The sequence below is a fragment of the Rhinopithecus roxellana genome, chromosome 7 (assembly GCF_007565055.1).
Source record: "Rhinopithecus roxellana isolate Shanxi Qingling chromosome 7, ASM756505v1, whole genome shotgun sequence".
Lineage (NCBI taxonomy): Eukaryota > Metazoa > Chordata > Mammalia > Primates > Cercopithecidae > Rhinopithecus > Rhinopithecus roxellana.
In genome coordinates, this window is record NC_044555.1 from 46,015,620 (window position 1) to 46,087,708 (window position 72,089).

Sequence of the window (72,089 nt, forward strand, 5' to 3'; positions counted from 1 at the left end):
ATGTGTGAACTTGATCCTGCCATTATGATATTAACTGGTTATTTTGCTCGTTAGTTGATGCAGTTTCTTCCTAGCCTCGATGGTCTTTACATTTTGCCAAGTTTTTGCGATGGCTGGTACCGGTTGTTCCTTTCCATGTTTAGGGCTTCCTTCAGGGTCTCTTGTAAGGCAGGCCTGGTGGTGACAAAATCTCTAAGCATTTGCTTATCTGTAAAGGATTTTATTTCTCCTTCACTTATGAAACTTAGTTTGGCTGGATATGAAATTCTGGGTTGAAAATTCTTTTCTTTAAGAAGCGTTGAATATTGGCCCCCACTCTCTTCTGGCTTGTAGAGTTTCTGCCGAGAGATCTGCTGTTAGTCTGATGGGCTTCCCTTTGTGGGTGACCCGACCTTTCTCTCTGGCTGCCCTTAAGATTTTTTCCTTCATTTCAACTTTGGTGAATCTGGCAATTATGTGTCTTGGAGTTGCTCTTCTGGAGGAGTATCTTTGTGGCGTTCTCTGTATTTCCTGAATTTGAATGTTGGCCTGCCCTACTAGGTTGGGGAAGTTCTCCTGGATGATATCCTGAAGAGTGTTTTCCAACTTGGTTCCATTTTCCCCCTCACTTTCAGGCACCCCAATCAGACGTAGATTTGGTCTTTTTACGTAATCCCATACTTCTTGCAGGCTTTGCTCATTTCTTTTTCTTCTTTTTTCTTTTGGTTTCTCTTCTCGCTTCATTTCATTCATTTGATCTTCAATCGCTGATACTCTTTCTTCCAGTTGATCGAGTCGGTTACTGAAGCTTGTGCATTTGTCACGTATTTCTCGTGTCATGGTTTTCATCCTCTGTCATTTCGTTTATGATCTTCTCTGCATTAATGAGTCTAGCTGTGAATTCTTCCACTCTTTTTTCAAGATTTTTAGTTTCTTTGCGCTGGGTACGTAATTCCTCCTTTAGCTCTGATAAGTTTGATGGACTGAAGCCTTCTTCTCTCCTCTCGTCCAAGTCATTCTCTGACCAGCTTTGATCCGTTGCTGGTGATGGGCTGCGCTCCTTTGCAGGGGGAGATGCGCTCTTATTTTTTGAATTTCCAGCTTTTCTGCCCTGCTTCTTCCCCATCTTTGTGGTTTTATCTGTCTCTGGTCTTTGATGATGGTGACGAACTGATGGGGTTTTGGTATAGGTGTCCTTCCTGTTTGATAGTTTTCCTTCTGACAGTCAGAAGGACTCTCTGTTGGTCTGTTGGAGATTGCTTGAGGTCCACTCCAGACCCTGTTTGCCTGGGTATCAGCAGCAGAGGTTGCCGAGGATAGAATATTGCTGAACAGCGAGTGTACCTGTCTGATTCTTCCTTTGGAAGTGTCCTCTCAGGGGTGTACTCCACCCTGTGAGGTGTGGGGTGTCAGACTGCCCCTAGTGGGGGATTTCTCCCAGCTAGGCTACTCAGGGGTCAGGGACACACCTGAGCAGGCAGTCTGTCCGTTCTCAGATCTCAACCTCCGCGTTGGGAGATCCGCGGCTCTCCCCAAAGCTGTCAGACAGAGTCGTTCGCGTCTGCACCGGCTCCTGCTACTTCCCCTGTTGGTCTTCAGCTGTGCGCTGTCCCCAGAGGTGGAGACTACAGAGACAGGCAGGCTTCCTTGAGCTGCTGTGAGCTCCACCCAGTTCGAGCTTCCCAGCGGCTTTGTTTACCTACTTAAGCCTCAGCAATGGCGGGCGCCCCTCCCCCAGCCTCGCTGCTGCCTTGCGGATAGATCGCGGCAGACTGCTGTGTTAGCAGTGAGGGAGGCTTCGTGGGCGTGGGACCCTCCCGGCCAGGTGTGGGATATATTCTCCTGGAATGCCTGTATGCTTACAGCGCAGTATTGGGGTGGGAGTTACCCGATTTTCCAGGTGTTGTGTGTCTCAGTTCCCCTGGCTAGGAAAACGGATCCCCTTCCCCCTTGCGCTTCCAGGTGAGGCGATGCCTCGCCCTGCTTCAGCTCTCGCTGGTCAGGCTGCAGCAGCTGACCAGCACCGATTGTCCGGCACTCCCTAGTGAGATGACCCCAGTACCTCAGTTGAAAATGCAGAAATCACCGGTCTTCTGTGTCGCTCGCGCTGGGAGTTGGAGACTGGAGTTGTTCCTATTCGGCCATCTTGCTCCGCCCCCCCTTCTTTCTTTTCTTTACCTTGACTTTCTTCTTCAGTGGGAAACTTTTACATAGCTTGAGATTAGATAGCTGTGGTCTTATTCATCAGTAGGCAATCTCACAAATTCACTGTTCATTTCTTCATAATCTGAATTCTTTCAGCTTTCCCACTGAAAATTTTGAAAATTAAAAGCCAAAAAATGCTCTTATATTTAGTTCTGCTGCTATTCCTTCCTTTGGTAATTAAAGCAGAATCTTCTAGCAAAATAAATTAATTCAGAGATTAACTAAAATGTACAAGATTATATTGCAAGGGGAAAATAGCTACTCTTTCAAATTATTCTTCTGTCATGATTTAATTATTAATAGAAATGTCTGTTAAAATAATTGATTTTTAAATTTCTGTGGCAGGTTTTAACAAAATGTTTACTGTGTTTTTTTGTTTGTTTTTTTTGTTTTCTGTTTTTGTTTGTTTGTTTGTTTTATAGATGTAGTCTTGCTCTTTCACCCAGGCTGGATTGTAGTGGCACAATCTTGGCACACTGCAACCTCCACCTCCCGAATAGCTGGGATTACAGGCACACGCCACCATCCCAAGCTAATTTTTTTTGTATTTTAGTAGAGACAAGTTTTCACTGTGTTACCCAGGCTGGTCTCGAACTCCGGAGCTCAGGCAATCCGCCTGCCTTGGCCTCCTAAAGTGCTGGGATTACAGGCTTGAGCCACCGTGCCTGGCCTCCTGTGGTTTTTTAAAAAACATTTCTGCTTTAAACCATGTTCAATTGTTAAATACAGTAAGTGGTTATGGAAAAAATACCCCTTAAATTGGGCCAAGGGTTGCTTATTCTTATTATTTAAATTCATCAAGTGTCTCAAGCCTATGAACCTTTATTTGAATTTAATAAAAATTTGTCTAATACTAGACTTACTTTTATAATATCTATTAAGTGTAAAACATTATTAAAATCCACAAAATATACAAACATTTGAAGCACGTATAATTCTCAGTGATATGTTATGTATTTATTGCACATTGGAGGGGAATTTTTCTTTTTATTTCACTGAGCAGATAAGATAATGCATAGCATTTATTTGAGATTTTTGTTTGAGGAAATAAATTAAGAACTGACTGAGTTCATGCAAATTTTCTTCTAGCATTTATCATAAATTATCACTCCTATGCCCCTATGAAGTATTTGAGAATTGGGATGTTGAGATACTGATCAAATGAATTTAGATTTATATAATTTAGAGAAGTAGCCTTTGAGAATTCCTTACCGATGTTTCTTCCCTTTTATGAAGAAGCCTATCTAAGCCCTCTGGCAATTTGTTCACTCAAATTAAAGATACGGAGAAAAATAGTGACTTACTATTAATTAATTCAAGGGATATTGACATTGTGAGATCAAAAGACATAGCATGTCTCTAAAGAGTTCACAATGTAGTGAGAGAAAGGCATGGACAAAATGATCTCTTATATTGTACCAGTAAACATTCAAATGAAATTAAGAGAAAATGAAAACACATGTATTATCTGCTTTTACCTCACATCTTGGTTATTACTAATAGCTTTCATACTGTTTTCTCACCTCCAGGCTCACTATCCTCACAAATGCCATCCTGAATAAATACCTTAAGATTAGTATGCCTAAAAAAACTAATGTTATAATCATGTCATTGCTTCTTAATTTTTTTCTTTTTCTTTTTTTTCTTTTTTTTTTTTTTTGTTTGTTTTTTATTGAGACACAGTCTCATTCTGTCTCCCAGGCTGGAGTGCGTGGCTCGATCTCTGCTCACTGCAACCTCTGCCTCCTGGGTTCAAGCAATTCTCCTGCCTCAGCCTCCCAAGTAGCTTGCACTAGAGGTCTGTGTCACCACATCTGGCTAAGTTTTGTGTTTTTAGTAGAGACAGGGTTTCACAATGTTGGCCAGTCTGGTCTCGAACTCCTGACCTCAAGTGATCCACCCACCTCTGCCTCCCAAAGTGTTGGGATTATGGGCGTGAGTTACTGTGCCTGACCTTAAATTTGATCTGTGGTGACCAAGAGTATCTGACAGCATGAGGATTCATAACATAATTAACCAGTATTGCAGTAGATACAGTAGCTTGTCTTACTTGTATTTTCCTAGAACTACATTTTGTCTGAAACGATGTCACTGTAAATGATACCATGTCAACAAACTTCCAGATATATATAACTTTAATTTGGCTATGGATAAAAAACAAGAATTTCATTACACTTACAAAATTAATTTACTTTTAATTTTTTATGTTTAGTTTTTGTGGTTATCTAGTAGGTATATATATTTATGAGATACATGAGATATTTTGGTACAGGCATACAAGATGTAATCATCACATCAGGGTACAGATATTCATTGCCTCAAGCATTTATCCATTCTTTGTGTTATTAACAATCTAAGTATACACTTTTAGTTATTTTAAAATATACGATAGAGGGGCGGAGCAAGATGGCCAAATAGGAACAACTCCAGTTTCCAGCTCCCAGCGCCAGTGACATTGAAGACAGGTGATGTCTGCATTTTCAACTGAGGTACTGGGTTCATCTCACTAGGGAGTGGCGGACAATCAGTGCTGGTGAGCTGCTGCAGCCTGATCAGCGAGAGCTGAAGCAGGGCAAGGCATGGCCTCACCTGGGAAGCGCAAGGGGGAAGGGAATCCCTTTTCCTAGCCAGGGGAACTGAGACACACAACACCTGACCACACCTGGCCAGGAGGGTCCCATGCCCGCCCACGGAGCCTCCCTCATTGCTAGCACAGCAGTCTGCGATCTAACTGCAAGGCAGCAGGGAGGCTGGGGAGGGGCGCCTGCCATTGCTGAGGCTTAAGTAGGTAAACAAAGCCACTGGGAAGCTCGAACTGGGTGGAGCTCACAGCAGCTCAAGGAGCCCTGCCTGTTTCTGTAGACTCCACCTCGGAGGACAGGGCACAGCTAAACAACAACAACAAAGCAGCAGAAACCTCTGCAGACACAAATGACTCTGTCTGAGAGCTTTGAAGAGAGCAGTGGATCTCCCAACATGGAGGTTGAGATCTGAGAACGGACAGACTGCCTGCTCAGGTGGATCCCTGACCCCTGAGGAGCCTAACTGGGAGACATCCCCTACTAGGGGCAGACTGACACCCCACACCTCACACGGTGGAGTACACCCCTGAGAGGAAGCTTCCAAAGCAAGAATCAGACAGGTACACTCGCTGTTCAGCAATATTCTATCTTCTGCAGCCTCTGCTGCTGACACCCAGGCAAACAGGGTCTGGAGTGGACCTCAAGCAAATCTCCAACAGACCTACAGCTGAGGGTCCTGACTGTTAGAAGGAAAACTAACAAACAGGAAGGACACCCACACCAAAACCACATCAGTACGTCACCATCATCAAAGACCAGAGGCAGACAAAATCACAAAGATGGGGAAAAAGCAGGGCAGAAAAGCTGGAAATTCAAAAAATAAGAGCGTATCTCCCCTTGCAAAGGAACGCAGCTCATCGCCAGCAACAGATCAAAGCTGGATGGAGAATGACTTTGACAAGATGAGAGAAGAAGGCTTCAGTCCATCAAACTCCTCAGAGCTAAAGGAAGAATTACGTACCCAGTGCAAAGAAACTAAAAATTTTGAAAAAAGAGTGGAAGAATTGATAACCAGAATAATTAATGCAAAGAAGGCCATAAACGAACTGACAGAGATGAAAACCATGACACGAGAAATATGTGACAAATGCACAAGCTTCAGTAATCGACTCGATCAACTGGAAGACAGAGTATCAGCGATTGAGGATCAAATGAATAAAATGAAGCGAGAAGAAAAATCTAAAGAAAAAAGAAGAAAAAGATATGAAAAAAGCCTGCACGAAGTATGGAATTATGTAAAAAGACCTAATCTACGTCTGATTGTGGTGCCAGAAAGTGAGGGGGAAAATGGAACCAAGTTGGAAAACACTCTTCAGGATATCACCCAGGAGAACTTCCTCAACCTAGTAAGGCAGGCCAACATTCAAATTCAGGAAATACAGAGAATGCCACAAAGATACTCCTCAAGAAGAGCAACTACAAGACGCATAATTGCCAGATTCACCAAAGTTGAAATGAAGGAAAAAAAAATTAAGGGAGCTAGAGAGAAAGGCCAGATTACCCACAAAGGGAAGCCCATCAGATTAACAGCAGATCTCTTGGCAGAAACTCTACAAGCCAGGAGATAGTGGGGGCCAATATTCAACATTCCTAAAGAAAAGATTTTTTTTTTTTTTTTTTTTTTTATTTTTTATTTATTTTTTTTTTTTTGAGACGGAGTCTCGCTCTGTCGCTCAGGCTGGAGTGCAGTGGCCGGATCTCAGCTCACTGCAAACTCTGCCTCCCGGGTTCATGCCATTCTCCTGCCTCAGCCTCCCAAGTAGCTGGGACTATATTAGCTGGGACTACATGGGCCCGCCACCTCACTCAGCTAGTTTTTTTGTATTTTTTTCGTAGAGACAGCGTTTCACCATGTTAGCCAGGACGGTCTTGATCTCCTGACCGTGTGATCCACCCATCTTGGCCTCCCAAAGTGCTGGGATTACAGGCTTGAGCCACAGAGCTCAGCCAAGAAAAGAATTTTAAACCCAGAATTTCATATCCAGCCAAACTAAGTTTCATAAGTGAAGGAGAAATAAAATCCTTTACAGATAAGCAAATGCTTAGAGATTTTGTCACCACCAGGCCTGCCTTAAAAGAGACCATGAAGGAAGCACTAAACATGGAAAGGAACAACCGGTACCAGCTATTGCAAAAAACATGCGAAAATGTAAAGACCATCGAGGCTAGGAAGAAACTGCATCATCAAACGAGCAAAATAACCAGTTGATATCATAATAGAAGGATCAAGTTCACACATAACCATATTAACCTTAAATGTAAATGGACTATATGGTCTAAGTAAAAGACACAGATTGGCAAACTGGATAAAGAGTCAGGACCCATCAGTCTGCTGTATTCAGGAGAGCCATCTCACATGCAGAGACACACATAGGCTCAAAATAAAGGGATAGAGGAAGATCTACCAAGCAAATGGAAACGAAAAAAAAGCAGGGGTTGCAATCCTAGTCTCTGATAAAACAGACTTTAAACCATCAAAGATCAAAAGAGACAAAGAAGGCCACTACATAATGGTAAAGGGATCAATTCAACAGGAAGAGCTAACTCTCCTAAATATATATGTACCCAATATAGGAGCACCCAGATTCATAAAGCAAGTCCTTAGAGACACACAAAAAGACTTAGACTCCCATACAATAATAATGGGAGACTTCAACACTCCACTGTCAACATTAGACAGGTCAACGAGACAGAAAGTTAACAAGGATATCCAGGAATTGAACTCATCTCTGCAGCAAGCAGAACTAACAGACATCTACAGAACTCTCCATCCCAAATCAACAGAATATACATTCTTCTCAAAACCACATCACACTTACTCCAAAATTGACCACACAATTGGAAGTAAAGTACTCCTCAGCAAATTTACAAGAACAGAAATTATATCAAACTGTCTCTCAGACCACAGTGCAATCAAACTAGAACTCAGGACTAAGAAACTCAATCAAAACCGCTCAACTACATGGAAACTGAATAACCTGCTCCTGAATGACTACTGGGTACATAACGAAATGAAGGCAGAAATAAAGATGTTCTCTGAAACAAATGAGAACAAAGATACAACATGCCAGAATCTCTGGGACACATTGAAAGCAGTGTGTAGAGGGAAATTTATAGCACTTAATGCCCACAAGAGAAAGCTGGAAAGATCTAAAATTGACACCCGAACATCACAATTAAAAGAACTAGAGAAGAAAGAAGAAACATATTCAAAAGGCAACAGAAGACAAGAAATAACTAAGATCAGAGTAGAATTGAAGGAGATAGAGACACAAAATACTCTCCAAAAAATCAATGAATCCAGGAGTTGATTTTATGAAAAGATCAACACAATTGATAGACCACTAGCAAGACTAATGAAGAAGAAAAGAGAGAACAATCAAATAGATGCAATAAAAAATGATAAAGGGGATATCATCACCGACCCCACAGAAATACAAACTACCATCAGAGAATACTATAAACACCTCTTCACAAATCAACTAGAAAATCTAGAAGAAATGGATAATTTCCTGGACACTTACACTCTCCCAAGACTAAAGCTGGAAGAAGCTGAATCCCTGAATAGACCAATAGCAGGCTCTGAAATTGAGGCAATAATTAATAGCCTACCAACCAAACAAACTCCAGGACCAGATGGATTCACAGCTGAACTCTACCATAGGTACAAGGAGGAGCTGGTACCATTCCTTCTGAAACTATTCCAATCAATAGAAAAAGAAGGACTCCTCATAACTCATTTTATGAGGCCAATATCATCTTGATACCAAGCCTGGTAGAGACACAACAAAAAAAGAGAATTTTAGACCAATATCCCTGAAGAACATCGATGCAAAAATCCTCAATAAAATACTGGCAAACCAGATCCAGCAGCACATCAAAAAGCTTATCCACCATGATCAAGTGGGCTTCATCCCTGGGATGCAAGGCTGGTTCAACATATGCAAATCAATAAACATAATCTAGCATATAAACAGAACCAAAGACAAAAACTATATGATTATCTCAATGGATGCAGAAAAGGCCTCTGAAAAAATTCAACAGCCCTTTATGCTAAAAACGCTCAATAAATTTGGTATTGATGGAACGTATCTCAAAATAATAAGAGCTATTTATGACAAACCCATAGCCAATATCATTCTGAATGGGCAAAAACTGGAAAAATTCCCTTTGAAAACTGGCACAAGACAGGGATGTCCTCTCTCACCACTCCTATCCCACATAGTGTTGGAATTTCTGGCTAGGGCCATCAGGCAAGAGAAAGAAATCAAGGGTATTCAGTTAAGAAAAGAAGAAGTCAAATTGTCCCTGTTTGCAGATGACATGATTGTATATTTAGAAAACCCCATTGTCTCAGCCCAAAATCTCCTTAAGCTGATAAGCAACTTCAGCAAAGTCTCAGGATACAAAATTAATGTGCAAAAATCACAAGCATTCTTATACACCCGTAACAGACAAGCAGAGAGCCAAGTCAGCAATGAACTTCCATTCACAATTGCTTCAAAGAGAATAAAATACCTAGGAATCCATCTTACAAGAGATGTGAAGGACCTCTTCAAGGAGAACTACAAACCACTGCTCAGTGAAATAAAAGAGGACACAAACAAATGGAAGAACAAACCATGCTCATGGATAGGAAGAATCAATATCGTGAAAATGGCCATACTGCCCAAGGTTATTTATAGATTCAATGCCATCCCCATCAAGCTACCAACGAGTTTTTTCACAGAATTGGAAAAACTACTTTAAACTTCATATGGAACCAAAAAAGAGCCCGCATTCCCAGGACAATCCTAAGTCAAAGGAACGAAGCTGGAGGCATCACGCTACCTGACTTCAAACTATACTACAAGGCTACAGTAACCAAAACAGCATGGTACTGGTACCAAAACCGAGATATAGACCAATGGAATAGAACAGAGTCATCAGAAATAATACCACACATCTACAGCCATCTGATCTTTGACAAACCTGTGAGAAGCAAGAAATGGGGTAAGGATTCCCTAATTAATAAATGGTGCTGGGAAAATTGGCTAGCCATAAGTAGAGATCTGAAACTGGATCCTTTCCTTACTCCTTATACAAAAATTAATTCAAGATGGATTAGTGACTTAAATGTTAGACCTAATACCATAAAAACCTGAGAAGAAAACCTAGGTAATACCATTCAGAACATAGGCACAGGCAAGGACTTCATGTCTAAAACACCAAAAGCAACGGCAACAAAAGGCAAAATTGATAAATGTGATCTAATTAAACTAAAGAGCTTCTGCACAGCAAAAGAAACTACCCTCAGAGTGAACAGGCAACCTACAGAATGGGAGAACATTTTTGCAATCTACTCATCTGACAAAGGGCTAATATCCAGAACCTACAAAGAACTCAAACAAATTTAGAAGTATAAAACAAACAACCCCATCAAAAAGTGGGCAAAGGATATGAACAGACATTTCTCAAAAGAAGACATTCATACAGCCAACAGACACATGAGAAAATGCTCATCATCACTGGCCATCAGAGAAATGCAAATCAAACCACAATGCGATACCATCTCACACCAGTTAGAATGGCAATCATTAAAAAGTCAGGAAACAACAGGTGCTGGAGAGGATGTGGAGAAATAGGAACACTTTTACACTGTTGGTGGGATTGTAAACTAGTTCAACCATTAAGGAAAACAGTATGGCGATTCCTCAAAGATCTAGAACTAGAAGTACCATATGACCCAGCCATCCCATTACTGCATATACACCCAAAGGATCATAAATCATGCTGCTATAAAGACACATGCACACGTATGTTTATTGCAGCACTATTCACAATAGCAAAGACTTGGAATCAACCCAAATGTCCATCTGTGACAGACTGGATTAAGAAAATGTGGCACATATACACCATGGAATACTATGCAGCCATAAAAAAGGATGAGTTTGCATCCTTTGTGGGGCCATGGATGCAGCTGGAAACCATCATTCTTAGCAAACTATCACAAGAAGAGAAAACCAAACACCACAAGTTCTCACTCAGAGGTGGGAACTGAAAAATGAGATCACTTGGACTCGGGAATGGGAACATTGCACACCGGGGCCTATCATGGTGAGGGGGAAGGGGGAAGGGATTGCATTGGGAGTTTTACCTGATATAAATGATGAATTGATGGGTGCTGATGAGTTGATGGGTGCAGCACACCAACGTGGCACAAGTATACATATGTAACAAACCTGCACGTTATGCACATGTACCCTAGAACTTAAAGTATAATAATTATAATAAATAAATAAAATAAAATAAAGTATACGATAAATTATTATTGACTGTAGTCACACTGTTACGCTATCAACTGCTATGTCTTTTTCATTCTTTTTTTTTTTTTTTTTTGTACATATGAACCAAACCCACTCTCATCACCTACTACCCTTCCCAGCTGCTGGTAACCATTTTTCTACCTCCTATCTCCACGATTTGATTGTTTCAATTTTTAGCTTTGAAAAATAAGTGAAAAACATACAAAGTTTGTCTTTCAATGCGTGGCTTATTTCACTTAACAGAATCAATTTGAATTCCATTCAAGTTGTTGCAAATGAAAGGATCTCATTCGTTTTTATGGCTGAATAGCAGTCCATTGTGTTTATGTACCAGATTTTTTCTTTATCTATTTGTCTGTTGAGGAACACTTAGGTTGCTTGCAAATCTTGGCTATTGTGAATAGTGCTGCAACATTTGAGAGAGCAGGTCTCTTTTTAATACACAGATTTCCCTTCTTATGGGAATATACCTAGCAGTGGAACTGCTGGATCACATGGTAGCTTTCTTTTTAGTTTTTTGAGGAGTCTCCAAAAATTGTGGTACTAATTTACTTTCCCACTAACCGTGTAATCGTGTTACCTTTTCTCCGCATCCTCAACGGTATTTGTTATTTCCTATTTTTTGTATAAAAGCCATTTTAACTGGGGTGAGATGATATCTCACTGTAGTTTTGATATTCATTTCTCTGATGATCAACAATGTTCCACACCTTGTTATATGCATGTTTGCCATTTGTATGTCTTCTTTTGATAAATGTCTATTAAGAATTTTTGACCATTTTTAACTGGATTATTAGATATTTTTCCTATAGAGTTGTATAACTCCCTTGTATATTTTGATTACTAATCTTTTGTTAGATGGATAGCTTGCAAATATTTTATCTTACTCTGTGTGTTGTCTCTTCATGCTTTTTTAATTGTTTCCCTTGTTGTGTATAAGTGTGTTAACTTGATGTGATTCCATTTGTCCATTTTTGTGTTTGTTGTCTGTATTTGTGAGGTATTACTCAAGAAATTCTTGCCCAGTCCATTGTCCTGAAAAGTTTCTTCAGTGTTTTCTTTGATTAGTTTCATAGTTCGAGGTCTCATGTTTAAGTATCTATTTTGATTTGATGCTTGTATGTGGGAAGATATAGTAGTCTAGTTTTATTCTTTTCAGTATGGCTAGCCAGTTTTCCCAGCACTATTTATTGAAGACGCTGTCTTTTTCCCAACGTGTATTATTGGCTTTTTGCCAAAAATGAGTTCATTGTGGATGTGTAGATTTGTTTCTTTGTTCTGTATTCGGTTCTGTTGGTTTATATTCCTGTTTTAATGCCAGTACCATGGTATCTTGGTTAATATAGCTCAGTATTATAATTTGAAGTCAGGTAATGTAATTTCTCCAGTTTTTTTCCTGGGATAACTTTGACTATTTGAGGTCTTTTGTGGTTTTGTAACACCAAAGGTTTTTGCCTTAGCCACACCAAAGTTTTGGTGTGGAGGCAGCCTGCGGGGAGAGAGAGACACGGATCGGACCTAGAGTAAAAAAGCTGTAGGCTTTATTGAGCAGGGTGATAGTATAAAGCTTCCACAGTGTGGAAGGCATCCTGGGTGGGTAGCCAGTGTTAGATTTTTGATTACCTTTTAAACTTTTTAAGGCGTAAATACGTGCCGCGGGAAGATGTTACCAGAGCAAGAAACAAAGACAATTAATATGTCTTAGATCTTGAGGAAACCCAGAATTGTAACTTAAGTTTTATTTACTTTATAACCTTGTAGGGGCACAGGAAAGAAGACAGTATCTCACAGGATTTTACAAATTGTGTTTACAAGGAATTGGAATTGAGAGCATAAATAAGGTCTGCTGATCACAGAAAAATGGGCTTTTAAAATTCTTTTTAGTTTTACTTGAGGGGAAAGGGAGAGAGGGAGAGAGGACACAGGGAAGCTTACAGCAAAAATTTTGCTGTTTATAGCTTTCTTGGGGAAGAAAACACATGCACAAATTCTGATGTTAGGAATATTTTAAGTATATATCTTAAATATTATTCACCCAGGACCAAAGTAAGTCCTGTTGCAGGAAATGAGTTTCACAGCTTTCTGAGCCCCTACTCGACCCAGGAAGCCCAGCTGGAACCTTCTCTCAGTCCCCCTTTTAGACTGGACATCCCAACTGCTGTTGGGAATTGGACAGCATTGTTTTCATTACCTTTTGTTGATTAGGGGAGAACTAAGGTCCCTGTAGTTATGGCGTCTTTTAGAGGGGAACTTTTTAGGCTAGTGAGGGACCAGTGGGTTGACATAGGAGTCCTTGGTAGAAGTTGTGAGTTGAGTTTACTTGAGGTTTTATTTGTAAGAGTATTTGTAGTTTGATGGCCTTGATTTTGGAGGAAACAAATTTGACAAGGAGGTTAAAAATGTAAGGCCCGAAAGTGAGTAATAGTAGGATGGCTGTTGTAGGGCCTAGAAAGGGGAGGAGTCAAGGTATTTATTTATTAAATATGTTTTAGGACTTTGAGTGTCTTTTTTAATTTGTTAATTTTATTTTATTTTTTAGTAATGATTTTTGACTGGTCAACGAAATAGTAACTTTTTGTTTTTTTAAGAAGAGGCAGCTTTTTTCTCTTTTAGTTGTTAATAAGTTTAGGGTTCTCTGGTTTTGTAGGACTACCGTAGTTAGAGAATTAAGTTGGCTTTGTAGGATCACTAGGGAGATGGCAACTTGTTTTATGCTATTATTTAATTTTTGTGATAATTTATAATAGAATTGGGTGGAGGAGATTATGTCTCTAATTTTAGTCTTAAGTTTGCCTAGTATTTTGCCTTTTATAATAAAAGGGACAATAAGGGATTGTGTGTGGCAAGATTGGGGTATAAGGAGACTTTGTAACATTTGTTTAGTATATATGGACAGGGGAGGTGTTAGAAAGGAGAGAAAGTATAGTTTTTTTGGAGTGCCGTTTAGGAATTGATAGGCTGTGTTATTATAGATGAAAAAAATGTCTGAACTTAGACAGGTGAAACCTGAGGTTATTGATATTTAGGACTGACATTGGGAGACGTTTTTATTGAGAGTCATGTTGAAGTTTATGTATGTGAGATTTGAGGTCTGTGTGGTTGGTAAACTGATGACTATGGGACTGATTAATTTGGTGATGTTTAGGACTGGGGGGGATAAGTTTTACTGTTTGGGGACAGGGACTGGTACATATAGTTGAAAATATAAGGAAAGACACACTCAACAGTTGGGTGGATTATTAGGAGAGGCTTTTTGTATTTTTGTAAGGGTGGTGTTAAATAGGCTTTAGAGATGAGAATGAGAGTTAAGAGTTTTTTGTAGTCTGGAAGGGTCTAATTTTTTGTATGGACTGGGAGTATTGGAGAGTTGGACTAAATTTTAAATTATTTGTTGGATATGTCATTTTTTAGTCTTATTTTGAATGTCTCCTTTGTTAGACATACCTATATGGGTATAATATGTCTAACAAGTGTTGGGCCCCCATTTTTTAGGGAGTTAGTTTTTTTTTTTTTTTTTTTTTTTTTTTTTTTTTTTTGGTGATATGTACGACTATTGGGAGAACAGAGAGAAGTAGTTTTATAACATTATTTTCTATATATATAAGTATATGTGGCAAAAGATGTGGGTGTCTGGAAGGGGCTACCTAATTCCCAAGACTTTTTGAGAGAATGTCAGTTGACTCTTTTAGGAGAGGCACACTGACATGGGGGGTGTGTTATAGTTGGAGAAAGGAACATAAGTACGAAGAGAGTGGCAGGAGGCTTAAGAGGAGTTATGACGTGTTGTAGGTGGAACGGTCATAGGAAAGAGGGGGGAAAAGGAGTAAGTTGTTGTTGGAAGGACGATAGAAGAAAGGTTGATATGATTAAGATTTTTGACTCTGCTGGAGTTACAGCATATAATTTTACTGTAAAAAGTATAGTTAGTATACTATTTAATAATGTAACGAAACAGTAGAAGGATTTTATTAAAAAGAGTAAAGAGAGATGTTAAAGATTATGTAGGTTTTTACTTTTTTTTTTTTAGGTAGGAAAAGGTATTTTTTTTTTTTTTTTTTAGGATTAACAGTAGGAGTTTTTTTTTTTTTAATAGAAGACAGAGGTCTTCTTTTTTTTTTTTTAATTTAAGTTCTAGGGTACATGTGCATAACGTGCAGGTTTGTTACATATGTATACTTATGCCATGTTGGTGTGCTGCACCCATCAACTCGTCAGCACCCATCAATTCATCATTTATTTCATGTAAATCTCCCCAGTGCAATCCCTCCCTCCTCCCCCCTCCCCATGATAGGCCCCAGTGTGTGATGTTCCCCTTCCCGTGTCCAAGTGATCTCATTGTTCAGTTCCCACCTATGAGTGAGAACATGCGGTGTTTGGTTTTCTCTTCTTGTGATAGTTTGCTAAGAATGATGGTTTCCAGCTGCATCCATGTCCCTACAAAGGATGCAAACTCATCCTTTTTTATGGCTGCATAGTATTCCATGGTGTATATGTGCCACATTTTCTTAATCCAGTCTGTCACAGATGGACATTTGGGTTGATTCCAAGTCTTTGCTATTGTGAAAAGTGCCGCAATAAACATACGTGTGCATGTGTCTTTGTAGTAGAATAATTTATAATCCTTTGGGTATATACCCAGTAGTGGGATGGCTGGGTCATATGGTACATCTAGTTCTAGATCCTTGAGGAATTGCCATACTGTTTTCCATAATGGTTGAACTAGTTTACAATCCCACCAACAGTGTAAAAGTGTTGCTATTTCTCCACATCCTCTCCAACAACTGTTGTTTCCTGACTTCTTAATGATTGCCATTGTAACTGGTGTGAGATGGTATCTCATTGTGGTTCTGATTTGCATTTCTCTGATGGCGAGTGATGATGAACGTTTTTTCGTGTGTCTGTTGGCTGTATGAATGACTTCTTTTGAGAAATGTCTGTTCATATCCTTTGCCCACTTTTTGATGGGGTTGTTTGTTTTTTTCTCGTATATTTGTTTGAGTTCTTTGTAGATTCTGGATATTAGCCCTTTGTCAGATGAGTAGGTTGCAAAAATGTTCTCCCATTCTGTAGGTTGCCTGTTCACTCTGATGGTAGTTTCTTTTGCTGTGCAAAAGCTCTTTAGTTTAATTAGATCCCATTTGTCAATTTTGGCTTTTGCTGCCATTGCTTTTGGTGTTTTAGGCATGAAGTCCTTGCCCATGCCTATGTCCTGAATGGTACTACCTAGATTTTCTTCTAGGGTTTTTATGGTATTAGGTCTAACATTTAAGTCTCTAATCCATCTTGAATTAATCTTCGTATAAGGGGTAAGGAAAGGATCCAGTTTCAGCTTTCTACTTATGGCTAGCCAATTTTCCCAGCACCATTTATTCAATAGGGAATCATTTCCCCATTTCTTGTTTCTCTCAGGTTTGTCAAAGATCAGATGGTTGTAGATGTGTGGTATTATTTCTGAGGACTCTGTTCTGTTCCATTGGTCTATATCTCTGTTTTGGTACCAGTACCATGCTGTTTTGGTTACTGCAGCCTTGTAGTATAGTTTGAAGTCAGGTAGCGTGACGCCTCCAGCTTTGTCCTTTTGACATAGGATTGTCTTGGCCATGCGTGCTCTTTTTTGGTTCCATATGAACTTTAAAGCAGTTTTTTTCCAATTCTGTGAAGAAACTCATTGGTAGCTTGATGGGGATGGCATTGAATCTATAAATAACCTTGGGGAGTATGGCCATTTTCACGATATTGATTCTTCCTATCCATGAGCATGGTATGTTCTTCCTTTTGTTTGTGTCCTCTTTGATTTCACTGAGCAGTGGTTTGTAGCTCTCCTTGAAGAGGTCCTTTACATCCCTTGTAAGCTGGATTCCTAGGTATTTTATTCTCTTTGAAGCAATTGTGAATGGAAGTTCATTCCTGATTTGGCTCTCTGCTTGTCTGTTACTGGTGTATAAGAATGCTTGTGATTTTTGCACATTAATTTTGTATCCTGAGACTTTGCTGAAGTTGCTTATCAGCTTAAGGAGATTTTGGGCTGAGACGATGGGTTTTTCTAAATATACAATCATGTCATCTGCAAACAGGGACAATTTGACTTCTTCTTTTCCTAACTGGATACCCTTGATTTCTTTCTCTTGCCTGATTGCCCTAGCCGGAACTTCCAACACTATGTTGAATAGGAGTGGTGAGAGAGGGCATCCCTGTCTTGTGCCAGTTTTCAAAGGGAATTTTTCCAATTTTTGCCCATTCAGAATGATATTAGCTGTGGGTTTGTCATAAATAGCTCTTATTATTTTGAGGTACGTTCCATCAATACCGAATTTATTGAGCGTTTTTAGCATGAAGGGCTGTTGAGTTTTGTCAAAAGCCTTTTCTGCATCTATTGAGATAATCATGTGGTTCTTGTCTTTGGTTCTGTTTATATGGTGAATTATGTTTATTGATTTGCAAATGTTGAACCAGCCTTGCATCCCAGGGATGAAGCCCACTTGATCATGGTGGATAAGCTTTTTGATGTGCTGCTGAATCCGGTTTGCCAGTATTTTATTGAGAATTTTTGCATCGATGTTCATCAGGGATATTGGTCTAAAATTCTCTTTTTTTGTTGTGTCTCTGCCAGGCTTTGGTATCAGGATGATGCTGGCCTCATAAAATGAGTTAGGGAGGATTCCCTCTTTTTCTATTGATTGGAATAGTTTCAGAAGGAATGGTACCAGCTCCTCCTTGTACCTCTGGTAGAATTCAGCTGTGAATCCATCTGGTCCTGGACTTTTTTTGGTGGGTAGGCTATTAATTGTTGCCTCAATTTCATAGCCTGCTATTGGTCTATTCAGGGATTCCACTTCTTCCTGGTTTAGTCTTGGGAGAGTGTAAGTGTCCAGGAAATTATCCATTCCTTCTAGATTTTCTAGTTGATTTGCGTAAAGGCGTTTATAGTATTCTCTGATGGTTGTTTGTATTTCTGTGGGGTCGGTGGTGATATCCCCTTTATCATTTTTTATTGCCTCTATTTGATTCCTCTCTCTTTTGTTCTTTATTAGTCTTGCTAGCGGTCTGTCAATTTTGTTGATCTTTTCAAAAAACCAACTCCTGGATTCATTGATTTTTTGAAGGGTTTTTTGTGTCTCTATCTCCTTCAGTTCTGCTCTGATCTTAGTTATTTCTTGCCTTCTGCTAGCTTTTTAATGTGTTTGCTCTTGCCTCTCTAGTTCTTTTAATTGTGATGTTAGAGTGTCAATTTTAGATCTTTCCTGCTTTCTCTTGTGGGCATTTAGTGCTATAAATTTCCCTCTACACACTGCTTTAAATGTGTCCCAGAGATTCTGGTATGTTGTATCTTTGTTCTCATTGGTTTCAAAGAACATCTTTATTTCTGCTTGCATTTCGTTATGTACCCAGTATTCATTCAGGAGCAGGGTGTTCAGTTTCCATGTAGTTGAGCGGTTTTGATTGAGTTTCTTAGTCCTGAGTTCTAGTTTGATTGCACTGTGGTCTGAGAGACAGTTTGTTATAATTTCTGTTCTTTTCCATTTGCTGAGGAGTGCTTTACTTCCAATTATGTGGTCAATTTTGGAATAAGTGCGATGTGGTGCTGAGAAGAATGTATATTCTGTTGATTTGGGGTGGAGAGTTCTGTAGATGTCTATTAGGTCCGCTTGGTGCAGAGATGAGTTCAATTCTTGGATATCCTTGTTAACTTTCTGTCTCGTTGATCTGTCTAATGTTGACCGTGGAGTGTTGAAGTCTCCCATTATTATTGTATGGGTGTCTAAGTCTCTTTGTAAGTCTCTAAGGACTTGCTTTATGAATCTGGGTGCTCCTGTATTGGGTGCATATTTATTTAGGAGGGTTAGCTCTTCTTGTTGAATTGATTCCTTTACCATTATGTAATGGCCTTCTTTGTCTCTTTTGATCTTTGATGGTTTAAAGTCTGTTTTATCAGAGACTAGGATTGCAACCCCTGCTTTTTTTTGTTCTCCATTTGCTTGGTAGATCTTCCTCCATCCCTTTATTTTGAGCCTATGTATGTCTCTGCATGTGAGATGGGTCTCCTGAATACAGCAGACTGATGGGTCTTGACTCTTTATTCAGTTTGCCAGTCTGTGTCTTTTAATTGGAGCATTTAGTCCATTGATATTTAAGGTTAATATTGTTGTGTGTGAACTTGATCCTGTCTTTATGATATTAACTGGTTATTTTGCTCGTTAGTTGATGCAATTTCTTCCTAGTCTCGATGGTCCTTACATTTTGGCATGTTTTTGCGATGGCTGGTACCGGTTGTTCCTTTCCATGTTTAGGGCTTCCTTCAGGGTCTCTTGTAAGGCAGGCCTGGTGGTGACAAAATCTCTAAGCATTTGCTTATCTGTAAAGGATTTTATTTCTCCTTCACTTATGAAACTTAGTTTGGCTGGATATGAAATTCTGGGTTGAAAATTCTTTTCTTTAAGAACGTTGAATATTGGCCCCCACTCTCTTCTGGCTTGTAGAGTTTCTGCCGAGAGATCTGCTGTTAGTCTGATGGGCTTCCCTTTGTGGGTAACCCGACCTTTCTCTCTGGCTGCCCTTAAGATTTTTTCCTTCATTTCAACTTTGGTGAATCTGGCAATTATGTGTCTTGGAGTTGCTCTTCTCGAGGAGTATCTTTGTGGCGTTCTCTGTATTTCCTGAATTTGAATGTTGGCCTGCCCTACTAGGTTGGGGAAGTTCTCCTGGATGATATCCTGAAGAGTGTTTTCTAACTTGGTTCCATTTTCCCCCTCACTTTCAGGCACCCCAATCAGACGTAGATTTGGTCTTTTTACATAATCCCATACTTCTTGCAGGCTTTGTTCATTTCTTTTTCTTCTTTTTTCTTTTGGTTTATCTTCTTGCTTCATTTCATTCATTTGATCCTCAATCGCTGATACTCTTTCTTCCAGTTGATCGAGTTGGTTACTGAAGCTTGTGCATTTGTCACGTATTTCTCGTGTCATGGTTTTCATCTCTGTCATTTCGTTTATGATCTTCTCTGCATTAATGAGTCTAGCTGTCAATTCTTCCACTCTTTTTTCAAGATTTTTAGTTTCTTTGTGCTGGGTATGTAATTCCTCCTTTAGCTCTGAGAAGTTTGATGGACTGAAGCCTTCTTCTCTCATCTCGTCAAAGTCATTCTCTGACCAGCTTTGATCCGTTACTGGCGATGGGCTGCACTCCTTTGCAGGGGGAGATGCGCTCTTATTTTTTGAATTTCCAGCTTTTCTGTCCTGCTTCTTCCCCATCTTCGTGGTTTTATCTGTCTCTGGTCTTTGATGATGGTGACGTACTGATGGGGTTTTGGTATAGGTGTCCTTCTGTTTGATAGTTTTCCTTCTGACAGTCAGAAGGACTGTCTGTTGGTCTGTTGGAGATGGCTATGGCTTGAGGTCCACTCCAGACCCTGTTTGCCTGGGTATCAGCAGCAGAGGTTGCCGAAGATAGAATATTGCTGAACAGCGAGTGTACCTGTCTGATTCTTCCTTTGGAAGTTTCCTCTCAGGGGTGTCCTCCACCCTGTGAGGTGTGGGGTTTCAGACTGCCCCTAGTGGGGGATGTCTCCCAGCTAGGCTACTCAAGGGTCAGGGACCCACCTGAGCAGGCAGTCTGTCCATTCTCAGATCTCATCCTCCGTGTTGGGAGATCCACGGCTCTCCCCAAAGCTGTCAGACAGAGTCGTTCGCGTCTGCACCGGCCCCCGCTGCCTCCCCTGTTGGTCTTCAGCTGTGCGCTGTCCGCAGAGGTGGAGACTACGGAGACAGGCAGGCTTCCTTGAGCTGCTGTGAGCTCCACCCAGTTCGAGCTTCCAAGCGGCTTTGTTTACCTACTTAAGCCTCAGTAATGGCGGGCGCCCCTCCCCCAGCCTCGTTCCTGCCTTGTGGATAGATCGCTGCAGACTGCTGTGTTAGCAGTGAGGGAGGCTCCGTGGGCGTGGGACCCTCCCTGCCACGTGTGGGATATATTCTCCTGGTGTTCCTGTCTGCTTAAAGCGCAGTATTGGGGTGGGAGTTACCCGATTTTCCAGGTGTTGTTTGTCTCAGTTCCCCTGGCTAGGAAAACGGATTCCCTTCCCCCTTGGCTTCCGGGTGAGGTGATGCCTCGCCCTGCTTCAGCTCTCGCTGGTCAGGCTGCAGCAGCTGACCAGCACCGATTGTCTGGCACTCCCTAGTGAGATGACCCCAGTACCTCAGTTGAAAATGCAGAAATCACCGGTCTTCTGTGTCGCTCACGCTGGGAGTTGGAGACTGGAGCTGTTCCTATTCGGCCATCTTCGAATATCATAGGTCTTCTAGTGGCTGACAGGTGTATTGAAGCTGGTCTGGCTGACCTTGTGACTTTTGAGTTGATAATTTTGTAATTTTTTTAGGAGATGTTTAACGTTTGACTTGGGTGTTGTGAATTTAGGATTTTACTCCTACTACTTTAACTGTGGTGGGGGTAGAGAGGATTATTGAGCATGGTCCCTCCCATAAGGGATTTATAGATGGAGAGGTAGAGGGGAGAGAGACTTGACCAATGCTAGATTTTTTGTTCGAAATAATTTTATTTTTCTTTGTTATACTTTTTAGGTAAAGTTTTAAGATTTTGTTGATATTTTGTTAGAGAAGTTATATTTTTGAAAAAATTGGCCACTTTTTGGTTGAGTAGGAGGTTATTTGTGAGCAAAGGCTGTCCGTATAGTATTTTATGTGGACTGAGTCCCATTTTGTGAGTGGAGTTTCGAATTTTTATTTAATAAGGCTATGAGCAAGAGAGTGGGCCATGGGCGATGAGTTTTTTTGTGTTAGTTTTTTAAAAATGTCTTTTAAGTATTTCATTAGTTTTTTTTTTTTTTTTTTTCGTTTTTTTTTTTTTTTTTTTTTTTTTTTTTTTTGACTTTTTTTGAGGATTGTGGCCTCTAGGCACTGTGAGGGTGATACTGTATTTTTAGTGTCTTCGAAATTTGTTGAGTTATTGTAGTGTCAAAAGTTGGTTTATTGTTGTTTTGTATGTTTTTGGGAAGTTTAAATTTAGGAATTATTTTATGAACTAAAACTTTAACCATTTTGGGGGCCTATTTTTGTTTTGTAAGGGAAGGCTTTTATTTAATTTGTAAAGGTATTATAGACCAATAAGTACTGAAATTTTTTTGACTTTAGCATATGGGTAAAATTTAACGGTTAGTCTTCTCTGGGATAATGTCTTCTCTTTTTGTCTTTTTGGGGAGGTCTTATGGTGGACTAAAGGGTTATTTATTTTTTTTTTTGGCACATTTTATAGGCTTTGACTAATTGTCAGATGGTTTTGAGGAGGTGTGGCCCTGTAAATAAGGATGTGGCCATCTTATGGATACTTCTAATATCCATACGAGAAGTTGGTGAAGGGTTTTAAGTATTTTTTATTGGCCGGCTTTGGGTATAAGTACCTTTTTTGTTGTTGTTGTTAGTCACCCCGAGGGGAGAAAATTATGTCCTCGTGAAAGTCTCCATTTTGTTTTAATTGGGGAATACTGGGGCTTAACTTTTTGAAGGGAGTTGTTTTATACCAGGGGTCCTTTTATGGGCATTTTTGGAGGAAAGTTTTGTCTGGCAGTAAGTTTGGCCTTAGTGTCTGGTAGTATTTTTTTTTTTTTTTTTTTTTGCCTTGGCAGTGTAAGACTGTATTTTTTTTTAGGTTTTTGTACTGTGTGTAATATCTTTATGATTTTTTAATGGGTGTTTTTTTAGAGGTTAGGAATTTTTTTATATTGTAGTATGTGTATGTAGGACTAGATAAGTATGCTTGTTATTTGTGTATACATTCATTTATTTATTTATTTTTCGTTTTAAGTCTTGGGTAAGTGTTACTAGTTCTGTTAAATTAATACTGGTCCCTGGGGGAACTTTCTTTTAAGTACTGTTGTATCATTAACTATGGCATAGTCTGTTTTTTGTACTTTATTTTTTACAAAAGAATTTTTACTGGAGTACAGGTTAAGGTTAGGGTTAGCTAAGGGGACTTTTAGGGGATTTTTTGGGCGGCATAAGTCTGAGTTACAATTTGTTGGTAGTTATGTTTAATTGGTTCCTCATCCTCTTGGATAAAAGTGGCAGGGCTGAGGGCTATACACATGTGTATTTGAAATATTGGTCCCTTAAGGAGTAGTGTCTAGTATTTGAGTAGGCAGTTGAGAGTCACAAACTTTTTTTTAGTTTTAATATGTTGTTTACATTATGAGTAGTCTAGATGGTGAGATTTTTTCCTTGTATTATTTTAATAGTCTTAGACATTAAGTTGGCTATTGTTGTAACCACCTGTAAACAGTGAGGCCAGTCTTTGGCTACTATATTAATTTTTTAAATTTATGTATGTTGCTAGTTGTGGGGTTGTCCCGTGAGTTTGAGTGAGAACTTGAAGAGCTATTTCTGTTTTTTTTGGTGACATATAAAGAGAAATTTTGTCTTGTGGGAAGGCTCAGGGCTGGAGTTTGTACTAGAGCCTGTTTTAAAGTTTTGGAGGCTGTTTTTGTTTTTGGTTTTTATTAGATGGGTGTTTGTCTTTTGAATTTTTTTTTTAATTAGGGTATAGAGTGGCCTGGTCATTTTATTGTATTTAAGAATTCATAGTTGGCAAAAGTCAGTGATTTTAAGGAATCCCCGTAACTGTTTTAATGTCAGCTCTAAGAGCTATACCCAGGCACCACAGATTGTACTTGAGAGGCCCCAAGGATGGGAAAAGTCTATTTGGGGAGCAATGGAGGAAATGCTCTGCTTGTCGACCATCTACATGAAAACTACAGACCTGTCTTTGAATTGTCTTGATGTGGGGGACCATACACTATGGTGGGGATTTGGCCCTTTAAAATAGCCGTCGAATGGTGACACCTGTCTAAACCCTGGAGGGCACTATGAACAGGGATCTTTTGGCACCACCCCAAGTATATAAGACTTCTAGAGATCTGAGTTGTCCGCAGAAGCAGCTGGAGTCCAGGGGAGAAACTCCGGAAGGAGAGACTATTTGCCATGGCTGAACAAATCAAACAAATCATTAGATGTCCTGTCTGTCTAAAAGATCTTGAAGAACCCATGCAGTTGAAATGAGGATATGTCTGCTGCCTCCAATGCCTCAATGCACTGCAGAAGGAGCCCAATGGGGAAGGTTTACTGTGCCGCTTCTGCTCTGTGGTCTCTCAGAAGAATGACATCAAGCCCAAGTACAAGCTGAGGGCGCTGGTTTCCATTATCAAGGAACTAGAGCCCAAGCTGAAATCTATTCTAACAACGAACCCAAAGATAAGGAAGTTTCAAGTGGATATGACCTTGGATGTGGACACAGCCAACAACTGTCTCATCATTTCTGAAGACCTGAGGAGCTTCCGAAGTGGGAATTTCAGCCAGAATAAGAAAGAGCAAGCTGAGAGGTTGGACACTGCACTGTGCATCCTGGGCGCCCCTCGCTTTACTTCCGGCCGCCATTACTGGGAGGTGGACGTGGGCACCAGCAAAGTATGGAATGTGGGCATTTGTAAGGAATCTGTGAACCGACAGGGGAAGATTGTGCTTTCTTCAGAACACGGCTTCTTGACTGTGGGTTGCGGAAAAGGAAAGGTCTTTGCCGCCAACAGTATGCCTGACTCCTCTCTGGGTGAGTCCCCAGTTGCACAGAGTGGGGATTTTCCTGGATGTAGGTATGAGGTCCACTTCCTTTTACAATGTTGGTGATGGGTGCCATATCTACACATTCAACAAAATTTCTGTTAGCGAGCCATGGCGTCCATTTTTTGCTCATAAACGTGGAACTCAAGAGGATCAGACCTTCCTGAGTATCTGATCTGTGATCAATCCAGCCAGTGCCAGTGCCCCAATTTATTCCAGGGAAAGTAAATAAACATTTGAACATAATCATCTATAGGAAGTTTCTGTGTACCCATAGCCATAGCTAAGGACTTTTCTGCTAGATACCCATAGGTACAAAGGGATAGAAGGGAAAGATCCATCATTCTGTAAACCATGAAGAGAAAGCAGTTATATTAATTAGGAGAAAATTACATTTTACTTAAAGTTTGTCATGTTGTTTTCTTTGGGGCTTATGTTTATATTTCTGTTCAATAAATATTTTTAAATTTCAAAAAAAAAAAAAAAAAAAAGACTTCTAAATAGGGAATCTTCATCAGGCCTAGTGGGAATAACCTAGCTTGCAAAATGAGGAAAGAAGTCTAGCCCGCGGACACTAGGACCCAGGAGGCAGGGGTCAGAAGATGTGGCGGTCTCAGGCTCAGTAACCCTTTCAAGGGGAGCCCCTGGCGGGGCCGTGGTCTCAACCAGGAAATCTGGGAGACTAGAACATCCGCTGATAACTCCTGGGTGTACTTCCGGACCGCCACGGAAAGTGAAAGAGTTCTGAACTGGTTCGAGACTAACCGACATCCCCAGTCCCTGAGGGTCCGGGGTTGTTAGAGAGCGCTTTTTTGGACAGTCTGACACCAGTGTCTTTAGTCCAGCTGCCACCCTAATCGCCTTTAAGTGATCGAAAAGTTCTGAGTTTAGCCTCCGAATTCTAAGGAAGGACAGGACAGAACAGCAAGCAAAAGAGGGCCAGTCCTACTCATCACGTGACAATCTAGATGCCTTTCCTGGAGATCCTCCTGGCTGGCTTGCCAAAATGTAACACCAAAGGTTCTTGCCTTAGCCACGCCAAAGATTTGGTGTGGCGGCAGCCCTCGGTGAGAGAGAGACACGGATGGGACCCAGAGAAAAAAAGCTGTAGGCTTTATTGAGCAGAGTGATAGTATAAAGCTTCCACAGCGTGGAAAGGGTCCTCAGCGGGTAGCCAGTGTTAGATTTTTTTGATTACCTTTTAAACTTTTTTTTTTTTTTTTTTTTTTTTTTTTTTCTGGTCACAAGCATTTATATAAGGGATATTCAGCCTGGAGTGAGAAAAGACATAAGGCTGGCTGAATTTCAGCCCTTGTGGGCTGAAAATTATACAATGTAGTAAATGGCCAGTTGCTTTTATTTTTTTATTTATTTATTTATTTTTTTTTTTTATTATTATACTTTAAGTTCTAGGGTACATGTGCATAACGTGCAGGTTTGTTACATATGTATACTTATGCCATGTTGGTGTGCTGCACCCATCAACTCGTCAGCACCCATCAATTCATCATTTATATCATGTATAACTCCCCAATGCAATCCCTCCCTCCTCCCCCCTCCCCATGATAGGCCCCAGTGTGTGATGTTCCCCTTCCCGAGTCCAAGTGATCTCATTGTTCAGTTCCCACCTATGAGTGAGAACATGCGGTGTTTGGTTTTCTCTTCTTGTGATAGTTTGCTAAGAATGATGGTTTCCAGCTGCATCCATGTCCCTACAAAGGACGCAAACTCATCCTTTTTTATGGCTGCATAGTATTCCATGGTGTATATGTGCCACATTTTCTTAATCCAGTCTGTCACAGATGGACATTTGGGTTGATTCCAAGTCTTTGCTATTGTGAATAGTGCCGCAATAAACATACGTGTGCATGTGTCTTTGTAGTAGAATAATTTATAATCCTTTGGGTATATACCCAGTAGTGGGATGGCTGGGTCATATGGTACATCTAGTTCTAGATCCTTGAGGAATGGCCATACTGTTTTCCATAATGGTTGAACTAGTTTACAATCCCACCAACAGTGTAAAAGTGTTCCTATTTCTCCACATCCTCTCCAGCACCTGTTGTTTCCTGACTTCTTAATGATTGCCATTCTAACTGGTGTGAGATGGTATCTCATTGTGGTTTTGATTTGCATTTCTCTGATGGCGAGTGATGATGAGCATTTTTTCAAGCAACGGCAGCAAAAGCCAAAATTGACAAATGGGATCTAATTAAACTAAAGAGCTTTTGCACAGCAAAAGAAACTACCATCAGAGTGAACAGGCAACCTACAGAATGGGAGAAAATTTTTGCAACCTACTCATCTGACAAAGGGCTAATATCCAGAATCTACAAAGAACTCAAACAAATTTACAAGAAAAAAACAAACAACCCCATCAAAAAGTGGGGAAAGGATATGAACAGACATTTCTCAAAAGAAGACATTCATACAGTCAACAGACACATGAAAAAATACCCTAGATTTTTATCTTAAGAAATTAGAAAAAGTAGCATAAACTAAACCCAAATTTAGTAGATGAAAGGGAATAATTATAACTATTAGAGCAAAAGTAAATGAAGACAGAATAGGAAAACAATTGGAAAAAATAAAACTAAATGTTGGTATTTAGAAACTTTCAGCAAAATTGAAAAATCTGCACCTAGAAAGACCAAGGAAAAATGAGAGAAGACTAAAATTAATGAGTTCAGGAATGAAAAAAAATCTATCACTATTAACCTTATAGAGATAAATAGTATTTTAAGGGAATATTGTGCACAATTATATGCCAACAAATTAGATAATCTAGATTAAATATACAAATACATAAGCTACCAAAATTTGTTTAAAAATAAATAGAGCATATGAACAGATCTATAAAAATGATGAGACTGAATTAGCAAATTTAGAAACTTCCCACAGAGAAAAGCATAGATCTACATGATTTTCCTAATTCTACCAAATATTTCAAGAAAAATTAATATCAATCCTACACATTTTTAAGCTAGAAAAGATGAAACTTGAATTAATACGATTGACAAAAATATCAAAAAATTGTATGCTAACATACCTCATAGCTATAGATAGAAAATGTTTAACAAAATATTAGAAAAATATAGTTCAACAATATATTAAAATAATTATACACCATAATCTAGTGAGATTTATTCCTAAAATGCAAGCTTAGATTAACATCTGAAAATCAATTAATATTTAACACCATATTAACCAAAGAGAGGGCAAAAATCACATGATTATCACAATAAACAGAGAAAAATCATTTTTTAAAAATTGAATAAATTTGCACAATAAAAACACTTAGCAAACTAGGACTAGAAGGAAACTTCCTCAACCTGGTGGAGGGCATCTGTAAAAAAGTGGAAGTTAACATCATAGTTAAAGGGGAAAGACTGAAAACGTTGATCCTATGACAATGAGGAGCAAGACTAGGATTTCTGCTCTCACTTTCCATTCAGCCTTGTACTGAAGGTAAGAACAAAATAAATAAAAGACATCAGATAAAAAAAGAAGTCAAGGTATCTCTACTTGCTGATAACAAACTTGTATATAGAAAAACCCAGTAAATACACACATACAACTAAAATTAATAAATTTAGGACATTTATAGAGTACATTATCAGTGTACAGAAATCAATTGTATTTCTGTACAATAGCAACAAATAATTCAAAAATAAAATTAAGAATACAGTTCTATTTACAATAGCATCAAAAAGGCATAGTTAAAAAATAAATGTTTAACTTATACTCTAAAAATTAAAAACAATTGTTGGAAAAAATTAAAGAAGAGCTAAATGTGTGGAAAGATCCTCTATGTTCATAGAATGGAAGATCTAATACTGTTAGATACTGTTAAGATAGCAATATTTTCCCAATTGACTTTCAGATTCAATGCAGTTAATATCACAGTTCCTCTTGTCTTTTTTTTGCAGAAATTAACAAGACAATCTCTTTTTTCGTACATGCTCAAATTACTTATTTATAAATATGGTTAATTTATTTATAGATATGGTTAGTCATAAAATTTATATGAAAGTGCAAGGGATCCAGAATAGGCAAAACAATCCTGAAAATAAGAACAAAGTGGAAGACCCCCTACTTATTAACTTAAAATTTACTACTAAAGAAATAGATTGTGGTACTGGCATGGTGGTAGACAGTATAAATTAATGGATTAGATTTGAGAATCTAGAAATAACCCTAACATTTAAGGTCAGTTGATTTTCAAGAGTGGTGCCAAGACAATTCAATGGGGGAAATGTTTTCTTCAATAAATGGTGCTAGAAAAAAACTGTATTTTCACAGGCATAAGAATAAAATTGAGCCTTTTCTTTATATCATATAAAAAAACTAACCCAAAATAGATAATAAACCTGAATATAAGGGCCAAAATTTTAAAAGTCTTAGAAGAATATATAGATGTTAATTTTGGGTTAGGCAATAGTTCTTAAATATGACTCCAATAGTATAAAATGAATAAAAATTGATAAATTGTATTTCATCAAAATTTTTAAAACATTATTCCTTGGCTGGGTGCGGTGGCTCATGCTTGTAATCCCAGCACTTTGGGAGGTCTAGGCGGGTGGATCACCTGAGGTCGGGAGTTCGAGACCAGCCTGACTAACATGGAGAAACCCTCTATTAAAAATACAAAATTATCTTTGGTTCTGTTTATATGCTGGATTATGTTTATTGATTTGCAAATGTTGAACCAGCCTTGCATCCCAGGGATGAAGCCCACTTGATCATGGTGGATAAGCTTTTTGATGTGCTGCTGAAACCGGTTTGCCAGTATTTTATTGAGAATTTTTGCATCAATGTTCATCAGGGATATTGGTCTAAAATTCTCTTTTTTTGATGTGTCTCTGCCAGGCTTTCGTATCAGGATGATGTTGGCCTCATAAAATGAGTTAGGGAGGATTCCCTCTTTTTCTATTGATTGGAATAGTTTCAGAAGGAATGGTACCAGCTCCTCCTTGTACCTCTGGTAGAATTCAGCTGTGAATCCATCTGGTCCTGGACTTTTTTTGGTGGGTAGGCTATTAATTGTTGCCTCAATTTCAGAGCCTACTATTGGTCTATTCAGGGATTCAACTTCTTCCTGGTTTAGCCTTGGGAGTGTAAGTGAACCACATGATTGTCTCAATAGATGCAGAAAAGGCTTTTGACAAAATTCAACAGCCCTTCATGCTAAAAACGCTCAATAAATTCGGTATTGATGGAATGTACCTCAAAATAATAAGAGCTATTTATGACAAACCCACAGCTAATATCATACTGAATGGGCAAAAACTGGAAAAATTCCCTTTGAAAACTGGTACAAGACAGGGATGCCCTCTCTCACCACTCCTATTCAACATAGTGTTGGAAGTTCTGACTAGGGCAATCAGGCAAGAGAAAGAAATCAAGGGTATCCAGTTAGGAAAAGAAGAAGTCAAATTGTCCCTGTTTGCAGATGACATGATTGTATACTTAGAAAACCCCATGGTCTCAGCCCAAAATCTCCTTAAGCTGATAAGCAACTTCAGCAAAGTCTCAGGATACAAAATTAATGTGCAAAAATCACAAGCATTCTTATACACCAGTAACAGACAAACAGAGAGCCAAATCAGGAATGAACTTCCATTCAAAATTGCTTCAAAGAGAATAAAATACCTAGGAATCCAGCTTACAAGGGATGTAAAGGACCTCTTCAAGGAGAACTACAAACCACTGCTCAGCGAAATCAAAGAGGACACAAACAAATGGAAGAACATACCATGCTCATGGATAGGAAGAATCAATATCGTGAAAATGGCCATACTCCCCAAGGTTATTTATAGATTCAATGCCATCCCCATCAAGCTACCAATGAGTTTCTTCACAGAATTGGAAAAAACTGCTTTAAAGTTCATATGGAACCAAAAAAGGGCCCGCATTGCCAAGACAATCCTAAGTCAAAAGGACAAAGCTGGAGGCGTCACGCTACCTGACTTCAAACTATACTACAAGGCTACAGTCACCAAAACAGCATGGTACTGGTACCAAAACAGAGATATAGATCAATGGAACAGAACAGAGTCCTCAGAAATAATACCACACATATACAGCCATCTGATCTTTGACAAACCTGAGAGAAACAAGAAATGGGGAAAGGATTCCCTATTTAATAAATGGTGCTGGGAAAATTGGCTAGCCATAAGTAGAAAGCTGAAACTGGATCCTTTCCTTACCCCTTATACGAAGATTAATTCAAGATGGATTAGAGACTTAAATGTTAGACCTAATACCATAAAAACCCTAGAAGAAAATCTAGGTAGTACCATTCAGGACATAGGCATGGGCAAGGACTTCATGTCTAAAACACCAAAAGCAACGGCAGCAAAAGCCAAAATTGACAAATGGGATCTAATTAAACTAAAGAGCTTTTGCACAGCAAAAGAAACTACCATCAGAGTGAACAGGCAACCTACAGAATGGGAGAAAATTTTTGCAACCTACTCATCTGACAAAGGGCTAATATCCAGAATCTACAAAGAACTCAAACAAATATACGAGAAAAAAACAAACAACCCCATCAAAAAGTGGGCAACGGATATGAACAGACATTTCTCAAAAGAAGATATTCATACAGCCAACAGACACATGAAAAAATGCTCATCATCACTGGCCATCAGAGAAATGCAAATCAAAACCACAATGAGATACCATCTCACACCAGTTAGAATGGCAATCATTAAGAAGTCAGGAAACAACAGGTGTTGGAGAGGATGTGGAGAAATAGGAACACTTTTACACTGTTGGTGGGATTGTAAACTAGTTCAACCATTATGGAAAACAGTATGGCCATTCCTCAAGGATCTAGAACTAGATGTACCATATGACCCAGCCATCCCACTACTGGGTATATACCCAAAGGATTATAAATTATTCTACTACAAAGACACATGCACACGTATGTTTATTGCCGCACTATTCACAATAGCAAAGACTTGGAATCAACCCAAATGTCCATCTGTGACAGACTGGATTAAGAAAATGTGGCACATATACACCATGGAATACTATGCAGCCATAAAAAAGGATGAGTTTGCGTCCTTTGTAGGGACATGGATGCAGCTGGAAACCATCATTCTTAGCAAACTATCACAAGAAGAGAAAACCAAACACCGCATGTTCTCACTCATAGGTGGGAACTGAACAATGAGATCACTTGGACTCGGGAAGGGGAACATCACGCACTGGGGCCTATCATGGGGAGGGTGGAGGGGGGAGGAGGGAGGGATTGCATTGGGGAGTTATACAAGATATAAATGATGAATTGATGGGTGCTGACGAGTTGATGGGTGCAGCACACCAACATGGCATAAGTATACATATGTAACAAACCTGCACGTTATGCACATGTACCCTAGAACTTAAAGTATAAAAAAAAAAAAAAAAAAAAATACCAAATTAGCCGGGTGTGGTGGCGCATGCCTGTAATCCCAGCTACTCGGGAGGCTGAGGCAGGAGAATCACTTGAACCCAGGAGGCAGAAGTTGTAGTGAGCTGAGATCGCACCACTGCACTCCAGACTGGGCAACAAGGGTAAAACTCCATCTCAAAAAAAAAAAAAAAAAATCATTCTTCAAAATCATCATGACTTGCAAATCACTTATCTGATACATGTCTGGAATCCAAAATATAGAAAGAGCCTTTAAAACTCAAAAACAAAATTTTATATAAGGCAATTAAAAATTGATTAATTTAAAGATGTTCAACATCACTTTAGAGACAGGCATATCAAAACTACAATGAATTATTACTTTACACCTGACTATAATAGCTATATTTTATGTTATATATGTATGAATGAATAATTTCTGAAATACATGTTATCTACATATACAATTGTTATAATAACAAGTGTTGCCAAGGATGTGGAGAAATAGGAATCATTATACATTACTAGTGGGAATATAAAATGTTGTAGCCTTTTTTAAAAACAATATGGCAATTTCATAGAATGTTTAACTTCAGAGTTGCCATATAGCAAAACAATTCCCCTCTAAGTATATACCTAAGAGAAGTAAAAACATATGATCATAAAAAAACTTATACATAAGTGTTCATAGCAAAGCTATCATTCAGAATAGCCAAAAAGTGTAACCAACCCAAATGTCCTTAAAAAGATGACAAAAGCAAAATGTAATATATCCGTACAATGGAATATTATTTGGTACTAAAAAGTAATAAAGTGACACATACTACAATATGGATGAACCTTGAAACCACACTTACTGAAAGAAGCTAAAAGCAAAACATCACATACTCTGTGTTTCCATTTATAGTTGGCTCTGCATGTCTGTGAGTTCTGCCATCTGATAATTCAACTAAGCATGGATTGAAACTGTAGCTAGGGCTATGATGGTCATATTCATTCTGAACATATATACACCTTTTTTCTCATTATTATTCCATAAACAGTAAAATATAACAACTATTTATACAACACTTACACTGTGTTAGGTATTATAAGTAATCTAGAGATTATTTAAAGTATATGGGAGGATGTGCATAGATTCTATGCAAACACTATAACATTTTATGTAAAGGACTAAATTATCCACAGGTTTTAGTATCTTCATTGGTTCCTGAAACCAATCCCCCACAGATGCCGAGGGATGGCTGTATATGAAATATTCAAAACAGGTAAAGCCATAGAGTCAGAAAGTAGATTATTGATTACTAAGAGCTGTGGGGAGGGTCAGATAAGGAATGACTGCTAAAGGTTCAGGAATTTCTTTTCGGGGTGGTGAAGATATTCTGGAATTAGATAGTGGTGATGGTTGCACAGCTGTTTGAGTATACTAAATTTCACTCAATTGTATACTTTATAAGGATGAATATTATGATATTTAAATTATAACTCAATGTGTTTTTTATTCAGAAGACAGTATGTTGGTGATATGCATATAAAACACAATGTTTATAATTTTAATACATTATAAATATGCAAATGCAAATTATTGCTATTATTATAGCTATATAAAGTACTCCAGAGTAAGTGGTTAACTTGAGATAAGCAATTTAATCTGGGTCATTATTTACTTAGTTTTGTGATGTGTGTTTAATGTGAAAAATTGTTGTGACAATGATTGTAACTTCAAATAAACTATTAAATAGTGAGTTGAGTGATGAAATACATAAAACATTACTATGATACTCAAAGTAGTGCAGTAAATATTCATAGACATTATAAATGCTGAAATTGATAAAATTCTGACAGATAACAGACAAAAGTAAAATTTGTCCCCCATGGTATAGATTTGGTAGCTATTGTAGTGTTAACAGAGGGTATCCATTAGTAACACTATAAATTGTGGCATCTGTTTATTTCTCATTTGCCAGGACTCTATTTCTTTATGGTCTTCTATTTTATGGTTCACTATCTGAAGTGAAGGTGTGTTTTCATAAATAATGAAAACCGTCAATCACATTTACATTCCAGGCTACAATTGCATGCTGCCTTAGTATTTTAAAATAGGCAGCAGTCACTCAGAAGTTTTCTTACAGGACTATGGAATTGGTTTAGCATATTGGAGGTCAACTCACAAATTGCCTCAGTGTCAGAAACGTATCCATAAAAATGCCTTAAAACTCATGGAATTGGGCTACTGGACAAAAAGACAAAAATAATGTAATTCACTGGCATGAAAAACGTTGGTAATAGGCATAGCTGTTAGTAAGTTGCAACTGACAGCTATGAAAATTTGATCCAGGGAGAAGCTACATGGGGTAGTAAGTAAGAAAATTCGACTAGGTTTCGAGACACCTGGGTTCCAGTCTGGGTTCTGCCAATTACCAGTTGTGTGACTTAGATACTTCCCTTTCTTGCTGACACAGTCTACTCATCTGTCAAAGGAAGATTTTGAACTAAAGATTTCTGAATTATTTCCCAACTAAGAATACAAAATATGTTTTAAAAATGTTATGTCACTTTCTACAAAGGAATAGAAGGAGCAATGCCCTAAACTACTCAGCATTACTTACTTAAAAAGTCAGAGAGAAAACTGGAAAAGAGGAATGTTCTTCCTTCCCTACCTTGACAAATTGTGATGGACCTGAGAGGGATTGTTAAAGAGTGAATTTTTAGAGAGTCTTGTGCTATTACCACCATGTCTTTCCCTCTCTCTTTTTCACTTTTTAAGGTGTAGTGCTATTAAACTTCTGAGAAGAAGAAAAGAGGTAAGCAAGACCTGCCCCTGGCAAAATTTTGAAATAAAATATTTGTCTCTGCTTCCTATGTTTATCCTTTCTGGGGCTCTTTGTCATATCTAATCTTTTTTACTCTAGTGCCTCATCTTTTTCCAGCACTCTCCCCAAGAAAAGCTCTCAGTTTGTTTTTCTGTTCTACTTCTAAGTCACTCTTCTTTATATTCTCAGCCTGGATTCTCATCATGGAAAGAAAAGACATGACTCATGGCATCTTTAAGGGATAATATTCAGCTAGTATTCATGCATATAGTTCTATCAATAGCTGATAAAATATTAAATACTTCTGCACTAGTTGGTAAATACCCACTTGTCTAAGCCCCCTACTGTTGTACGGGCCACCAAGGCTCTTCTCCTGGAAAACTGAAACTCCCTAGGATACATCAACAATAGGGTAAATGCTCCTCAGGTCAGTAAGTTTCAGAATCCAGATCTAGATTTATTTTCTATGCCGGATCCTTTCTTTGAGTAATTGTCTTCACCTTGCCTATGGTTATTTTTTTTTTTTTTAATTTTAAGTTCAGGGGTATGTGTACAGAATGCGCAGGTTTGTTACATAGGTAAATGTGAGTCATGGGGGTTTGTTGTACAGATTAGTTCACTAACCAGGTATTAAGCCTAGTATCCATTAGTTATTTTTTTCTTATCCTCTCACTCCTCCCACTCTCCACTCTCCAGTAGGTCCCAGTTTGCATTGTTCCCCTCCATGTGTCCATATGTTCTCATCATTTAACTCCTACTTATAAGTGAGAACATGTTTTATTTGGTTTTCTGTCCCTGTGTTAGTTTGCTGAGGATAATGGCCTCCAGCGCCATCCATCTCCCTGCAAAGAATATAATCCTGTTCCTTTTTTATTGCTGCAGAGTATTGCATGGAAGGTATGTTACCTCATTTTCTTTATCCGGTATATCATTGATGGGCATTTAGGTTGAGTCTATGTCTTTGCTATTGTGAATAGTGCTGCAGTGAACATATGCATGCATGTGACTTTATAATAGAACAATTTATATTCCTTTGAGTACATACCTAGTAATGGGATTACTGGGTCAAATGGTATTTCTATCTCTAGACTTTTGAGGAATCTCCACACTGTCTTCCACAATGTTTGAACTAATTTACACTCCCACCAACAGTGTAAAAGCGTTCCTTTTTCTCTGCAACCTCATCAGTATCTGTTATTTTTACTTATTAACAATAGCCATTCTGACTGGTGTGAAATAGTATCTCATTGTCATTTTGATTTGCATTTCTCTAATGAACAGTGATGTTGAGCTTTTTTCCATATGATTGTTGGCTTCATATATGTCTTCTTTTGAGAAGTGTCTGTTCATAACCTTTGTCCACATTTTAATGGTGTTTTTTCTTGTAAATTTGTTTAAGTTTCTCATAGATGCTGGATATTAAACCTTGGTCAGATACACAATTTGAACATTTTTCTTCGATTCTATAAGTTGTCTCTTCAATTGGCCAGATCTAAGCCATATCCTACAACGGAATTGTGTAGGTGGTGTGTTCACCTCTCTGACCCCTATGTTTATCTCTCATTTTGTCATCAGATGACACCTACTTTATGATGGGAAGCTCAGGTCATATAGTAACTTGGTGGCCCATGGTAAAGAGCCCATTCTCTACACAGGCCCAGTAACAGGCCAGGAACTATTGTACATAAAAAGAGTAGTTATCTACAGAGGATGTCGAGGGTTTGTCTCAATATTGTAGGAGTCAGCACTGAGATTTACCTATAGGTGCCTGATAAAGGATTCAAACGGCATCTCTATTGGCCTTTGACATGGTCAAGCACAACTAAGTCTCCTCCTCCTTCTTCTTCCTCTTCCTCCTCCTCTTTCTCCTCCTCCTCCTCCTCCTCCTCCGCCGCCGCCGCCGCCGCCTCTTCTTCTTCTTCCTTCTTCTTTTTTTTTTAACGGATTTTTGCTCTTATTGCTCAGGCTGGTGTGCGGTGGATGATCTCTGCTCATTGCAACCTCTGGCTCTGGGTTCAAATGAATCTCCTGCATCAGACTTCCAAGTAGCTGGGATTACAGGTGCCCGCCACCATGCCAAGCTAGTTTTTTGTATTTTTAGTAGAGACGGGTTTTCACCATGTTACCCAGGCTGGTCTTGAACTCCTGACCTCAGGTGATTCACCTGCCTCAGCCTCCCAAAGTGCTGGGATTACAGGCGTGAGCCACCACGCCCAGCCCGACTCTTCTTGATCATATGAACCAAGTAGCAGTATGGTTTGCATAGCAGCCTGGATATTTTGCAGAACCTTATTTTGTTTTGACCCCCACTGAAAACTAGTAGCTTTTTGGTTTACCCAGTGGATAGGTTCAATGTCACCATAGCCATTGCCAAATACCTCTACCATGATAAGTCACTGCTCAAATATTCTAATTATGAATCACTATGTGGCCCCTGAAATTCAAGTAAATCTATTACAGTAGCCATCTGACATTGAGAAGACATGTTATTTTTTCCACATATTTTCATTGAGAGGAGATATTCTGGTAGTGGACCTAAAATGAATTCCTCAATTTTGCTTTTACATTTATTTTTATTACTTTATCTTCTTACTTTTAGCAGTAGGAAAATATTAGAGGTACATTGGAGCAACACACTATTAGGAAGCAGAAGTTTAGCATACAAGCATATATATAAGGTAATTACAGGCCCTCACAACTTTTCTCTCTGGCCCAAATAATTTTGTGTGCTTATGCATTCACTTAAACAAATTTTATTCTAGATGTTTCAATTTCAAAAGAAAACAAATAAAGTAAATAAAATTAGAAAACTAGAAAGAGAAGGGAAAAAAGCACTTTAATTTGCACTATTTTCTACCTTAAATTTTTCATCTATCTATAATCTATCTATATTTTAACATATGAAACTAATTTTTTATTAAGCTAAATTCAAAGACACATTTCTTGAACATATTCTCTGAAGAATCACCTGACCAAATGCAGCTGTTATGTAACCAATGTCCTTGGAATCAAATGAAAGGCATATATTAATCTTTCAAATATCTTGCACTTGACAGTTCATGACAGTTTACATGTCTCATGTTCTGCTGAGGATCATTTTTGAATATAATGACATTTTCGTTATTGAAAGATAATTTATTTTTTTACAAATTAAAGAATAAAATAATTTTTAATCTGTTGTCCAAAATAACTATCAGAACACTTCGTGTAATACTATGACTATATATCAAATGTGTCCCTAGACAATTTATAATTTGGAGACTGCCATTTGAATATTCATACTACAAGCAAATTAAGTGAAGTGATAGTTTCATTTGGTGGAATTTGGTGGCCAAATTTGAAAAAATTAGTAAGTTCTAAAAGAGGGAAATTGATTAAATAACCTGATGTATGCTACTGAAGCACTGCCTCTGGTAAAGGTTAGGGTAGTAACCACTGTGGGATTCCAAAATTCTTCTCCAAAATATGTCAGCCTACAAAAATAGAGTTTCTTTTTAAACTATTCCAGACTGATAAAAAGAAAGTCATGTTTTTTAGGCTGGTGAGTTCTTTAGGTGAATTTCTACAAGCAACACCTGGAGCTTCTGACAGCCTTGGAAATCCAATGCTCTGAGTAGCTGGCTAGCCTGGGGTTGGGGTTGACTTGCTTTGTCTTTAAATTTCCAATATTGTGTACCAAACTTTCTTGGAAAGAAGACTGTATGTAGCAGGGCAGTAAACAAGCCAACGTGTGCCCAGTGAGGCAGATAATGAAAGATGATTTTCAGTTGTAAACATCTTAAGTATTGAATTGGAAGCTTAGAATATTTCCTTAAAACAGATATTATTCCCGTCATATTCCAATATTTTAGTCGAGTGACATTTCCTTTTTTCTTTAAGAATCACTGGTCTCATTACTTTCCAATATACTATGTGCATATGTCATTAATGTGGGTGATTTATTAAAGTAAAAATTAATGAGAAACATTTCTTACAAAATACAGTCTAAATTTTACTGTTCAGATTGTTTCAACCTCTATGCAAATAAATGTTTTATTAGGGAGAATGCTTCTTTAGGCAATGTCATCCTCCCAGACTCCATCTGTTGAATTCTATCTGTATTTTATGGACCAGATTAAACTTCAATTGTTCCATGAAATTCTACCTGGTAGGTTCTTGCTTTCTCTCGACCATTCCCATCCCATATATCTAACTCTATGGCAGCTACTAGAGATTTTGTATACTAGATTAATAGAACTAGAAGATAGTGTTAATTGATATATTTGCTAAGCTCATACTGTATACTATTCATTTTACCTATATTAAATACATTAGACACACTTTTAAATACATTAGACATAGTATAATATTATTCAGATTTTTTAAAATAAAAAAAATCCATAGAGGTTAAGAAACTTTATGAAATGTCACAGAGCTTGTATGCCAAGATACCTGGATTTAAATCTAAAATGCTCATGTCCCTTATCCTATTCCATATTTATCAAATTATATTTCAATATGCTCTGGGTACATAGAGGAAGAATATCTTACCAAATAGAGGGAAGAAAATAAGTTTATCAGTGGAGTCCTTCTGGAAGTTGAGAAATGTACAGACTTATTAAGGTGCTATATTGTTTCTCAGTCATCCTTAGATATACTGCAGTGTCTAACACACTATCTTGTGAGTAGCAGGTGCTTAATAAATACTCTCTGACTCAGATCAAATGGTGCTGTTTTTCTCCCCATGTTTTTCACTGAGATGTTTGATGTTTTATTTTCATTTGAGCATTTTTTCTCTATATACATTGATTAATATGCATTTTCAGTCTTGTAGAAAATGCCAACTGAGGTTAACAATTGCCCCAGTTGTTATCTTTGTACCCCCAAGCAACTCAAGTAACCTGTTGTAGATATAGCAAATCAGCCCTCAGTGTTCATCCCAACCACTTTCTAGTGTGCAATCTTATATTACAGAGGCTGGAAAGTTAAAAATAATTTATAAACAACAGTAAGATAGCATTAACTATTAGACTGATTAAAATCTAAAAATTGAGAATTAACAATTACTGACAAGAATGTAGACAGAAATTTTTTTTTGTGGGAATGCAAAATGGTATGGCTACATTAGAAGGCAATTTGGCAGTTTCTCATAAATTGAACATTATCTTACCATATGACCCAACATTCCCACACTCCTATTTATTTAGCTGAGGTAATTGAAAACTGAAGTCTACAAACAAACTGAAAATAAAACCTATTAATAGTACTTTTATTCTTTATTACCCAAAAATGGAAGCAACCAGGATATCCTTTAGTAGGTGAGTGAAATTGGAGATATTGAATAATATTCAGTAATAAATAGGAATGAACTATCTATGCAACGGACTACTACTCAGCAATAAAAAAGAATAAACTATCAATCCATATAAAAATCACTGAATATTAAATGCTTATTTCTAAGTAAAAAAAGACAATCTGAAAATTCTACATTTTCTGTGATTTCATTCATGTCATTCTGGAAAAGGCAATACTATAGAAAGTGAAAACAAATGAGTTGTCACAAAGTATGTGAGGAAGAGAAAATGTATTACAGAAGGAAGTATATGAGATTTTTTAAAGTAAGAGGATGAATCTTTGTGAAATAGTGAAGGTATATACATTATAATATGTATTTGTCAAAACCTATGGACTTTTATAGCACCATATTGTGAAACCTAAGGTAAGTAAACTCTTGAAAAAAATCAATTAGGAGGTCAGGGGATACAAAGATTGAATGTGGAATTCAACAAAAGTGTCTACGTGTATATAATATATGTAGAGACAAGCTCTGTGAAGGACATGGAGGAAAACAGGTGCTGACCTAAGTAACTTTGAAAGTCAATACAAACTAAAAATTAAAAATAAAAGGAACTGTACATAAGCAGTGTACTCTAGGTTGTAAATTTGTTTCTCACAAATGTATAGATTAACAATTCTGAAACCAATATATATTTATACTATAATTTAACATGTAAGCAAATGTCTGGAAGATGGTAGGCATGCCATTTATTGCTGTTGGACTAAGAGTTTACATATAAGCAAGGTTAGTGGCTAGAATGATATATGTGCTAATGGTTTAGAGTTGGAGACATTAGTATGTTTAGTGTAATAGAGATATAGATAATTATACATATAAATATTTATAGATACATTTATAAACACAAGTATGTTCATATGTGTAAATATTTCCTTCCGTGTCAGCTGAGAGGTCCTAGAAGCAACTGCACACCAATATTAACTACCACATCTAGCACACGGATATTAGTTTTTAATACTAAAAGAAACTGGAGACAGAAAATCAGAAAGACGGTGAAATCAGATGTCTCAGGCTCCATTTCTCACAAAGAAAGTTCAACTGCTAACTATCCACACACCATAACATCCTTTAAAACCCCAATACTTGGAAATAAGTCTAAGATAACCACATTATTCACAGAAATGAGTGGATTCCAAATTAGACCATGTCACTCTTCCTTCTCCCTCAAGTTGGAATAAAACCAAATGGAGAGAATTTTCCTGGGTGCTTAGTATCTACAGGGGGAAATGAAAACTCAAGGCAGTTATCTAGCTTCCCTAATACTCCAAGACACTTCCCAGAAATCCCAATCTAATCTCATTTCAGTAAGTACTCCAGGAGAAGCAGCACTAAAGGAAACACTAGAAAAAAAAATGGCATCACTAAACTGCTTGGAATCAGGCAGAAACAAAGAAAGAGGGCACAGGTCATAGTGACCTATGCATGGATTTGATGGTACATCTGTATTTTTGTTAGCTATAATGCCTGATGGCAGGTACCAACTAACCTCAAAGGTCACCTGCAAAACTGAACCAGTCACCTTCAGAAACACAGTGAGAAATGTGACCAAGTTTGAGTACTTAGACTGTTAGTCTACACAACCAGCCTGAGGACTCATCCCAATGACCACTCAAGCATGAAGATACCCACCTGTTACCATTATTAAGCAGTGTAAGCGCTAGACTTGTTTCATCCAGGAAGTCAAGCAGTGGCTTCGCTCAGCAAAAAAACATCCTCCCAACGACTCTGTTCAGGCAGGGAAACAGAAGCAGAGGATATAGACTGGTTTGACCTGGGATGTCAAGCAGCTACAATCAGCCAAAGAGTCATCCAAAAATTTCACCCAGACAGGGATATTTTCATCTATGTTCATTTTGGAGATTCATAGAGACTAGACATGCTTTACTCAGGAAGGAAACAGCAACTCAACTCAGCTAAAAGTCTATACCATAGCTCCATCCTGACAGGAATACAATTATCAATTGTGCATTTTTAAGGAGCATAGTCCCTGGCCTTATCTTTGCTGAGCAGCAAACTCTGCTTAACTTCAGAGCCCAGCCTGAAGTACTGCCCAACTACAAACCTCAAATAGCCAAATGGCCCAGCCAGGGAATGTCTCCCGTGAATGTTATTACCATGAACCATTGAAGTAACCACCCAGCAGCTCCATATGATAGGCCAACCCAGCCAGTGGTCTCAGCAGACAGCAGAGCCCAGCTATCAGCTCTCCCAAACATCAGAGCAATGACAGAGGCCCAGCGAACTAGAACACTCACAGCAAGTTCTGTGCACCTGGGATTATCACCAACTGGTCCTTCCAGAATCACAGACTAGTTTAAACAGTAAATGTTTATCCTTTCAAAAAGAATACCTGCAAGGCCAGAATATATATATGACTCCTTATATATTCAAGCAATAATGAAAGAACACAGGAATTATGAAGAATCAGGGAATCATGACATCTCCAAAAGAAACTAATAAAGTTCCAATAATGGAACTCAAAGGAATTAACATCTATAACATGAATGACAAGGAAATTAGAATAATAAAAATATAGAGGTCCAGTAAACTACAAGAATATATAGACAGATAATTTTATTAAATTTGAAAAACATACACGAACAAAGCAAGAAGTATGACAAATAAGAAAAATTAAAAAGATACAATTTTTAGAGATAAAAACTACAATTACTGAACTAAAAAAATTCAATAGAAATATTTGACATCAATCATGATCAAGCAGAAGACTCAGTGAGTTGGAAGACAGAACATTTGAAATTATCCTTTATTAGGAGCAAAAATACAAGCAATGAAAAAAATAAAGAAAGCCAATGGGAATTATGGGAGACCATTGAGAGACAAAACCTTCAAAAATAAGGATTGCAACAGGCGAAGAAAGATTAAAAAAAAAAAAAAAGCAGAAAGCATATTTTTAAAAAAATGACTGAAAACTTTCCTAATCTGGGGAAATATTCTAATTCTAATATCCAGGTACAAGAAGCACAGAGATCTCCAATCAAATTCAACCCAAAGAGGAATTCACCAAAACACATAATACTGAAACACAGAATACTAAAATCAAAAACCAAAGACAAGTCTGGGTGTGATGGCTCATGCCTGTTATTCCAGCACTTTCGGAGGCCAGAGTGAGAGGATTTCTTGAGGTCAAGTGTTTGAGACCAACCTAGACAACAAAGTGAGACTTCATCTCTACAAAAATTTAAAAATGGCTAAGCACAGTGGTATGCACCTGTAGTCCCAACTGCTTGGGAGGTTGAGGTGGGAGGATCACTTGATCCTGGGCAATTGAGGTTGCAATGACCCATGATTGCAACACTGTACTCCAGACTGGGAGACAGAATGAGACCCTGTCTCAAAAAAAAAAAAAAAAAATCAACAACAAAAAAAAAAAACTTATGAGAGCAGCAAGAGAACTCATGAGAGCAGCAAGAGATAAGAGACATGTATCATAAAAAAATTTTCAATATGACTACCAATGGACTTTTTAGAAGAAATGTATAGGCTAGGAGAGAGTGGGATTATATATTAAATGTAATTAAAGAAAGAAAAAAATTACAACAAAGAATGATTTATTGAGCAAAGCTGTCTTTCAGAGCAAAACATTCCCAGACAAAAATAAAACAACTAAGGAAGTTTATCACCTCTACACCTGCCTTACAAGAATTACTAAAGGAAATTCTTTAAACTGAAACAAAAAACCTGATAATAACAGAAAAATCATGAGAGCACAAATCTCAGTGGCATAAGTGAAGTAGAGCCATATTCGTAATACTCCAGGGTTATAATAATAATATATTCCTAGTAAGAGGATTAAAGAAAACTACTAATAATATCTTAAGTCAAAATAATTGTTAACAGATATACTCATAAAATGATGCTGATTCTGACATCAAAACATAAAATGTGTGTAAATAAAATTTGTTGTTTGTAGTCAAAGTTAAATTGTTATCAGTATGAAATAAGCTATTGTCATTATAAGGTACTCTACGTAGACTTCATACTGACCACAAAGCAAATCTCTTTAGTAGGAAAGTACCAAACAAATACAGAAATGATTCAAAGCATAGCAGTGCAGAAAACCATCAAACCGTAAAGAAAGAATAAAAAGAGGAACAAAAAAATTCTGCAAAACAACTAGAAAACAATTAACAAAATGGCAGTGGTAAGTTTTTATGCATCATTTAATAAAAAGACATAGGGACTACATAGATTAAAAAAAATAAGATCCAACTCTATGCTTCATACAATGGGTCTATCTGAATTTTAAGGACATACATAGACTGTACATAGAAGAATGGAAAAAGATATTCCACTTATTTTGAAATCAAGAGAAGAGAGGTAACTATGCTTATATCAAAAAAATAAACTTTAAGTGAAAAATCATTTTAAAAAACACAAAGAAGGGCATTATATAATAATAAAGGAGTAAACTCTTCAAGAGGCTGTGTATTAGTTGATTTTCACATTTCTATGAAAAAATACCTGACACTGGGTGATGTATAGAGAAAATAGGTTTAATAGGCTCTTCATTCAGAAGGCTGTACAGGAAGCATAGTGGTTTCTGCTTCTGGGGAGGCCTCAGGAAACTTCCAATCATGGCAAAAGGCAAAGGGGGAGCAAGACATCTCACATGATGGAAGCAGGAAAATAAGACAAACAGAGGAGACAGTTCTGCACACTTTTAAACAGTCAGATTTCATGAGAAGTCACTCATGATTATAAGAGCAGTACCAAAGTGATGGTGCTAAACCATTCATGAGAAAGCTGACCCTACAATCCAATCATTTCCCACCAGGGCTCACCTCCAAAATCAGAGATTATAATTTGACACATTTGGCAGGGACACAGATCCAAGTCATATTATTCGTTTTTTTTTTTTTTTCATTCCCTTTTTTTTTTTTTATTATACTTAAAGTTCTAGGGTACATGTGCATAACGTGCAGGTTTGTTACATATGTATACTTATGCCATGTTGGTGTGCTGCACCCATCAACTCGTCAGCACCCATCAATTCATCATTTATATCATGTATAACTCCCCAATGCAATCCCTCCCCCCTCCCCCCTCCCCATGATAGGCCCCAGTGTGTGATGTTCCCCTTCCCGAGTCCAAGTGATGTCATTGTTCAGTTCCCACCTATGAGTGAGAACATGCGGTGTTTGGTTTTCTCTTCTTGTGACAGTTTGCTAAGAATGATGGTTTCCAGCTGCATCCATGTCCCTACAAAGGACGCAAACTCATCCTTTTTTATGGCTGCATAGTATTCCATGGTGTATATGTGCCACATTTTCTTAATCCAGTCTGTCACAGATGGACATTTGGGTTGATTCCAAGTCTTTGCTATTGTGAATAGTGCCGCAATAAACATACGTGTGCATGTGTCTTTGTAGTAGACTAATTTATAATCCTTTGGGTATATACCCAGTAGTGGGATGGCTGGGTCATATGGTACATCTAGTTCTAGATCCTTGAGGAATTGCCATACTGTTTTCCATAATGGTTGAACTAGTTTACAATCCCACCAACAGTGTAAAAGTGTTCCTATTTCTCCACATCCTCTCCAACACCTGTTGTTTCCTGACTTCTTAATGATTGCCATTCTAACTGGTGTGAGATGGTATCTCATTGTGGTTTTGATTTGCATTTCTCTGATGGCGAGTGATGATGAGCATTTTTTCATGTGTCTGTTGGCTGTATGAATATCTTCTTTTGAGAAATGTCTGTTCATATCCTTTGCCCACTTTTTGATGGGGTTGTTTGTTTTTTTCTCGTATATTTGTTTGAGTTCTTTGTAGATTCTGGATATTAGCCCTTTGTCAGATGAGTAGGTTGCAAAAATGTTCTCCCATTCTGTAGGTTGCCTGTTCACTCTGATGGTAGTTTCTTTTGCTGTGCAAAAGCTCTTTAGTTTAATTAGATCCCATTTGTCAATTTTTGCTTTTGCTGCCGTTGCTTTTGGTGTTTTAGACATGAAGTCCTTGCCCATGCCTATGTCCTGAATGGTACTACCTAGATTTTCTTCTAGGGCTTTTATGGTATTAGGTCTAACATTTAAGTCTCTAATCCATCTTGAATTAATCTTCTTATTATTCTACTCCTAGCCTCCCAAATCTCATGTACTTCTTACATTGCAAAATACAATCATGCCTTCCAAACAGTTCCCCAAACTCTTTGTTTTTCTTTTTCTTTTTTTCTTTTTTTTTTTTTTTTTTTTGACGAAGTTTTCACTCTTGTTGCCTAGGCTGGAGTGCAATGACGCGATCTTGGCTCACCACAACCTAGGCCTCCCAGGTTCAAGTAATTCTCCTCCCGAGTAGCTGGGATTACAGGCATGCACCACCATGCCCGGCTAATTTTGTATATTTTTAGTAGAGACTGGGTTTCTCCATGTTGATCAGGCTGGTCTCGAACTCCCAACCTCAGGTGATCAGGCATCCTCGGTGTCCCAAAGGGCTGGGATTACAGGCATGAGCCACCACACCTGACCCAGTTCCCCAAACTCTTAACTCATTACAGCATTAACTCAAAATGCCAAAGTCCTCAGTCTCATCTGAGACAAAGCTAATCTTTTCTGCCTATGAGCCTGTAGAATAAAAAACAGAATAGTTGCACCCAAGATACAATGGGGATAGAGGCATTTGGGTAAATACTCTTATTCAACAAGGAAGAAATTGGCCAGAAGAAAAGGACTGCAGACCCCATGCAAGTTTGAAACCCAGCAGTGCAGTCATTAAATCTTAAAGCTTTGACTTTATGTCCCACATCCAGGGCACAGGAGTGTGAAGGATAAGCTCCCAAGACCTTGGGTAACTCAGTCCTTGTGGCTTTGCAGGATTTACCCCCTGTAGCTATTCTCATGGGATGGCATTGACTCTCTGCAGCTTTTACGAGTGCAGGGTGCAAGCTGATTGTGGATCTACCATTCTGAGGTCTGGAGGATGGTGACCTTCTTCTCACAGGTCTACTAGGCATTGTCCCCAAGGGGACTCTCTGTGGGGGCTCCAACCCAATATTTTTTTTTTCCACATTACTCTACTAGGTGTAGAACCTAGTAGAGCTTCTCCATGAGGGCTCCACTCCTTCAGCAGAGGCTGAACATCCTGGCTTTTCCATACATCTTCTGAAATCTATGCAGAGGCTCCAAAGCCTCAACTCTTCCACTCTGTGCACTTACAGGCTTAAAATCACAGTAAGTGCCAAGGCTTATGACTTACAGTCTCTGAAGCAGTGGCCCAAAATCTACCTGGGCCCGTTTGAGTCACAGCATCAGCTGGAGCAGCTGGGATATGAGGAGTAATCTTCAGAGGCTGTGCAGGGCAGCAGGCCTTGAGCCTGGCTGACAAAACTATTCAGTACTTTTAGGAGACCAGGCTTGTGAGGTGAGAGGCTGCTACACAGGTCTCTAAAATGCCTTTGAGGCCTTTTTCCCATTGTCTTGGCTATTAACTATTGGCTCATTTTACTTATGCAAATTTCTGAAGCTTGACTGAATTTGTCCCCTGCAAATGGGCTTTTCCTTTCTACCACATAGTTAGGGTGACAATTTTCCAATTTTTTATGTTCTGCTTCCCTTTTAAATATAAATTCCAACTTTAGGTCATTTATTTTTTCATACATACTAGAAAAGATTGTTAGAAGCAGCCAGGCCACATCTTAAATGCTTTGCTGCTTAGAAATTTCTTCTGCCAGATACCCTAAATCAACATTCTCAAGTTCAAAGTTCCACAGATCTTTAGGGCATGGGTGCAGTGCAGCCAAGTTCTTTGCTAAGACATAAAAAAGTGACTGTTGGTTCAGTTCCCAATATGTTTCTCATTTTTATCTGAGACTTCATCAGCCTGAACTTCACTGTCCTTATCACTATGAGCATTTTAGTCACAGTCATTCACCCAGTCTCCAGAAAGTTCTAACTTGCCCTCATCTTTGTATCTTCTTCTGAGCCCTCCAAACTCATCCAACTTCTACCTATCACCCAGTTCCAAAGTCACTTCCACATTTTCAGGTATCTTTATAGCAATGCCCAACTCATTGGTACCAATTTTCAGAATTAGTCCATTCTCACACTGCTATAAAGAAATAACTGAGACCGGGTAATTTATAGAGAAAAAAGGTGCAATTGGCAAACTGTTCTGCAGGCTGTACAGGAAGCATAACAGCTTCTGCTTCTGAGGAGGCCCCAGGGAGCATCTAATAATGGCAGAAGACAAAGGAGAAGTAAGATGTCTCACATGTTGGGAGCAGGAGCAAGAGAGAGGGAAAGGGAATGTGCTACACACTTTTACATGACCAGATATCACAAGTACTCACTCATGATTGTGAGGAGGGTACCAAGGGGATAGTGCTAAACCATTCATGAGAAAGCTGCTTCCACGATCAATCACCTCTCACCAGGCCCCTCCTCCAACATTAGGGATTGCTATTCGACATGAGATTGTTTGGAACACAGATACAAACCGTATTAAAATATAATTATTATTATTATATATGCACTCATTATTGGATGAACTAAATATATAAAACAAATGTTAAAGAAAATAAAGGTAGAAATAGATTGCAGTACAATAATAGTAGGGTACTTCAATATCTTACTTGCAACAATAAACAGACAATTCAGACAAAAAGTTAATACAACATTTGAATTGAACAACACTTTATAAAAAATGGACCTAACATACATATACAGAACATCCTATCCAAAAACTACAGAAAATGTATTTTTCTCAAGCACACAGAGAACATTCTCCAAGATAGGTAACATGGCAAAACACAAAGCAAACTTCTGGAAATTTAAGAAAACTAAAATTATGTCAATTATATTATCTGATTGCAGTGGTATAAAACTAAAAATCAATATCTGAAATTTTGATTTAAAAATACTTGGAAATTAGGCAAAATGCTTTTGAACAACCAATGGGTAAATGAAAAAATTAAAAGAGGAATTTAAAAAATATCTTTAGATGGATAAAAATGAAAACACAACATATTAAACCTTATATGATACAGCAAAAGCTGTTTTAAGTAGAAAGTTGTCCAGGTGTAGTAGCTCAAATTTGCAACCACAGCCCTTTGGGAGGGTGAGGTGGGATGATTTCTTGAGCCCAGGATTCCAAGACCAGCCAGGGCAAAATAGTGAGACCCTGTCTCTACAATAATAATAATAGTAATAATAATAATAATAATAATAATAATAATAATAAATCAACTTGATATGGTGGCTTAAGTTTGTAGTCTGAGCTACTTGGGGGCCTGAGGTAGGAGAATCACTTGATCCTGGGAGGTTGAGGCTTCCATGAGTCATGATCGTGCCACTCACTTCAGCCTGGGTGACAAATTGAGACTGTGTCTCAAAAATAAATAAATAATAAAATTATATAGCAATAAACACTACATCAAAAAGAAGAAATATCTTTATAAACCTAATGTTATGCCTCAAGAAATTAAAAACAGAACAAACACATTTCAAAGTTAGCAGGAGGAAGAAAATAATAATGGTCATAGCAGAAATAAATGAAATAGAGGCTAGAAAAACTATACAAGAAATAAAATGAACAGTTTTTTCTGAAAAGATAAAAACTGACAAAACTTTAGCTAATCTAAGAAATAAAAAAGAAAAGTTTCAAGTAAATAAAATCACAAATGCAAAGGGAGACATTACAACTGATATCACAGAAATACAAAGGATTTTAAGGGACTACTATGAACAACTGTATATCAACAAATTGGATAACCTAGAAGAAATAGATAAATTCCCGGACACTTGAAGCTTAGCAAGACTATATCATGAAGAAATAGAAAAACTAAACAGATAATGAGTAAGGAGATTGAAGCAGTAGCTAAAAGTCTCCCATGAAAGAGCAACCTAGGACCTGATGGCTTCATTGCTGAATTTCAGCAAACATCTAATAAAGAATTAATACCAGTCCTTCTCAAACTGTTCCAAAAAATCAAAAAGGATGGAATATTTTCACATTGTTTTTATCAGGCTAGCATTACCCTGATAACAAAGCCAAACATGGACATTATAGGAAAAGAAAATTACATATAGCCAAATTCAGCAACACTTTTAAAAAATCCTTCATCATGATCAAGTGGGATTTGTCTCTGGAATGCAGAGATGCTTCAACATACACAAATAAATAAATATATCATATTAACAGAATGAAGGACCAAAACCTAACTTTTCATTATATGTAAAAATCATTTGACAACATTAAACATCATTACATAATAACATCTCTTTCCAAACTAGGTATAGAAGAAATTTATCTCAACACAATAAATACAATGTATGAGAAGCCCACAGCTATCATACTCAATGGTGAAAAACTGAAAGGCTTTCCTTTGAGACCTGGAGCAAGACAAGGATTTCCCATCCTGTCACTTCTATTCATCGTAATATTGGAAGACTTTGCCGGAGCAGTTAGGTAAACTAAAGAAATATAAAGACTCCAAACTAGAAAGAAAGAAGTGAAGTTGCTACTATTTGCTGAAAACATAACTTTATAGATAGAAAACCCTAAAGATTCTACCAAAAAAACCTCTTAGAACTGATAAATTAGTACATTACAGTTGTCCAATACAAAATAAACATGCACACATTTATAATGTTTTTATACATTAACAATTAAGTATCTGAGAAAGAAGTGAATGGAAAAATTACGTTTATAATAGCTTCAAAAATGATTCTTAGAAACAAATTTATCCAAGGAGGTTAAAGCCCTTTAAAATGAAAACGATAAAACCTTAATGAAAGAAATTGAAGATGACACAAATAAACTGAAAGGTATCCTGTGTTTATGAATTGAATTGTTATGAACTGAAAACAGATTGTTGAAATGTCCATACTAGGGGGCGGAGCAAGATGGCCGAATAGGAACAGCTCCAGTCTCCAACTCCCAGCGCGAGCGACACAGAAGACCGGTGATTTCTGCATTTTCAACTGAGGTACTGGGGTCATCTCACTAGGGAGGGCCGGACAATCGGTGCTGGTCAGCTGCTGCAGCCTGACCAGCGAGAGCTGAAGCAGGGCGAGGCATCGCCTCACCTGGAAGCGCAAGGGGGAAGGGGATCCGTTTTCCTAGCCAGGGGAACTGAGACACACAACACCTGGAAAATCGGGTAACTCCCATCCCAATACTGCGCTGTAAGCATACAGGCACACCAGAATATATCCCACACCTGGCCGGGAGGGTGCCACGCCCACGAAGCCTCCCTCACTGCTAACACAGCAGTCTGCCGAGATCTATCCGCAAGGCAGCAGCGAGGCTGGGGGAGGGGCGCCCGCCATTGCTGAGGCTTAAGTAGGTAAACAAAGCCGCTGGGAAGCTCGAACTGGGTGGAGCTCACAGCAGCTCAAGGAAGCCTGCCTGTCTCTGTAGTCTCCACCTCTGGGGACAGCGCACAGCTGAAGACCAACAGGGGAAGTAGCGGGAGCCGGTGCAGACGCGAACGACTCTGTCTGACAGCTTTGGGGAGAGCCGTGGATCTCCCAACACGGAGGTTGAGATCTGAGAACGGACAGACTGCCTGCTCAGGTGTGTCCCTGACCCCTGAGTAGCCTAGCTGGGAGAAATCCCCCACTAGGGGCAGTCTGACACCCCACACCTCACAGGGTGGAGTACACCCCTGAGAGGAAACTTCCAAAGGAAGAATCAGACAGGTACACTCGCTGTTCAGCAATATTCTATCTTCGGCAACCTCTGCTGCTGATACCCAGGCAAACAGGGTCTGGAGTGGACTTCAAGCAATCTCCAACAGACCAACAGACAGTCCTTCTGACTGTCAGAAGGAAAACTATCAAACAGGAAGGACACCTATACCAAAACCCCATCAGTACGTCACCACCATCAAAGACCAGAGACAGATAAAACCACAAAGATGGGGAAGAAGCAGGGCAGAAAAGCTGGAAATTCAAAAAACAAGAGCGCATCTCCCCCTGCAAAGGAGCGCAGCCCATCGCCAGCAATGGATCAAAGCTGGTCAGAGAATGACTTGGACGAGAGGAGAGAAGAAGGCTTCAGTCCATCAAACTTATCAGAGCTAAAGGAGGAATTACGTACCCAGTGCAAAGAAACTAAAAATCTTGAAAAAAGAGTGGAAGAATTGACAGCTAGACTAATGAATGCAGAGAAGATCATAAACGAAATGACAGAGATGAAAACCATGACACGAGAAATACGTGACAAATGCACAAGCTTCAGTAACCGACTCGATCAACTGGAAGAAAGAGTATCAGCGATTGAAGATCAAATGAATGAAATGAAGCGAGAAGAGAAACCAAAAGAAAAAAGAAGAAAAAGAAATGAGCAAAGCCTGCAAGAAGTATGGGATTATGTAAAAAGACCAAATCTACGCCTGATTGGGGTGCCTGAAAGTGAGGGGGAAAATGGAACCAAATTGGAAAACACTCTTCAGGAAATCATCCAGGAGAACTTCCCCAACCTAGTAGGGCAGGCCAACATTTAAATTCAGGAAATACAGAGAACTCCACAAAGATACTCCTCCAGAAGAGCAACTCCAAGACACATAATTGCCAGATTCACCAAAGTTGAAATGAAGGAAAAAATCTTAAGGGCAGCCAGAAAGAAAGGTCGGGTTACCCACAAAGGGAAGCCCATCAGACTAACAGCAGATCTCTCGGCAGAAACTCTACAAGCCAGAAGAGAGTGGGGGCCAATATTCAACGCTCTTAAAGAAAAGAATTTTCAACCCAGAATTTCATATCCAGCCAAACTAATTTTCATAAGTGAAGGAGAAATAAAATCCTTTCCAGATATGCAAATGCTTAGAGATTTTGTCACCACCAGGCCTGCCTTACAAGAGACCCTGAAGGAAGCACTAAACATGGAAAGGAACAACCGATACCAGCCATTGCAAAAACATGCCAAAATGTAAAGACCATCGAGGCTAGGAAGAAACTGCATCAACTAATGAGCAAAATAACCAGTTAATATCATAATGGCAGGATCAAGTTCACACATAACCATATTAACCTTAAATATTAATGGACTAAATGCTCCAATTAAAAGACACAGACTGGCAAACTGGATAAAGAGTCAAGACCCATCAGTCTGCTGTATTCAGGAGACCCATCTCACATGCAGAGACATACATAGGCTCAAAATAAAGGGATGAAGGAAGATCTACCAAGCAAATGGAGAACAAAAAAAAGCAGGGGTTGCAATCCTAGTCTCTGATAAAACAGACTTTAAACCATCAAAGATCAAAAGAGACAAAGAAGGCCATTACATAATGGTAAAGGGATCAATTCAACAGGAAGAGCTAACTCTCCTAAATATATATGCACCCAATACAGGAGCACCCAGATTCATAAAGCAAGTCCTTAGAGACTTACAAAGAGACTTAGACTCCCATACAATAATAATGGGAGACTTCAACACTCCGCTGTCAACATTAGACAGATCAACGAGACAGAAAGTTAACAAGGATATCCAGGAATTGAAGTCATCTCTGCACCAAGCGGACCTAATAGACATCTATAGAACTCTCCACCCCAAATCAACAGAATATACATTCTTCTCAGCACCACATCGCACTTATTCCAAAATTGACCACATAATTGGAAGTAAAGCACTCCTCAGCAAATGTGAAAGAACAGAAATTATAACAAACTGTCTCTCAGACCACAGTGCAATCAAACTAGAACTCAGGACTAAGAAACTCAATCAAAACCGCTCAACTACATGGAAACTGAACAACCTGCTCCTGAATGACTACTGGGTACATAACGAAATGAAAGCAGAAATAAAGATGTTCTTTGAAACCAATGAGAACAAAGATACAACATACCAGAATCTCTGGGACACATTTAAAGCAGTGTGTAGAGGGAAATTTATAGCACTAAATGCCCACAAGAGAAAGAAGGAAAGATCTAAAATTGACACTCTAACATCACAATTAAAAGAACTAGAGAGGCAAGAGCAAACACATTCAAAAGCTAGCAGAAGGCAAGAAATAACTAAGATCAGAGCCGAACTGAAGGAGATAGAGACACAAAAAACCCTCCAACAAATCAATGAATCCAGGAGTTGGTTTTTTGAAAAGATCAACAAAATTGACAGACCGCTAGCAAGGCTAATAAAGAAGAAAAGAGAGAGGAATCAAATAGATGCAATAAAAAATGATAAAGGGGATATCACCACTGATCCCACAGAAATACAAACTACCATCAGAGAATACTATAAATGCCTCTACGCAAATCAACTAGAAAATCTAGAAGAAATGGATAATTTCCTGGACACTTACACTCTCCCAAGGCTAAACCAGGAAGAAGTTGAATCCCTGAATAGACCAATAGCAGGCTCTGAAATTGAGGCCTCAATTAATAGCCTACCCACCAAAAAAAGTCCAGGACCAGATGGATTCACAGCTGAATTCTACCAGAGGTACAAGGAGGAGCTGGTACCATTCCTTCTGAAACTATTCCAATCAATAGAAAAAGAGGGAATCCTCCCTAACTCATTTTATGAGGCCAACATCATCCTGATACCAAAGCCTGGCAGAGACACATCAAAAAAAGAGAATTTTAGACCAATATCCCTGATGAACATTGATGCAAAAATTCTCAATAAAATACTGGCAAACCGGATTCAGCAGCACATCAAAAAGCTTATCCACCATGATCAAGTGGGCTTGATCCCTGGGATGCAAGGCTGGTTCAACATTCGCAAATCAATAAACGTCATCCAGCATATAAACAGAACCAAAGACAAGAACCACATGATTGTCTCAATAGATGCAGAAAAGGCTTTTGACAAAATTCAACAGCCCTTCATGCTAAAAACGCTCAATAAATTCGGTATTGATGGAACGTATCTCAAAATAATAGGAGCCATTTATGACAAACCCACAGCTAATATCATACTGAATGGGCAAAAACTGGAAAAATTCCCTTTGAAAACTGGCACAAGACAGGGATGCCCTCTCTCACCACTCCTATTCAACATAGTGTTGGAAGTTCTGGCTAGGGCAATCAGGCAAGAGAAAGAAATCAAGGGTATCCAGTTAGGAAAAGAAGAAGTCAAATTGTCCCTGTTTGCAGATGACATGATTGTATATTTAGAAAACCCCATCGTCTCAGCCCAAAATCTCCTTAAGCTGATAAGCAACTTCAGCAAAGTCTCAGGATACAAAATTAATGTGCAAAAATCACAAGCATTCTTATACACCAGTAACAGACAAGCAGAGAGCCAAATCAGGAATGAACTTCCATTCACAATTGCTTCAAAGAGAATAAAATACCTAGGAATCCAGCTTACAAGGGATGTAAAGGACCTCTTCAAGGAGAACTACAAACCACTGCTCAGCGAAATCAAAGAGGACACAAACAAATGGAAGAACATACCATGCTCATGGATAGGAAGAATCAATATCGTGAAAATGGCCATACTCCCCAAGGTTATTTATAGATTCAATGCCATCCCCATCAAGCTACCAATGACTTTCTTCACAGAATTGGAAAAAACTGCTTTAAAGTTCATATGGAACCAAAGAAGAGCCCGCATTGCCAAGACAATCCTAAGTCAAAAGGACAAATCTGGAGGCGTCACACTACCTGACTTCAATCTATACTACAAGGCTACAGTAACCGAAACAGCATGGTACTGGTACCAAAACAGAGCTATAGACCAATGGAACAGAACAGAGTCCTCAGAAATAATACCGCACATCTACAGCCATCTGATCTTTGACAAACCTGAGAGAAACAAGAAATGGGGAAAGGATTCCCTATTGAATAAATGGTGCTGGGAAAATTGGCTAGCCATAAGTAGAAAGCTGAAACTGGATCCTTTCCTTACCCCTTATACGAAGATTAATTCAAGGTGGATTAGAGACTTAAATGTTAGACCTAATACCATAAAAACCCTAGAAGAAAATCTAGGTAGTACCATTCAGGACATAGGCATGGGCAAGGACTTCATGTCTAAAACACCAAAAGCAACGGCAGCAAAAGCAAAAATTGACAAATGGGATCTAATTAAACTAAAGAGCTTTTGCACAGCAAAAGAAACTACCATCAGAGTGAACAGGCAACCTACAGAATGGGAGAAAATTTTTGCAACCTACTCATCTGACAAAGGGCTAATATCCAGAATCTACAAAGAACTCAAACAAATATACGAGAAAAAAACAAACAACCCCATCAAAAAGTGGGCAAAGGATATGAACAGACATTTCTCAAAAAAAGATATTCATACAGCCAACAGACACATGAAGAAATGCTCATCGTCACTCGCCATCAGAGAAATGCAAATCAAAACCACAATGAGATACCATCTCACACCAGTTAGAATGGCAATCATTAAGAAGTCAGGAAACAACAGGTGTTGGAGAGGATGTGGAGAAATAGGAACACTTTTACACTGTTGGTGGGATTGTAAACTAGTTCAACCATTATGGAAAACAGTATGGCAATTCCTCAAGGATCTAGAACTAGATGTACCATATGACCCAGCCATCCCACTACTGGGTATATACCCAAAGGATTATAAATTATTCTACTACAAAGACACATGCACACGTATGTTTATTGCGGCACTATTCACAATAGCCAAGACTTGAAATCAACACAAATGTCCATCTGTGACAGACTGGATTAAGAAAATGTGGCACATGTACACCATGGAATACTATGCAGCCATAAAAAAGGATGAGTTTGCGTCCTTTGTAGGGACATGGATGCAGCTGGAAACCATCATTCTTAGCAAACTATCACAAGAACAGAAAACCAAGCACCGCATGTTCTCACTCATAGGTGGGAACTGAAGAATGAGATCACTTGGACTCGGGAAGGGGAACATCACGCACTGGGGCCTATCATGGGGAGGGGGGAGGGGGGAGGAGGGAGGGATTGCATTGGGGAGTTATACATGATATAAATGATGAATTGATGGGTGCTGACGAGTTGATGGGTGCAGCACACCAACATGGCATAAGTATACATATGTAACAAACCTGCACGTTATGCACATGTACCCTAGAACTTAAAGTATAATAATAAAAAAAAAAAAAGAAATGTCCATACTATCCAAAATGATTCACAGATTCAATGCAATATCTATCCAATGCCCATGGAATTTTAAATAGAAATCTGTACAACTTATACAATTCATATGAAGCTACCAAAAATTTCAAATAGCTAAGGCACACACACAAAAAGAACAAAACTTCAGGCATCACACTTCCTGATTTAAAACTACACTATAAAGCTATAGTAATTAAAACAGCATGAGACTTCAACAAAACAGACATATCAGACAATGGAACACAATAGATATGGACATATGTAGACAAACCTTATTTAAGCCATATGATCAAGGCCCACATCTACAAAAATCAATGGTGTTGATAGCATATACTATTGATATGATGTGATGAAAATGGCACTTTACTTCTGTGATCTTCCTCTTAAAACCTATAAACCCTAACCATGAGAAAAATACAGTAAAACCTCACATTGAAGGACAATCTGCAAAATACTTCACCAACATTTATTAAACTCTCAAGCTAAAAGTAACAAAAGAGAGTATGAGAATCTAACACAGACAAGAGGAGTCTCAGAAGACATGATAACTAAATGTCATATGGTATCTAGATGGTATTCCAGGACACAAAAGGATATTAGATAAAAACTAAGGATGTTCAAACAAAGTATTGACTCTAGATAGTAATAGTGTATCAGTATTGATTTATTAGTTGTTACAAATGTATCATACAAATTTAAGATATTAGCAATAGGGAAAATTGGTTTCCAGTGATATAAAAACCATCTATACTATTTTTATGACTTATCTGTAAATCCAAAAATATTCCCAAGTGTTATTTAAAAACATAATAGACAGCACTGCTCAAATTCTTTACAGCTACAGTTTGGGATGAGTATTTATTTCTGTCAATTAGACTTATTTATGTGTGATTTGGAAGACTGAAGAGAGATAGAAGCCTTCTCATTACTGCTGAAGAACGCAGTTGCAGAGGTGTTATTTTGTCAGATTATAAAGGTAATGCTGGTGGTGGCAGTCACTTTATCTTATTTCTCTGCATTCTCTGGAGTATAGCAAAGTAAGGTATCTATGAACAATTTCAGTGCAGGTTACCTTGATCCTCACCTGTCTGATTATGACAGAAGTAACAGGTTATCTGGTGATTAGGTTTTCTGACATTGCTCTGGGTGTAATTCCTGAAGTTCCAGTGAGTACCTAAGAATCAAATCCTTCCAAAAATATATAAAGCACCTAGTTTCTTGTATTAAATATCATTCAGCTGAAAATATCTCAATATTTTTCTTTTTCCTGTACCTGAAACTTGGGTGATACAGGGTGTATTATAGTTGAAAAAAGCAGTTGGTGGTTTCCTCTGCTGCATATGTCTTCCCTGAAGAATAGGCGGCTTCTTTAGGTAATGGTATTTAAGGAGTGCTTGGAATAATCCTCTGTCTGACAAAATAGATTCCCTATGCATGATAAAGTGCCTGAAATTCTACCATTAGAGTTTCTTATTATTTTTAGCTCCATCATGACCACTCAGTAGATAAATGTTTTAGCTGCAATTTAGTAACGTATTAGTCAGGATTAGTTAAGGGCTTCGAAAGAGCAATTCCATTGAAGAGCACCTTCAGAAATAAAAATGTCATGAAAGGTGGATGGATACTGAAGAGGAAGGCTGAGTGCTATAAGGGTCAACTTGCCCCCTTACAATTTCATTGAAAAGTAGTTCACCTAACATTTAAAGTATGAATTAGAAATCAAGTGCATTCCCCGTATAGCTGCATGATTTAGTATTCTAGGCCTCACTGAGAATGCTAATACAATAAAGCAATAGGAGAAAACTGTGAGAAGAAGTTGCGTAGAATATATACCTAATACTTAGTGCTAATCTTCAAAACACACATTTTTCACTATCATTCCTTTTCTTCCTAAGCATATTATGATGGTTAAGTGAAATAAAATAATCTTTAAACTGACTTCACTGTCAAAATGACACTCATTGATAAGTTATTTTTTCAAAGTATTTTTCATAATATGCACAATTCAGTGTAAGTTTATTGTATACCTACAAAATGCCAGTGCTAAGTGTTAGGGATATCAAAATGAATTAGACATGGCCTTTGCTCTTTATGTTAAAGAGGCAGGCATATGGACCACCAACTTAGATAGACTAACAAGCAAACAAGAAGTGTGTGAACTATTTTTTATAATGATTGCAGGCTCTGCACAACCTAAATTTCTTTCTTTTTCTTTTATTTTCTTTCTTTCTTTTTTTTTTTTTTTTTTTTTTGTTTTGTTTTGAAACAAAAATCAAGTCACACTCTATTACCCAGACTGGAGTGCAGTGGCACAATCTCAGCTCACTGCAGCCTCTGCCTCCCTGGTTTAAGTGATTCTTGTGTCTCAGCTTCCCAATTAGCTAGGATTACAGACATGTGTCACGACACCTGGTTAATTTTTGTATTTTTAGTAGAGATGGGGTTTCACCATGTTAGCCAAGCTAGTCTCAAACTCCTGGCCTCAAGTGATCCACTGGCCTCTGCCTCCCAAATTGCTGGGATTGCAGGTGTCAGCCACTGCGTCCGGCCTAACCTACATTTCTTATATTTCTCTGATTTGATTTCCTCTATTATGATTCTCATTTTATTCTCCAAGATACAGACTTTCTGCACCTCTTAATGTTCCTTGAAACTGAGAAGTTTATTCTCACTTCAATCTTTTTGGATTTGTTATTTCCTACATAGAAAGTGTTCTCCTTTTCTGCTTCATTTGGCTGGTTCAAAAAATATAACTTACTCAGAGAATCGTATCTTGATCATTCTATAAAAAACTCTGCCATTCCCATCAGTCTTTTTCCTTCATCCTCTTTCATTTGTACTTGATAACACTTATCAATAATGGACACTTTATATGCTTTGATTTTATAAATTAAATTTGTTGTAGGAAAATATATTTTTAAATTTTTAATGTTTAACTATTATGTATACATAATAGGTGTATATTTATGGGACACAGGTGATGTTTTGATACAGACATACAGTGTGTAATAATCAAATCAGGATAATTGGGATATCCATAACCTCAAGCATTTATTATTTCTTTATGTTAGAAATATTCTAACTTTACTTTTTAGTTATTTTTACATTTGCAATTAATTATTGTTGACTATAGTTATCCTGCTGTTCTTGTAACTACTAGATCTTAATCATTCTATATAACTGTATTTTTGCACCCATTAATAACATACAATTCCCCCCATAATGTTCCAGGTCTCTGAAAACCATAATTCTACTTTCTATCTCCATGAGTTCAATTATTTTAATTTTATCCTAGAATATTATATACAGTGAAAATATCCTGCAATCTATGAATATGAGAAATAAAGTATTTCCCAGAAAAATAAAATCTTAAGGATTTTGTCAACACCAGGCCTGTCCTAGAAGAAATGCTGAAGGGAGATCTTCAATCTGAAAGAAAAGGTCATCAGCAAACAATATGAAATCATTTGAAGGTGTAAAGCTTACTGGTAAAACTAAGTAAAAAGACAAATACAGAATAACACTGTAATGGTGTGTAACCCACTAATATTTTGAGTAGAAAGACTAAAAGACAAACGTATCAAAAATAGTAGCTACAAAAACATTTTAAATGCTAGAAAGTAAAATAGAAATAAGACACAATAAAAAGTTAAAATACGGAGGAGTGAGTTTAAGGGTAGAGGGTTTTTTAAAATTTTCTTTTCAATTGTTTGCTTGTTCACTGTTGATGTTTTTATCAGAGTTCAGTTGTAGTCAGTTTAAAATAATTTATTATAAGATGTTATTTTAAAGGCTCACGGTAACCTCAAATCAAAACACCTAAAAAAGATACACACAAAAAAAGCAAAACAATTAAAACATACTACCAGAGAAAATCACTTTTACACAATGGAATACAGATGTGAAGAAAGGAAGAGATTACTACAAAACAATCTGGATATAAATAACAAAACAGAAATAGTATTTTTGTATGAGTAATAGCACTGAATTAAAATAGACTACATTTTCCAATCAAAAGATATTGAGTGGCTTAACGGATTAAAAAGACACATGACCCAATTATATGCTGCCTATAATAAACTCATTTCATCTATAAAGACATACATGGAATGAAAAAGGGATGAAAAAGATATTCAATGCAAATGGAAACCAAAAAGGAGTAAGACTGGCTACATTTGTAAGAGGTAAAATACATTTCAAGACACAAATAATAAACTACATCATTATATGATATAAAACAGCAAAAGCATACACATAAACCAATTGAACAGAATAGAGACCACTGAAATAAAGTTGCACAGCTACAACCGACTAATGTTCTACAAAGTTTACAAAAATAAACACTAGGAAAATAATATCTTATTAAATAAATGTTGCTAGAAAAACTATCTATATGGAGAAGAATAAAATTGGACCTTGATCTCTCACTATATACAAAAATTAATTCAAGATGGATTAAAACCTTAAATATGAGACCTCCAGCTATAAAAATCCTAGAAGAAAACCTAAAAAACAACCCTCTGGTCATAGGCCTAGGCAAAAATTGCATGGCAAAGATGCCAAAAGCAATTGCAACAAAAACAAAAATTGATTAGTGGGACCTAATTAAACTAAAGAGCTTCTGTGCAGCAATATCAACTATTAGCAATGTAAAGAAACAGCCTACAGAATGAAAGAAATTATTTAGAAACTATCCATCCAACAAAGGTTTAATATCCAGAATCTATGAGGAACAAACTAATAATCAACAAGAAAACAACCCAATAAAAAGTGGACAGAGGACATGAACAGACATTTTTCAAAAGAAGACATGCACAACAAGTCAACAAGCATATGAAAAAATGTTCAATATGACTAATAACTAAAGAAATAGAAAACAAATCTACAATGAGATACTATCTCATATGAGTCAGAAAGACTATTATTAAAAAGTCAAAAATTAACAGATGTAGGTAAGGTTGTAGAGAAAAGAGAATGCTGATGGGGATGTAAATTAGTTTAGCTATTGTGGAAAGCAGTGCAATGATTTCTCAAAGAACTCAAAGCAGAATTAATATTTTACTGAGAAATTCCATTACTGGATATATATTCAAAGGAATACAAATTGTTCTACCATAAAGATTCATGCACTCTTATGTTCATCTCAGTACTATTCTCAATAGCAAAGACATGGAATCTACTTAAATGTGCATCGATGGTAGACTGAATAAAGAAAATGTGGTCAAAACCACAATGAGATACCATCTCACACCAGTTAGAATGGCAATCATTAAGAAGTCAGGAAACGGGGGGGCGGAGCAAGATGGCCGAATAGGAACAACTCCAGTCTCCAACTCCCAGCGCGAGCGACACAGAAGACCGGTGATTTCTGCATTTTCAACTGAGGTACTGGGGTCATCTCACTAGGGAGTGCCGGACAATCGGTGCTGGTCAGCTGCTGCAGCCTGACCAGCGAGAGCTGAAGCAGGGCGAGGCATCGCCTCACCTGGAAGCGCAAGGGGGAAGGGGATCCGTTTTCCTAGCCAGGGGAACTGAGACACACAACACCTGGAAAATCGGGTAACTCCCACCCCAATACTGCGCTGTAAGCATACAGGCATTCCAGGAGAATATATCCCACACCTGGCCGGGAGGGTCCCACGTCCACGAAGCCTCCCTCACTGCTAACACAGCAGTCTGCCGCGATCTATCCGCAAGGCAGCAGCGAGGCTGGGGGAGGGGCGCCCGCCATTGCTGAGGCTTAAGTAGGTAAACAAAGCCGCTGGGAAGCTCGAACTGGGTGGAGCTCACAGCAGCTCAAGGAAGCCTGCCTGTCTCTGTAGTCTCCACCTCTGGGGACAGCGCACAGCTGAAGACCAACAGGGGAAGTAGCGGGAGCCGGTGCAGACGCGAACGACTCTGTCTGACAGCTTTGGGGAGAGCCGCGGATCTCCCAACGCGGAGGTTGAGATCTGAGAACGGACAGACTGCCTGCTCAGGTGTGTCCCTGACCCCTGAGTAGCCTAGCTGGGAGAAATCCCCCACTAGGGGCAGTCTGACACCCCACACCTCACAGGGTGGAGTACACCCCTGAGAGGACACTTCCAAAGGAAGAATCAGACAGGTACACTCGCTGTTCAGCAATATTCTATCTTCGGCAACCTCTGCTGCTGATACCCAGGCAAACAGGGTCTGGAGTGGACCTTAAGCAATCTCCAACAGACCAACAGAGAGTCCTTCTGACTGTCAGAAGGAAAACTATCAAACAGGAAGGACACCTATACCAAAACCCCATCAGTTCGTCACCACCATCAAAGACCAGAGACAGATAAAACCACAAAGATGGGGAAGAAGCAGGGCAGAAAAGCTGGAAATTCAAAAAATAAGAGCGCATCTCCCCCTGCAAAGGAGCGCAGCCCATCACCAGCAACGGATCAAAGCTGGTCAGAGAATGACTTGGACGAGAGGAGAGAAGAAGGCTTCAGTCCATCAAACTTATCAGAGCTAAAGGAGGAATTACGTACCCAGCACAAAGAAACTAAAAATCTTGAAAAAAGAGTGGAAGAATTGACAGCTAGACTCATTAATGCAGAGAAGATCATAAACGAAATGACAGAGATGAAAACCATGACACGAGAAATACGTGACAAATGCACAAGCTTCAGTAACCGACTCGATCAACTGGAAGAAAGAGTATCAGCGATTGAAGATCAAATGAATGAAATGAAGCGAGAAGAGAAACCAAAAGAAAAAAGAAGAAAAAGAAATGAGCAAAGCCTGCAAGAAGTATGGGATTACGTAAAAAGACCAAATCTACGTCTGATTGGGGTGCCTGAAAGTGAGGGGGAAAATGGAACCAAGTTGGAAAACACTCTTCAGGATATCATCCAGGAGAACTTCCCCAACCTAGTAGGGCAGGCCAACATTCAAATTCAGGAAATACAGAGAACGCCACAAAGATACTCCTCCAGAAGAGCAACTCCAAGACACATAATTGCCAGATTCACCAAAGTTGAAATGAAGGAAAAAATCTTAAGGGCAGCCAGAGAGAAAGGTCGGGTCACCCACAAAGGGAAGCCCATCAGACTAACAGCAGATCTCTCGGCAGAAACTCTACAAGCCAGAAGAGAGTGGGGGCCAATATTCAACGTTCTTAAAGAAAAGAATTTTCAACCCAGAATTTCATATCCAGCCAAACTAAGTTTCATAAGTGAAGGAGAAATAAAATCCTTTACAGATAAGCAAATGCTTAGAGATTTTGTCACCACCAGGCCTGCCTTACAAGAGACCCTGAAGGAAGCCCTAAACATGGAAAGGAACAACCGGTACCAGCCATCGCAAAAACTTGGCAAAATGTAAAGACCATCGAGGCTAGGAAGAAACTGCATCAACTAACGAGCAAAATAACCAGTTAATATCATAATGGCAGGATCAAGTTCACACATAACAATATTAACCTTAAATGTTAATGGACTAAATGCTCCAATTAAAAGACACAGACTGGCAAACTGGATAAAGAGTCAAGACCCATCAGTCTGCTGTATTCAGGAGACCCATCTCACATGCAGAGACATACATAGGCTCAAAATAAAGGGATGGAGGAAGATCTACCAAGCAAATGGAGAACAAAAAAAAGCAGGGGTTGCAATCCTAGTCTCTGATAAAACAGACTTTAAACCATCAAAGATCAAAAGAGACAAAGAAGGCCATTACATAATGGTAAAGGGATCAATTCAACAGGAATAGCTAACTCTCCTAAATATATATGCACCCAATACAGGAGCACCCAGATTCATAAAGCAAGTCCTTAGAGACTTACAAAGAGACTTAGACTCCCATACAATAATAATGGGAGACTTCAACACTCCGCTGTCAACATTAGACAGATCAACGAGACAGAAAGTTAACAAGGATATCCAGGAATTGAACTCATCTCTGCACCAAGCGGACCTAATAGACATCTATAGAACTCTCCACCCCAAATCAACAGAATATACATTCTTCTCAGCACCACATCGCACTTATTCCAAAATTGACCACATAATTGGAAGTAAAGTACTCCTCAGCAAATGTAAAAGAACAGAAATTATAACAAACTGTCTCTCAGACCACAGTGCAATCAAACTAGAACTCAGGACTAAGAAACTCAATCAAAACCGCTCAACTACATGGAAACTGAACAACCTGCTCCTGAATGACTACTGGGTACATAACGAAATGAAAGCGGAAATAAAGATGTTCTTTGAAACCAATGAGAACAAAGATACAACATACCAGAATCTCTGGGACACATTTAAAGCAGTGTGTAGAGGGAAATTTATAGCACCAAATGCCCACAAGAGAAAGCAGGAAAGATCTAAAATTGACACTCTAACATCACAATTAAAAGAACTAGAGAGGCAAGAGCAATCACATTCAAAAGCTAGCAGAAGGCAAGAAATAACTAAGATCAGAGCAGAACTGAAGGAGATAGAGACACAAAAAACCCTCCAAAAAATCAATGAATCCAGGAGTTGGTTTTTTGAAAAGATCAACAAAATTGACAGACCGCTAGCAAGGCTAATAAAGAAAAAAAGAGAGAGGAATCAAATAGATGCAATAAAAAATGATAAAGGGGATATCACCACTGACCCCACAGAAATACAAACTACCATCAGAGAATACTATAAACGCCTCTACGCAAATCAACTAGAAAATCTAGAAGAAATGGATAATTTCCTGGACACTTACACTCTCCCAAGGCTAAACCAGGAAGAAGTTGAATCCCTGAATAGACCAATAGCAGGCTCTGAAATTGAGGCAACAATTAATAGCCTACCCACCAAAAAAAGTCCAGGACCAGATGGATTCACAGCTGAATTCTACCAGAGGTACAAGGAGGAGCTGGTACCATTCCTTCTGAAACTATTCCAATCAATAGAAAAAGAGGGAATCCTCCCTAACTCATTTTATGAGGCCAACATCATCCTGATACCAAAGCCTGGCAGAGACACAACAAAAAAAGAGAATTTTAGACCAATATCCCTGATGAACATTGATGCAAAAATCCTCAATAAAATACTGGCAAACCGGATTCAGCAGCACATCAAAAAGCTTATCCACCATGATCAAGTGGGCTTCATCCCTGGGATGCAAGGCTGGTTCAACATTCGCAAATCAATAAACGTAATCCAGCATATAAACAGAACCAAAGACAAGAACCACATGATTGTCTCAATAGATGCAGAAAAGGCTTTTGACAAAATTCAACAGCCCTTCATGCTAAAAACGCTCAATAAATTCGGTATTGATGGAACGTACCTCAAAATAATAAGAGCTATTTATGACAAACCCACAGCTAATATCATACTGAATGGGCAAAAACTGGAAAAATTCCCTTTGAAAACTGGCACAAGACAGGGATGCCCTCTCTCACCACTCCTATTCAACATAGTGTTGGAAGTTCTGGCTAGGGCAATCAGGCAAGAGAAAGAAATCAAGGGTATCCAGTTAGGAAAAGAAGAAGTCAAATTGTCCCTGTTTGCAGATGACATGATTGTATATTTAGAAAACCCCATCGTCTCAGCCCAAAATCTCCTTAAGCTGATAAGCAACTTCAGCAAAGTCTCAGGATACAAAATTAATGTGCAAAAATCACAAGCATTCTTATACACCAGCAACAGACAAGCAGAGAGCCAAATCAGGAATGAACTTCCATTCACAATTGCCTCAAAGAGAATAAAATACCTAGGAATCCAGCTTACAAGGGATGTAAAGGACCTCTTCAAGGAGAACTACAAACCACTGCTCAGTGAAATCAAAGAGGACACAAACAAATGGAAGAACATACCATGCTCATGGATAGGAAGAATCAATATCGTGAAAATGGCCATACTCCCCAAGGTTATTTATAGATTCAATGCCATCCCCATCAAGCTACCAATGACTTTCTTCACAGAATTGGAAAAAACTGCTTTAAAGTTCATATGGAACCAAAAAAGAGCCCGCATTGCCAAGACAATCCTAAGTCAAAAGGACAAAGCTGGAGGCGTCACGCTACCTGACTTCAAACTATACTACAAGGCTACAGTAACCAAAACAGCATGGTACTGGTACCAAAACAGAGATATAGACCAATGGAACAGAACAGAGTCCTCAGAAATAATACCACACATCTACAGCCATCTGATCTTTGACAAACCTGAGAGAAACAAGAAATGGGGAAAGGATTCCCTATTTAATAAATGGTGCTGGGAAAATTGGCTAGCCATAAGTAGAAAGCTGAAACTGGATCCTTTCCTTACCCCTTATACGAAGATTAATTCAAGATGGATTAGAGACTTAAATGTTAGACCTAATACCATCAAAACCCTAGAAGAAAATCTAGGTAGTACCATTCAGGACATAGGCATGGGCAAGGACTTCATGTCTAAAACACCAAAAGCAACGGCAGCAAAAGCCAAAATTGACAAATGGGATCTAATTAAACTAAAGAGCTTTTGCACAGCAAAAGAAACTACCATCAGAGTGAACAGGCAACCTACAGAATGGGAGAAAATTTTTGCAACCTACTCATCTGACAAAGGGCTAATATCCAGAATCTACAAAGAACTCAAACAAATATACGAGAAAAAAACAAACAACCCCATCAAAAAGTGGGGAAAGGATATGAACAGACATTTCTCAAAAGAAGATATTCATACAGCCAACAGACACATGAAAAAATGCTCATCATCACTGGCCATCAGAGAAATGCAAATCAAAACCACAATGAGATACCATCTCACACCAGTTAGAATGGCAATCATTAAGAAGTCAGGAAACAACAGGTGTTGGAGAGGATGTGGAGAAATAGGAACACTTTTACACTGTTGGTGGGATTGTAAACTAGTTCAACCATTATGGAAAACAGTATGGCAATTCCTCAAGGATCTAGAACTAGATGTACCATATGACCCAGCCATCCCACTACTGGGTATATACCCAAAGGATTATAAATTATTCTACTACAAAGACACATGTACACGTATGTTTACTGCGGCACTATTCACAATAGCAAAGACTTGGAATCAACCCAAATGTCCATCTGTGACAGACTGGATGAAGAAAATGTGGCACATATACACCATGGAATACTATGCAGCCATAAAAAAGGATGAGTTTGCGTCCTTTGTAGGGACATGGATGCAGCTGGAAACCATCATCCTTAGCAAACTATCACAAGAACAGAAAACCAAACACCGCATGTTCTCACTCATAGGTGGGAACTGAACAATGAGATCACTTGGACTCGGGAAGGGGAACATCACACACTGGGGTCTATCATGGGGAGGGGGGAGGGGGGAGGAGGGAGGGATTGCATTGGGGAGTTATACATGATATAAATGATGAATTGATGGGTGCTGACGAGTTGATGGGTGCAGCACACCAACATGGCATAAGTATACATATGTAACAAACCTGCACGTTATGCACATGTACCCTAGAACTTAAAGTATAATAATAAAAAAAAAAAAAAAAAAAAAAAAAAAGAAAATGTGGTACATATCCACCATGGAATACTATGCAGCCATAAAAGGAATGAGATTATGTCCTGTGTAGCAAAACATGGATGAAGCTGGAGGTCACTATCCTAAGTAAACTAATTCAGAAATAGAAAACCAAATACTGCATGTTCTCACGTATAAGTGGGAGCTAAACACTGAGTACACATGGACACAAGGAAGTGAACAACAGATACGTAGGTGTACTTGAAGATGGAGGTCAGGAGGAGAGAGAGGATTGAAAAACTACCTGTTGCATATGATACTTACTACCTTGTAACTAATATGTATACTAAATCCACAGGACTAAAAATGTATCTGTATCACAAACCTACACTTGTATGCCTGAAACTAAAATAAAAATTAAAAAAAGAGAAAAATTACAAATTAGGGATGATGTTTTCTACTCGGGCAAAGGGATCCTTAGAAGTGCAAACCTCAGCATCTTGCAATATGCTCTTGTAACAAACTTACACACATATACCCTGAATCTACAACAAAATAATGTCATTTGGGGTAAACAAGTGGGATTCATTTCAGGGATGCAAGAATGCTTCAATATGTGCAAATCAATAAATGTGATACATTGCATCAGTAGAACTAAGGAGAAAATCATGTGATCATTTAAACTCATACTAAAAACATATTTTATAAAATTCAACATTTCTTTATAATAAGAACTCTCAAAATATTAGGCATAAAATAAACAGACATCAATACAATGAAAGCAATATGACAGACTCACAGTTGGTATCTTACCAAAGATAAAAAAAAACCCTGAAAGTCCTTCTTTTAAGATCTGGAACAAGACAAGATTGCTCACTTTTGCCACTGTTATTATATCTATAATAAGAAGTTCTAGAGAATGCAGTTAGATAAGAGAAAGACATGCATACACACTGGACTAGAAGTCATCAAATTATTCTTGTTTTGAGATGACATAATCTTATATCAAGGTGAACCTAATGTCTCTACCAAAAAACTTTTAGAACTAGCAATCAAATGCAGTAGAATTCCAGAGTGCACAATCAAAATACAAAAATTACTATTATTTCTATATGCCAATAGCAAACAATCTGAAAAATAAATCAAAAAGTAATCTTATTTACAATAGCTACAAATTAAATGAATTAACTAGGAATAAACTTAACTGAAGTAAAAGATCTCTACAATGAAAACTGTAAAACATTGATGACACATATTGGGAAATATATAAAAATAGATTTTTTCTGTTCATGTATTGGAATTATAGATATTGTTGACATGCCCATGTTACTCAAATCTATCTACAGATTCAATGCAACTTTTATCAAAATACTAATAATAGAGTATTTAGGGTTCTCTAGGTATGATTATATTATCAGGGAAGAGACAATTTGGTTTCCTCTTTTCCATTTTGGATCCTTTTATTTTATTTCTGTCACCTAGTTGCTATGACAAGGACTTCCAGTAATATGCCAAATATGAATTGTAAAAGTGGGCATCCTTGTTTTGTTACACTTCTTGGAGAAAAGTGGAACAACAACAACAAATATATATATATATATATATATATATATATATATATATATATATATATATATATATGTATATAGTGTATATATATTATATGTATGTAGAGAGAATATATATGCAGTAACCAAAAAAGTATATATCATATGTATTGCATATATATTATGTATATATTATATACACATTATACTGGTATCATACTAGTACCATTCTTTCTTGGTTATATAGTATATATATAGTATAGTGTGTATATAAAATATATATGTGTGTGTGTATATACTATATATATATATATATTTTTTATATATGGGCCGGAATAAAGACTCCAGGAAAAAAAGACATATATCTACAGCCAATGAATTAACTAATCTTTGTCAAAATCAACAAAAACAAACACTGGGGAAAGAACACTGTTTTTAATAAATAATGCTTTGAAAATTGGATCACCATATGCAAAAGAATAAAATTGGATCACTATCTCCCACCATATACAAAAATCATCTAAAAATGAATTAAAGACTCAAATGTATGATCTGAAATTATAAAAATACCAGAAGAAAACCTAGGAAACAGTCTGGAAGCTATTGGTCTAGGCAAACAATTCATGACTAAGACCTCTAAAACAGAGGCAACAAAAACAAAAATAGACAAATTGGGCTAAAAAAAAAAAAAAAAAAAAAAAAAAAAAACTTCTGGACAGTTAAAAATAATCAACAGAGTGAACAGACAACCTCTGGAGTAGGATAAAATACACAAAACCCATACATGGTTATTAAAAATTATTCAACATCACTAAGCATCAGAAAAATGCTAGTTAAAACAACAACATATCATTTTACACCAGTAAGGTTACTTAGTATTAAAAAAAAAAAGTAACATGTGGATGAGTATGCAGAAAAAATTGAACTCTTACACATGGTTTCTTGGACATCTGTTTGTCTTCTAAAAATGTAAACTCATTCTTAGCCCAGAGAATGAAAGAAAATTGTATTAGTTAATTCTTACACTGCTAATAAAGACATACGAAGACTGGGTAATTTATAAAAGAAAGAGGTTTAATTGACTCAGTTCAGCATGGTTGGGGAGGACTCAGGAAAGTTATAATCATGGCAGAAGGGGAAGCAAACATGTCCTTCTTCACATGGTGACAAGAAAGAGAAGTGCAGAGTGAAGTGGTGGGAAGTTCCTTATGAAACCATCAGATCTTGTGAGAATATATCCACTATCACAAGAATAGCATGGAGAATGCCGCCCCCATTATTCAAGTACCTTCCACCAGGTCTTTTCCATGACGTGGGGATTATGGAAACTACAAGATGAGATTTGGGTGGGGACACAGCCAAACCATATAATTCCACCCTAGCCACTCCCACATCTCATTTCCTCACATTTGAAAACACGACGATACCTTTCCAATAGTCTCCCAAAGTCTTAACTCATTCCAGCATCAACCCAAAATTTCAAGTCCAAGGTCTCATCTGAAACAAGGCAAGTTTCTTCTGCCTATGAACCTGCAAAATCAAAAGCAAGTTAGTTACTTCCTGGATACAATGGGGGTACAGGCATTGGGTAAATACACTGGCTTTAAATGGGAGAAATTCACCAAAACAAAGGGACCACAGGCCCCATGCAAGTCTGAAACCTCACAAGGCAGTCGTTAAACCTTAAAATTCCAAAATGATCTCCTTTGACCCCATGTCTCATATCCAGGTCACACCGATGCAAGAGGTAGGCTCCCACAGCCTTGGGCAGCTCCATCCCCATGACTTTGCAGGAAAACACCCCTCCTGGCTGC

At 38.2% G+C, this 72,089-nt stretch overlaps 1 pseudogene; it reads left to right on the forward strand.

Annotated features, from left to right (window-relative positions):
* The first annotated feature begins 24,054 nt into the window (after nt 1–24,054).
* Nucleotides 24,055–24,919, forward strand: LOC104669603 (annotated as a pseudogene).
* The last annotated feature ends 47,170 nt before the right edge of the window (nt 24,920–72,089 follow it).